Source organism: Ailuropoda melanoleuca, chromosome 2 (assembly GCF_002007445.2).
Source record: "Ailuropoda melanoleuca isolate Jingjing chromosome 2, ASM200744v2, whole genome shotgun sequence".
Classification (NCBI taxonomy): Eukaryota; Metazoa; Chordata; class Mammalia; order Carnivora; family Ursidae; genus Ailuropoda; species Ailuropoda melanoleuca.
The window spans coordinates 68802494-68874582 of record NC_048219.1 but is presented as its reverse complement, the minus strand read 5'-3'; the positions used below and the strand labels follow the sequence as shown (position 1 = coordinate 68874582).

The window sequence follows — 72089 nt, the reverse complement described above, 5'->3', positions numbered from 1 at the left end:
AAGATCAATGAGAGTACTACACGTAAAGAACTCAGGGACAATGCCTGGCACATGATAGGAGTGACGGAAGTATTAGCTCGTAGAAGCAGTAGTGGTCGTGGTAAAAGCTGTGATATGCGGGGTGTTTTTAGGTTATGCTTACGTTCATTGAATGTATTTCATTAGTTGTTTTCCATGTTCTGAGCATTTGGCTTGGCCCTTTAAGAAACAGCTTGGTTTGTGATGTCAACCATTCTATTTTTTCACCTGCAGGTGCCTTAATGTTTGTGGCATGGATGACTACCGTGAGCATAGGTGTGCTTGTTGCTCGGTTCTTCAAATCTGTTTGGTCAAAGGCTTTCTTTGGTCAAGCAGCTTGGTTTCAGGTAAGTGGGAGAAAAGGTTTAATGCAATTTCCATATTATTTGAACATTGCAACATGAAAGCATGTAATATGTGGGCTTCTTTTCCTTTTCCTNTTTTTTTTTTTTTTTTTTTTTTTTTTTTTTTTTTTTTTTTTTTTTTTTTTTTTTTTTTTGGTGGTTATAGTTGTTGTAGTTGTGAAATCCTAATAATCCCTTCATTTTACCCTTTGGTTTCCTAACCAATTGAGAAGAGACATAAGATACTTGATGGTGATCAAAATAGAGACAGCTTTATGAGGGTCAGGTTGGATTGGAGAATGTCACAATGCCATGTGCCTCCCTTTGTAACATAGACTTTGGGACCCAAAAGATCTTGACTTACATGTCTATTGACCAAGGGTAGAGCCTGCAAGAGCTTTCATTCACTGCACTCACTCAGTACAGATAGGTCAAGGAGGATGGTAGAGCCGAAGAAAGTAGTTGGGGTTCATGCATTTCTAAACAGGGGTCTGTTCTCTGGTTGATGCCAATGAATGTTAGACCGTCCCTGGCACACTGATCAAGATCATGTATCTCCTCTGTGGACGGGAAGAGGAGCTAGAAGTGTTTCTTTTCATGCTGCCCCTTTGCATGGGATGAGGAGGCAGACTCTTAACAGAAAGACAAGAGTCAGTAAGCACCCCTGAAACAAAACAAACCTTCTCTTTCACGTGTCATGGAATTTAGATGTTGCACATACAGTGGAAGATCAATGAGTCTGTGTTGAGATAGAATGTACATGTCTGCTTTTGAGAAAATGCTGCTTGTTGATACAATTTGAACTTTATAAGGGGTATTCTTAAAACTTTATGTACATATACATTTGTAGCCTTTAAGATTTACCTTATCTAACCTGGTTTCTCACTATTGGCTGGCAGGGTCGATCTGTTTTATATGTTCTCACTACTGCTATGTACCTTGCTTGCCTCTGTCTCTGCCTTTGATTTCTCTCTCTTTCTCTGTCTCTCTCTCTTATCTGCTCATATGAATATTCCCAGTTGGAAAATTCTTTGTGTCCCCACTTTACCAATTCAGTTCTCTACTGCCTTTAAAACTCTGATGTCTCTATACGTAGTGTGATATATAGAGTGATTACATGTCCTCCCTTCCCTGAGATAGTTTTTGTTTGCACCATTTATTCTAGCATACTCAATTAACAGTGTCATTCCACTCGCATGATTTAGACAATGAATTGACATTTCATACATGTTTCTCTCATCTACTCACTTGTGCGCTAAGCTCCTTGGGAGACAATATTTTCTGTTTCCTTACTGTCTCATGATACCGGTCAGCACTGTGCTTGGTGGTTGAACTTAATAAAGGAAGGAGACGAAGGATTTTTGGCAAGGAGGTGTGCTCCGTGTGTGAAATAGCCATTCCTGCTACTCTGTGCAGGTGAAGTCTTGGCAAATGCTTTTGAATGACGAGGGTGGCAGCTTAGAGTTTTCTTTAAAATTCAGTCGTTTTCTAAGTTTTTTTGTTTTTTTAACTCACTGTGAATGGTGGTTAGATGTCCATTGAATGCGTGCCTTCAGTGACTCCCACCCAACAATCTCACAATAGTGCCGCCAGCTCCTTCCTCTTACCTGGTTAATTGTATTCTCATGGTGCCTTTTCACCTTTGCAGGCGCATCGGATGCTCATGGTCACGACCACCGCCCTTACCTGCATTGCTTTTGTGCTGCCTTTTGTTTACAGAAGAGGCTGGAGTTGGGTAAGTATCTTTTAAACAGGATGATTTTATATAAATTCACTTTGAGGTCAAGGAGGTTGCTGTTTCATTCTCAAATGAGAGGTTAAAAGATATTTCTGCATGCATTTCTCTTTCCTTTTTTAATCATGTGGCAACTATTCCGTATAGATGGGGGTTCGGGGATAGAGCGAGGATGTCATTGCAGATTACTTGGTAATGAAATATATTTGTAGGCTGCATCAGATGTTATGGGTACTCTACATAGCTTGGGTGAGTTTTCTCACTATGGAGAGGTGAAAATTCACAGTGTGATGTCTAAGGAACGTGAACCCTCATAAGTGGTTTTCTCTAACTAGTACTGTGATTACCACTAAGCTAACGTCAGAGTGAAGATGTTTACTGGTATGCTCACCGGTGTATCTGAAGCACCCAGAGCAGGTTCTGGTGTGTAGTAGGTCCTCAGTAAATACTGAATGAACGATTAAGGCTTACTGAGAATAAGTGATGTACCTAAGGTCAGAGCCTGTGCTTCCATGACACTTCTCCAATTTTATAGCTAGTCAGAATTCGATCTCAAACTTTAATATTTCAGTTCGGGCTGTTGCTATAAGGGCGAGATTGATGAATCTTGGGTCACTAGAAGACCTCCCTCCTGCTTTTTAGGTAGTTTCTGAATTGGTCAACCTGTTTTTTTTTTTTTTTTAAAGATTTTATTTATTTATTTGACAGAGATAGAGACAGCCAGCGAGAGAGGGAACACAAACAGGGGGAGTGGGAGAGGAAGAAGCAGGCTCACAGCAGAGGAGCCTGATGTGGGGCTCGATCCCATAACGCCGGGATCACGCCCTGAGCCGAAGGCAGACGCTTAACCGCTGTGCTACCCAGGCGCCCCCAACCTATTTTCTTAAAGGAAATGATGAGGATTTTCTGATATGAACCTAGACATCAGAACCTTATTTTATGCAGGTATTTGGGACAGGGGTAATGCTTATTTTGTAAGCTTTGTAGTTTGCAGTCTTTGCAGTTTATGAATCGGATCGTATGAAGGGGAGACTATAGTAACTACATCACAGGCTTTTTGAGAATTGAGAGTTAATTAGCTGAAAGCACTTAGGAAAGTTTTCTGCACATTCTAAGCACATATAGGGATTTCTTTGCTGCTGTTACTGAGGTTTTATGAGATAGAGGCGCTTTCCCTCTCCATGGTCCTGGTTATAATTTTATCCATATATAACTGAGTCCATAGCCTGAATATGTTTTTATAATGTTCTTTTGTCTGCCTATTGCTCTTCTTGACCAAAGCTTCCCATCATGGCTGAGAAACCACTGTACCCTTGTTCTAGATCACAGATGTTAGAGCCTACCCAAGCATGGCAGTCAGTGACAACAGACTGTAATATTCCCCCATCTAAACATGTCCCAGGTTAGAAGATCTCCTTAGTCCCATTCTGAAGTTTTTTAGTGGAATAATTGTGCTAAGTGGTCCAATCCAGCCGTCTGAGAGAGGAGTGGAGCTGAAAGGGTTGAGCTACTTTGTTCGTGTTTTTTCTCAGGTTATCCCTCCTTTCTGAACAGAGGAGCTAAGATTGTAATGCAGTGTCTATATGGGTTACTCATTTAATCGACAATTATTGAGTGATTAAGGCTCTGTTAAGCATTTGAGTTACCAGGAATCACATAGAACCTTCAGCTCAGGGAAACACAGAGTTCCCCCTTTTTTTTTTTTTTTTAATTTTATTTGTTAATTTGACAGAGAGAGAGACAGCCAGCAAGAGAGGGAAGACAAGCAGGGGGAGTGGGAGAGGAAGAAGCAGGCTCCCAGCAGAGCAGGGAGCCTGATGTGGGGCTTGATCCCAGGACCCTAGGATCAGGCCCTGAGCCGAAGGCAGACGCTTAGCAACTGAGCCACCCAGGCGCCCCTGAAACAGAGTTCTAAACAAAATTACCATCCATGGGGGTCCTAACTAGTCCTAGGTGGGCCTTGCTGGTGTTGGTGATCATCTAATGTCCTGACGAGGGAGAGGCAGCACCCTGCATGGACTCCACCACAACTGCTTACACACTGTGCGGCATTGCACGCACCGCTTGATATCTCCAAGCCTCAGTTCCCCATGAAGGCGGGGTATTGATAACTGTCCGGCATTGCAGTGAGCCTCAGTAATCATGCATATAAAGTACATGCCTGGTGTGCAGTAGGTGCTCAGTGCATTGTGCCTGTTCTTAGTAAACGTTTAAAGCTACAGAAAAACACTAAGAAGACATCATCTGTGTGTGTTATTTTTAATGTGAGGATTTAAACTGGTGGGCAAGATCGGGACCATTAAAATGATGTAACTTTGTTCAGTACGCAGGTTATCATCCATACCTTGGCTGCATAGTGATGATTTTAGCAGTTCTTCAGCCCCTTTCGGCAGCATTCAGGCCACCTTTACATGATCCCAGGTACTTAACAGCTTTTATATATAGATGGTCTTAATGTGGATACCATTATTTGGCAGACGGGTTCCTTTTTACGTGAAAACACTTTGCATGTTATAAAATTCAGTGGTAAATGATATTTACTTTAAACAGTTTTAAAATGTGTTTCAGACATCTAATTCCTAGGCAATAAGGGAAATAGCGTGTTTTTCATTCTTTTGGGAATTCATTGTAGTTCTGTCACTTTGAGCATACTGACTGGTTCTTTATTTGGTAGAAGGCAAATATTTAACTGGACTCATTGGAGTATGGGCACAGCTGCTAGAATAATAGCAGGTAAGTAATTGTGCTGCCACTTATTCTTATATAATTGCTGGTTGTTTATATTGCAGGTGGTAATTTGGCTTAAATGATTTTTAGATGTATTAGTAATTGGAGTAATTGGTTGTTGAGGAGAAATCAGCCTTAAACATTGAAATCCAGAAAGTAATTTCTAGAGGTAATAATTGAAGTCATTATTTCAGTTTTAAGTTTAAGGTTTTTGAAATGGCTTTAAAACTTTCCTTCTAAGACACTTTTTTTTTTTTTTTTTTTTTTTTTTTTAGCGTTTGCCTTTGCCAGTAAAAAAGCCATGCTAATGGCCAAACGCTCAAGTTGAGGGTCATTTGTGAGTTGGGCTGAGGTGGGCTGGGGACATCCCAGTGCTCTGTCTGCAGGTCCCTTCCATGGGGATGGTACCTTCCAGGGAAGGATGATTTTCAAAAGTCAAGTATGGTTATCCAGTATATTTTGACGCTTTGTATAATAAATACCTAAACTGACACCTCCTCCTACTCTTACATTTCGATAGTCTTTGGGGGTTCTTTGTGGAAGGAGGAGTATAGTCAACAACGATTTCCATACTTTCCTCCCTTTCCTGCATTGCAGGCGTAAAACTGTTTGGAAAGTTTGAGTGTCTCTTTTTAAACAGTTGGTAGATCATAATTATAATTCCCCATCTTACCTTTCTAGTCTTAAAATTAAAAAAAAACTAAGTTAATTATTTGGTCTTAAATATTAGTCTAATTCATCTTATGAACTCTTTTCCTGTGTTTTACTTGATATATGACACACACATGTACACACATAATTACTTCTCTTGAAGGTGACTACATTTGAATATATATATTTTTCTTATAAATATAGTGGCAGCAATGTTCCTGGGAATGGACTTACCAGGACTAGATCTTCCTAGCCCATGGAAAACCTATGCAATGATTGGATTTGTAGCCTGGCATGTTGGGACGGACGTTGTACTGGAGATACACGCCTACCGACTTTCTCGAAAAGGTAACCTGCTCAAACAGCCATGTTATGTAGAATCACCTTTATCCAAACTCTAGGAATGTAATTAGTGTCTAGATACTCATGGCTGACTCTTACCGTATAGCTCACTAAAAATGTCTGTGGTGATTAGTCAGTGTTCGAACTCATGGAAATATTCTTTTTTTGTTTTTTTTAATGATTTTTTATTATATTATGTTAGTCACCATATAGTACATCCCAGATTCCGATGACATGGAAATATTCTGCTCTTTTTTTTAATACTCATTAGTATTAGAATTTGTGAGGAAAAGGGGTGCCTGGGTGGCACAGCGGTTAAGCGTCTGCCTTCGGCTCAGGGCGTGATCCTGGCGTTATGGGATCGAGCCCCACATCAGGCTCTTCCGCTATGAGCCTGCTTCTTCCTCTCCTCCTCCCCCTGCTTGTGTTCCCTCTCTCGCTGGCTGTCTCTATCTCTGTTGAATAAATAAATAAAATCTTAAAAAAAAAAAAAGAATTTGTGAGGAAAAAAAGGGAACGATTTTAGGTTTTAGGGCAGAAGTCTTTTTTTATAATGCTGGTCTGACTTGGAGCCAGTTCACACTGAGAATCCTGAATGAGCGGAGCTGAGAGAACCCAGAAGTGGAGGAAAAACAAAGAGATGCCCAAATTCAACACAGGGCAGAGCTGCAGACAGATTTTGCCTATTTGATAAATTCACCGCGTACTAACACTTGCGTTGCCGTCTACATAATATATAGCTAGCTAACTAGGTAAGCTAGATAGAAAGAACTTATTTTGCCCAGACTTTCTAGTGGCAAGTCCATTTTGATCTTAGTGCCAGATGGACCCTAGGCAGGGTCAAGATATCTATAGCCATTGGGAATGGAGCATTAGTAGAGACTGCGTGACATTTTAAACTAGCTGGCTTCTGGGCTGTGTCCTTTGTGTCTTATTTAGTCTCCAGCTCCCTAAATGAGTTAAGGTAGAGTTCTAAAAATAAGACCTCTCTCTCTTGAATCTAGGAGCCTGGGCACCTTTTAGGAGCCAAGTAGTAAATATCTATCCTGCCATTTTTGGTTCTCGATAAGGTCATATACTTGGGGTGTGTGATGACCGCTGAATTATGGCTTGCTATTTAAAATACATATGTACTTCAAACGTGGTTTGTTAAGACTTTGATGTGGTGTTTATTGTCTGGAAGAAGAGGTATATTTTAAGTCCCTTGACAAAGATATTATTCTGTAGCCAGTTTGTCCTGGTTTGTGAGAGCCTTACATGTTCAGGAAGTTTGCAACATTTGGTAACTTGACATGAGAGTATATACACATGGAAATCAACAAATGCTACACCTCAGGACTTTTTTTTTTTTTTTTGAGAGTTAGTTTACCGGCATACTCACAGGCCTTACAAACTTATGTTGTTTTTTTTTGACAGTTGAAATATTGGATGATGCTAGAATTCAGATCCTCCAGTCATTTACTGCAGCTGAAGCAGAAGTAAGTCCTCCTTTTCTTATTTATTGACACAAACTTCAATGACAGTAGTTTCTTTCTTTCACGTCTCAATTTTTCTTTCAGGGTCATGCTTTTAAAAAGGTGGTGTTCGCAGTTTATATCTGTGGGAATGTGACTTTTCTCATCATCTTTTTATCTGCAATCAACCAACTCTGAGCAAGCAAAATCTTGGCTTTGCAGACCAGATGATAATGATCATTAAGCCAAAGGAACTTGAAGCCTGTACTGACTGCCTGGAGCGTATTCATGAATTCTGAATTGGAAGAGCAGGTCATATCTCTAGAGGAATTCCGAGGTGTGGTTTTTAGAGATCAACTTTCAGCAGGGTCCTATGGACTATAAAAAGGATGTGAAGCCTTTATGTGTGATTCTGAGTGTTACTAAGGAGGGTAGTACTTGAGGAGAAATGACTCTTCTCGTGAGGAGAAATGACTCTTCCATGATGAGATTTTTAGAATGTTAGCCTTTAAGGAAAGAACTATTTGGAAAGACAGAAATGATGTCACTTGGAGGAAATGGAGATTGTATTAAGATGAATATATTTTGGACTATAAAGGTGCTCTTTTAAAGAAAATATTTATGCTAGTTTATCTGAATGGTCTTCCATCAAAAAATGGACTTTTTTGAGAAACTATGTTTTTCAGTCCAGTTTTTTGGACATGTCCTTTTTCCTATGTATTCTGTTACTTCTCTGGTAAAGGTGGAAGTGGGGGTAGTACTTAAGGAGAAGTACTAACATTTAAATATATTATGAATATGATAATTTCCTTTTTTAGCAATGAAATGCAAGTGTGCATCTTCTGCTTAAGACTGTCTTTATATATTTAGTTACAGGGCTGAAATGACATTTTATATGTTAATTGTTTTGACTCTAAGATTTAAGTCTTAGCTCTTGGAGATTGTAGACTTGCATTTCATAAGTAATAAAATTTACCCTTGTGAATATATTTAGCAGTTACTCTTTTTCTTTGTGGTAATAAATAATATGGATGGTTCTATTTTGTTAGAAGTTCCTGATGCTGTAATGAATTAGAATATCAGTGTTATTTTCCTTCCTACTCCAATGATCTCTTTTTTTAATGGCTGGGTTTCATATTTGCTATAGGGACTTCTAGCCAGTGGGTGGCACCGTAATACCAGAGTACTGCTTTGTTCCTGTCTCATTGTGTTGTTACTCATTTTTAGTACTTAGGTCATACCGTGGAGTGGTATTTCCCTTAAATTCACCAACTCTAAATCTTTATTTGAAAAGTTTCTGCCTTTTTTGGGGGTTGGAGGGGGTTGGGGTTGTGAGTTAGAAACTGAAATTAGGGATTATTATTATTTTTCTGGTTACATTTCTGTTTGTTTTCTAACCATGATTATTTGTAACAATTGCTTGGTAGTTCCCTTTACATTCATTTGACCCTGTGACAAATGAATCTATCTTAAGAAGAGGAGGCAAGCAAAACTGAACATTGCTAAAAAAAAAATATAGTTTTTTTTATAGTTTCTGCTCGGTCCAAGGACCTAATTTGTATTTGGTGTAAATAATAGCCTTGCCTGTGTGTCCTACATCTTTTAGGGGGTAAAATGGTATGAAAGTTTTATTTTTGTCCCTTTTATAGGTGTTTATCATAAACAGCTTAGGGTTGAGTTACGGGTCTTCTGTGTTCATGTTCTGTGAGTGCCAGGCTATTTACACTCTAAACATTCCTTTTAAATAGTTTCATTAAAATTTTTTTTTTAGTATAGCAAATTAAGTGTGTGCTAAAATATTTTCCTCCAGTTTTCAGTTATAAGGGGCTTACAGGTTAATAAACTTCTTTTAATAAATTGTACACTATATGACAAAGAAAACTTCCTTTAAGGGGAAAATGAATCTTGGTGTGTTTGGTTTTCAAATATGTGAAGTTACTGGATTTCTAGCACTGAGGCTAAGATGTTTTAACTTTTTCTTTTCCCTGATTAATCTGTTGGCACTATTTTGCTGTATCATCAATTGATACACAGAGTTGTCCAAAAAGTCTTTCTTATTTAATCTTGATAGAGACACGATTTTATTAATATCAAAATTTTATTTTTCTGCTTATGAATGGTTGATATCCACAGGTTGAAAAATGCTATTCTTCACTCCTGTCATTATTTCTTCTTGTTTTTGTAATAAACATTTTTTTTAAGATTTTATTTATTTATTTGACAGAGACACAGCCAGCGAGAGAGGGAACACAAGTAGGGGGAGTGGGAGAGGAAGAAGCAGGCTCCCAGCGGACGAGCCCGATGTGGGGCTCGATCCTGGAACGCCGGGATCACGCCCTGAGCCGAAGGCAGACGCTTAACGACTGTGCTACCCAGGCACCCCTGTAATAAACATTTTTTTTTAAACTTCCTTTGATAGGAGTGATTATAAAACTGTCTTTAGATCTTCAGCAGTGTGGCTCCCAGTGATCAAAATCATAAGTTTTCTTACTAAAGATGGTTTCCTCTACAAAATAAAAATAAGCATGTTTTTTGGAAAAGATGGAACAAATTCTTGAATATTATGGTTGGGCTCTTTTTTGCTTTTATTATTTTCTGCTCTATGGAAATTAATCTTAAGGGTGTAGGTAGCCTATGGCATAAGTTATTGAATAAATGAATCAAATTCACTTTAGTGCTTACTTGGTTTCAATCAGAATTTCGGCTGTAATGTGTGTGAAGTGCTATTCATCCCTTTCACATCCTGCCTCAGTCTGGGATGCGGTGAAGAAAGACGGTGCTTTCTGGCAGTCAGTGCCAGCTAGGAAGCTCTAGGAGCACATGTAGCTTTTGGCTGAAATTTTATTTATCTCTATGTTCTGGTAAAGCAGGAAAAAAAAGAACAAACGTCCTTGTTTAAGATAATCCATTATAGATGGGCATGAAAGATAGGATTCTTCTAAGCTCTTCTCAAATTTGATACACACTTTTCCTATCCATATCCTGCTTCTTTCCTCCTTGCCCAGGGCCCAGGCTCATCTGCACCCAGATCCTGATGGTCATGATGATGCTGGAATGCCCATTGTGTTTCTAGCAAAAGCTAGTTTATCAAGTTCTGTCTCAAGATCTCCTTTGTCTTTGGAGCCTTCCCTGGCTTTCCCTTCCACATGGGTCTCTCCTGACCATCCTTACAAGTGGTGTGGTATTGGGTGAGGAGGCAGCTGATCCTGTCAATTAAAAAGGATTAGGAGTGGGGCGCCTGGGTGGTTCAGTTGCTTAAGAGCCTGCCTTCAGCTCAGGTCATGATCTCAGGGTCCTGGGACCGATCCTGTGTTGGACTCCCTGCCCTGCGGGGAGTCTGCTTCTTCCTCTCCCTCGCGCCCCCCATGTGCTCTCTCAAATAAATAAATAAACTTTAAAAAAAAAAAAGTAAAAAGGACCAGGAGTTTCGGAATGGAGTTGGAAGATCTGAGTATACACGTTTATATTACAAACTGCCTGTCCTTGGGCAAGTGACTTATGTCTTCTCTGAACCTGGTTCCTTCATCTGTAAAGCCCACCTCACAGGGCAGTTGTGAGGAGTGAATGAAGTGATTCCAGCGAAGGGTGCTTTGTACATGTTATTGATGATGTTGGTGCTGTTTGATTACAGTGTTAGACTTAGTCATTTTTACGTATAAAATGTATATTTTTGTTTTATAAAAAAGTTTTGATTTTCGCCTTGAAAACATTATGCTCAGTGAAGTGGCCAGGCATAAATGGACAACCAGGGTGGATTTTTATTTATTTGAGTTACCTAGACTTGTCAAATTCATGGAGAAGAAAGTAGAATGGTGATTACCAGGGGCTGAGGGAGAGGAGGGAATATTTAACAGTTTCTGTTTGGGATGATGAAATAGTTCTGGAGTTTGGTGGTGGTTGTGCTTACATAATACTGAATGTACTTGATGCAACGAATTGTACACTAAAAATGGTTAAAATGGTAAATGCTGTTATGTATATTTTTACCACAATAAAAAAAAAACCCCAAATTTGGTGTCCATAGCAGCACTAATCACAATAGCTAAATGGCGCAACTAGCCCACATGTCCATCAACAGGTGAATGAATAAACAAATTGTGGTACATAAATATAAGAGAATATTATCAGCCATAGAAAGGAATGAGGTACTACTGCATGCTATAATGTGGATGAACCTTCAAAACATTATACTAAGTGAAAGAAGTCAGATGTAAAAGGTCACATGTTATGATTCTACTTATATGAAATATCCAGAATAGGTAAATTCATAGAGACAGCAGAGTGGTGGTTGCCATAGTCTTGGGGGGGGAGAGGAGGGAATGAGTAATTGTATACTGGGAATAAGATTTTATTTTGGAGTGATGAAAAGGTTTTGGAGATAGAGCTGATAGTTGTACAACATTGTAAATGTGAGAAATGCCACTAAATTGTCCACTATAGAATGGTTATTTTATGTTGTGTGACTATCACCTCAGTTAAACAAATATTTGTCTTACTACTCCTTTTGGATTTTACCTTTGGGTGGAAAGATCTAGGGTTTTTGCTGGCCCTAAACTTGGTATCAGTTTCATTATTTCATTATCAAAGAAGTTAATGTAATTTTATGTTATGCCTGGTTATATACCTCTAGTTTAGGGGAGAGAAAGTTCCTAGAATATAACTTTGGAAGTATATCTTCTTCATATGATGTTTTATTCATGTGTAAAAGAAGTTGTTATTGTACTCTGGGTTTCCTGTAAGGACCTAAACATATTCTGTGATTTGTAATCAGACACTGATATATGGTAATCAAATTCTTGGTATAAGAATTTCCTGAAGTTCTCTGCCACCCAGCACCATACATAGTTGACTACAACTGCCCAGAATTTTAAAACTTTGAAAACAGACACCCTAAACAATTTGCCTCCACTGAGCATGGACTCCTCGCCAGCATCCTCCTACTTTGGTTCACTCTCTGGGATCTTCAAGTAGCTACTTTTTTGGATGTGGCCTATGGGCTATAGTTTTTCAACCTATGCTTTAAAGAAAGAAGAGTCAATGAAGACCAACCTTTAAGATTCCTTAGATGGTTAGATTCAAGAGATAAGGGTTTTAAAACATCTATTATAACTATTTTCAATGATATAAAAGAATATGTGCTTGCTATAAATAAAAAAGATTCATAGAAATAGAAACAATACAAAAGGACCATACAGAAATTGGAGAGCTGAAAAAATAAAACTATTTGAAAAATTCCTTGGAGGGAATTAATATCAGAATGGAGATAACAGAAAAAATAAGAGAATGAACTTGAAGACAGATCAATGGAGATTGTCTAATGTTTTAAGAGAAGAAGGAAAAAAATTTGGAAAATAATTGAACAGAATCTTAGGGACCTGTTAAATGACAGCATCTTTAGGTATTATCCTGGAAGAAGAGGAAAATCTGAGGAGATAATGACTGGAAAATCCCCAAATTTGCTAAAAGGCTTACTGACTCGTGGTGCAGGAAAACAACTTAAGCAAAAAAACAAAAACAAAAAAAACCCCACGAAGGCAGTCATGCTTTTTAAAGTGATAGTCAAGCTTTTGAAAGCAAAAAGGGTAGAGCAAATCTTGAAATGAGAAAGAGAAAAGGAGAGATTATATACAAGGAAACAATGATTTGGTTAACATCTGACTTCTCATAGGAATATATAGAGGCCAGAGAGAGTGGAACAACATCTTTAAAGTGCTGAAAGAAAAAGTCATCAAGAATTCTACCTGGAAAAAAAAATCCTTCAAGAATGAGAGCAAAATGGGGGCACCTGGGTGGCTCAGTTGGTTAAGTGTCTCCCTTCAGCTCAGTTGGTGATCCCAGGGTTCTGGGATTGAGCCCTGTGTCAAGCTCCCTGCTCAGCGGACAACCTGCTTCTCCCTCTTCCTCTGCCCAGCACCACTCGCCCCCCACCCCATGCGTGCTTGTGCTCTCTCTCTCTCTATCTCAAATAAATGAATAAAATCTTAAAAAAAAAAGAATGAGGGGAAAATGATGACATTTTGAGGTGAAAAACATCTAAGAGAATTTGTTGCTAGAACATTGGAACTATAAGAAATGCAAAAGGAAGTTCTGCAGGCTAAAAAGAAGTGATACTAAATGGGAACATGGAACCTCAGAATGGAATCAAGAAGTGATACTAAATGGGAACATGGAACCTCAAAATGGTAAATAATTGGTAAATATAGAACCCTTTTTGGATTTTTCCATTTAAATTCTTTATAATAAATATGCCTGTTTAAAGCAAGCAAACAAAAAAGCCTAAAGCAAGTAAACAATGAAGCCTTGTTTCATGGGGTTAATAATACAGGTAAATGTGCTACATATAACAAGTTAGTATAAAGGATGAGAAGGGATAATAGACCTATATAGTTGCAAGTGTCTGCATTTTATTTAAATATACAATGTTAGTTCTCAGTTCTAAGTTCTAATGCAAAAAGTTAAGAATGTTTATTGTAATTCCTAGAGAAAACAATGACACATAAAAAGCCAATAGAAGAATTAACATGGAATTGCAAAATTATTTAAATAACTTTGAAAGGCAAGAAAGGAAAAATAAAGGAGGAAAAACAGGGGATGGAGAACAAATAATAAAATAGTAGGCCAAAACTTAACCATATTAATGATTACATTAAACATTAGTGCACTAAATACTCCAATTAAAGGGCAGAGAATGTCAGACTAATAAGAAAAGGAAAACCTGTGATGTGAGTCAAATATAAAGAGCAGATAGGGTGAAAGCAAATGAGTGGTAAAAGGTATACCATGAAATAGTAAGCACAAGGGGGCTGAAATATCTGTATTTATGCTAGATAAATTCATTTCCAGCCAAGAGTATTATCAGAGATAAAAGGAGACATTTCTTAATGACTAAAGCATTCATTTATCAAGACTACATTGCAGTAATAAATATGTATGTTCCTACCAATAGACTTCAAAACACCTGAAGAAAAAGTTGACAGAATTAAAGAGAAGCACTCATTCACGTTACAGAACACCCAATAAATGTGAAATAAAGGGAAATTTCTCAATCTAATAAAGTCCTCTAATAAAAACCTATAGCTAGCATCATACTTGATGGTGAATGACTGAACATTTTCCTTCTAAGATCAGGAACAAGACGAGAGTGTTTGTTTTCACCATTTTGCATCTCTAGTGTTGGAGGTTTTAGCAAGGGCAATTAGGCAAGAAAAAGGTAAAAGGCATCCCGATTGTAAAGGATGAAGTAAAACTATCACTTTTTACAGATGACATAATCTTATAAATCGTAAGGCATCCAGTAACTACCAGAACAAATTCAGGAAGGCTGAAGTTGCAGGATGCCAAATCAATGTATACAAATCAATTGCATTTCCAAATGCAAGTGATGAATAATCTGAAAGTGAACTTAAGGAGACAATTCCATTCACAACAACATCAGAAAGAATAAAATAGGAATAAATCTTAGGAAATGCAAGACTGGTACACTGAAATCTACAAAACATTGTTGAAAGAAACTAACGATCTGATGAAATGGAAAGACATCTCATGTTCAAAACATTATGGGCATACATCAAAGGCATACAGGAGCCAACTGAAATGGCCCAAACTGAAACAATTGGTGCAACAAATTATGTTGAGTTAGATTATAACTCAAGTGTAAAGTAAACATTCATGAGTCCATACTGGTTTAAATTAATGATTGAATGAATAAATAAATAAATAAATAAATAAATAAATAAATAAATAGGATAGAAAATCTCTTGTGCAGAGGAATTTGAAATAATTTACATAGGTACTCTGCTTTCAAGGAGGAGCCTACTCCCTAAGTATGGGCTGTATATGGTGACTTCCTTCCAAAGCATACAGTATAGGAAGGGGGATAAAATAATAATTTTACAATGGAGCAACCTGACACACACATTAGTCAGGAGAACAAGGTCAACATCACCTGGAATAAATTACTGAAATTATGTACCCTTGATGTGATGCAATGAAAATGTCACTTTACCTCTGTGGTCTTCTTCTCCAGCTCCACTCTAATCATGAGAGAAACACTGAACAATTTGCAACAGAGGGACATCCTGCAAAATATCTGAGCAGTAATTTTCAAAACTGTCAAGGTTATCGAGAAAAATATAAGAGGAGCATAAGTAGGCATAACAATTAAAAATAATGTAGTTTTCTGTATGGGATCCTGGAGCAAAAAAAAGGGACATTAGGTAAAAACTAAGGAAATTCAAATAAACTATTAATACATTTCAAATAAAATGTATTAATATACATTAATAATGTATGATTATTGGTTCATTTAATTATAACAAGTGTACCATACTAATGTAAGAAATTAGTCATTGGGGAAACTGGGTGTGGGGTATATGGAAACTTTGTATTATCTTCTTACTCTTTCTGTTAATCTGAAATCGTTCTGAAAAGTAATGGCCAGTGTAGTTCGCTGTGGATACAATGACTCTTGAGAGTGTATGTCTCCTCTTGGGGAGAGGGTGAAATCTTTGTATAAAAGATAGCAATATCTTATTAGATGGAAACAGTTGTTTTTTGGTTTCTCAAATGTTCGAATGTATATGGAAGGATAAATATGGAAGCTGAGTAGAAAAATGGGTGGACTGTGCTAGTTTAATGCTTCATCTTTATCATCATCATTTAATGCTTCATGTCCAAATGCATCCTTGCCCTGTTTCATGATCTTGACCCTGTAAACATCTCTCCTTTGCCAGTTGATGCAATGTTAGGCTTTGCTGATAGAGCCGGAGGGATGCTGTGAGACAAGAGCCCCAAGAAGGCACCTCACTTCTGTTTTCCAGTTTTCCTTCCTTTTCACTGAGCACAGCAGTCAGGATTGGTGTTTTCACTTCAGCCCCCCTGACTGACCAGCTACGCCTTTGCATTCAGTCCCCCTCTGCTCACCTGGCAGCCAATTCCACTGCAGCTCCAGCTTCACCCCTAGATAAAAAGCCAGCTCCAACCTTCTGTATTTTCTGGCCACGTTGGGCCGCTTCTATGCACCAGCCCCGGCCCATGCCCTTTGGCAAGACAAAGACATCTGCCAGCCAGATTCTGGCTCATGTTGCCTGAGGCCAGCTGGTATTACACAGTCCCCCCTTGCAGACTACATCTTTTCCTTTCTGAACCATTCATTCATTTATTCATTCACTTATTGATCACTTACTAGGTGCCAGGCAGTGTTCTAATAAACATTTGTGTATAAACAATCAAAACCAAAAATCAATGCTTTAATCATAAGGATGGCAGAGCTACGAAAGAATGTGTAATTTTGATGAGTCATGCTAAAGTCAGAGAGCAATGAAAGGAAAGGAATGGGACCACTGGACATGGGATAGGGGTGTTTGTATCAAAGTGTCTCTGAAATTTGAAACTCCAGATTTCCCAGATTCCAGGCCAGCAGAGAGAAGAGCTCTCTCATGCTAGAGAACAACTGCCCCTTGCAAACAATTTGTCTGAGGTTGATGCTTGGCAGGGTTAAGCTTGTCCTCATCAGGATCTGCTTCTCTGGCTTCTCATTGCCTCCACACCAGTAACCAAGATAAGGTCTCATCATAGTTTCACCAAAGAAATTCAGTTTCTGCCCTGAAGAGAAACAGACTATTCACTAAAGGACTTGAAGGACCTGGATAATATGCACTGGCATGATGCAGGGGAAGATGTGTGAAGATGGATTTTGAGAGTGTTGGGCGGAGGACAGGACAATAAGGTAGAGGAGGATAGAACTGGAGTGGGAGTATTCTTAAAATTGGGATTTAATATCTTGGCAAAAGCACTTAGGAATGACATGCTATACTCATTAAGTTTTAATATTAGGCTTCTAACATGTTTACAAGGATTGGTCAAACATTAGGCTAGATTTGTATTCTTTGAGACTATGGGAAGTCCTCCGTCTAATAGCCTTTGGTCATAATCAGTCATTGCACCATGGAGCTCACACTGAACTGAATGAAAGTAAAGATAATATTTCAATAAGAATAAATGTGTCAGTTATCATGTACAAAGTCATGAATAATATCAAGATACTACAAACCTAGTCCCAAAATATGAGGTTAATTATTACATGCACCTTTGGGATGGATGCAGAGTTTGAAGTCTCTACCAAATCAATTGGTCTTTAGCGGGAGAATGCAGTTGTCTTAATGCCTTGTAGATTTGGGATGCCATGTTTACTTGTTAGGGTTGCAGATGAATATTTCTGTGATGAGGTTGCAGTGGCTTTCTATGATGAGGTTGCAATGGCTTTCTATGATCTTTCAATCTTTGTATTAGCAAAATTACCATGTCAGTTAATAGAATATAGTCAGGCTATTTTAAATAACTTTATTCTTAAATTTAACACACTCTTATTAGAAATGCTTTGGTATCAATACAATAAAAATATGCTGGTTTCTCCCCCACACTGAGTTGTGTCAAGAAACTGGAAAAGTTAAGCGTTTGTTCTCCCTAGCTTTTTTGGAATTTTTCACAAATGATGACTACTGCTTATTCACATGGCTTAATATGGCTATAATTATAATTTTTGGAGTCTCAGGAAAAAAGAAACAAAATACCCAGAAGAGAAGTTGGCAAATGTTTCTTAGTTTCTTCTCCAAAGGATGTTTAGGTAGATGATACACCTCTCAGATAACTTTTTTCCCCAGTTTTGCCATTCTCATCCTTAAAGCTGAAAATTAAAAAAAAATAGAGAGTTATAAAAAAAGAGCTTAGTTTTCACTCTAAATGACCATTTCATAGAATGCAGGAAAGTTTGAAACATACCTCAGATGATTTTATCCAACAATGTGAGCATTGTTTTAGTAGCACAAAAAGATAGTAGAAATAATAAGCTATGGTTAACTAGGGCTGAAGCAGGTTCAAAACTAGAAGGAACCTATTTTTATAAAGATTAGAAAAATTAGAAGGGCAAAAACAGCATAAATTGAGTCAATACAGGATTAGTGTGCAATTTCACTATTAGCCTTAGATAAATTCCTATGCATCAATGACCATGTTTTGTACCTATTTCTGAGCTATGCACTAAGAAAAAAGGCATTGACATTAACTTTAATTCATGGTTGAGTTATCATTTAAGCCATCAAACTTGGTTATCCCAGGGGGCTCCATCCATGGATATAGAATGTCAAAAACATATTTCTTTGTGAGTGAAAAAATGTGAACCAGTTATTAAGAGTTGGAGTAATTATAAAATTATGTCTTTGTCAGTATTCGTTATAATTATACTTTCAAATGATAGTATATATTTTGAGCATATTCCACTGCTAATGATAAATATGATGTAGAAACTATTTTTTTTAATGTAGATTTAGAATTCGTAACACTCCTCCAATGTTCTGGCATCATGCCCTTAATACTTAGGACTTCAGGGTAGAGCTGCCTCAGTCATGTTCCCAAAGTTGAAAGATGCTTTCAAGGCACTGATCGTTGTATTCATGTGTAAATATGGCCCAAGAGTCAGCTATTTAATTGATTGCAAGATTTCATTTAATGAAAAAAATAAAAAAAGGGAAGGCTTGTTCTCTCATTTTCCAGTCATATAATTAGTTGTCTATTAACAAATAAAATGACCCCATCTCTAAGGAGCTCTTTTTCACAAATATGAGAAGTGATGGGGGATCCAATACTGTAATGAGACTATAATTACTTTTTTTTGGTTATTCTACTTATATGAAATGTTTTCATTTAAATGAAGTCCAGGAGCATTCTTTCCTGTGAAATCTTATGGGGAATGGTCATTTCTAATGTCAGGGTCAAGAATATTTCCTTGAATTTAGGACCAGCTGAGAGAATTTCCTTTACTCTGTAGCCAGGAGGATGGTCTCTCTTGCTGGGAGATGTTGGATGGTGAAGCCTGAGGAGAGGACTGTACTTCCACAGCAGGAGGTGAATTGAAGGCAGAAAGCAAGGCTTTATATTTTCTACTCTTGGATCTTATGGACCTCTACCGTGGCCATACCAAAAAAGAGAGCAGGGGAAAAGTCCATTTTAAGGGACTTTTTAAAGGTCTCTTTTAAGGCAGGGAGAAAGTCTTCCTCCTTACAGTTATTCCTCAATTTGAGATTTGGTAAATCAGACACAGCATTGTGCTATGGATAGTTCAATGAAGTTCTTGAAGGACATCCTTAGGAGTGAGGGAATCCAGCAGCTCACTGTTCCATTTCTTAAGGGAAAAAAGTGAATTTTAGGTTGTTAGAGTCTGCTATTTTTTTCTTTAGGCCTGTGGCAAGTAGATGGTGTGAGTTTCAAGTAGACATGTGGGGCCTGAGCATATTGGCAATAGGGAGGCGTAGCAGGTAAAATACCTGGGCCATCAGCTTTTCTTTTTATTTCTCCTTTCTGCTCTTTTTCTGATGTTTACCTCCTCCCCCTACAGCAATTCAGACATTTAGTTTTGGCTGGTTGAACTTGGTGGAAGAGAGCTTGCCTTCTTATTCTCAGTATTCCTTGGCTCCTAATGATTGCCACAGGTTGGCAATTTTGACACCAATAGCATGTGAATCCCTCGGAGCTGAGGTTCCCTACCTCTGTCATCCTGAAATGCTGCTGACATATCTAAGAGGGGTGAATAGAGCTAGAAGGAATACAAGAGTAGGTTGGTGAGGACTAACTACCAAAGAAAGCCAGTTGCCTAGTTGGTGGGAATAGTAGTGGAGTCCCAGTAAAACCTTACTGGGGTCACTCATTGGTGGATGTGCCTGCCATTGAACTATACTTTAGAACATGACTCTGTTATATTTATTTTAGCAGATGGACATAACTTCGCTGAATTTTCTTGCCATGTCTTAACCTGTTCAAAGGTTTTGACTAAGACATCTGGACTTCCACGCTCCACTTTTCCCTCTCTTTTTTCCTCTTCTGTGCTCTTTTCCAAGCTCAAAACTGCTCTTAGATAAGGCTCTCATAACAACATTTGCACTAAGAGACTAATAATTCTTAACTATTATGCCTACCAAGAATATTTTAGCAGGGGACCTATACCATGAATAAAGGAATTTACTGAAATGATGGATTTTCAGGTATCAAGAAGCATTTTTGGGGTGTCGGGGGAGATGCTCAATCTACATGGTGCTTGTGAAAGTGAACTGCACAGGTGGCTATATGTTCTATGTATATGGATGCCTCCTGAGGGTGAGGGCATATGTCAATATGATATGCTTATTTAAAAAACCCCTTCAGAAAAATATCAGCTCTCTTATCCATGCACTGAATTGGAAAACAGGAATGTAAAACAATATCATGATAGAAGGCAAGGAATTTGGAGCATTCTGTTTATAATATGTTTTGATTGATAGTACGGAACTTTGTATTGTTACTTTGTCTGGCAAAGGTCTTCCTGTTTTCATTATTTTAGTTCAGTGGCATGATTAGTGTTGTCTGGAAATGTTAGTCACTTCCTGTCTTTTTCTATGGGGTAAATGTGTTGACATGGGTAGGGGAGAAGGAATAAGGGCATTTGGGGGAAGGTGGCTAACATCCAAGTTCAAAAATGGAAGGTTTTATGGTGGCTAATGTTACTGCTCTTGACCATAATCAGTGTGTTTCTCTTTTCTAAGTTTACTGTGTTGTTGCTTTAAAAATGCATTTAAGATGCAAAATTTGATCAGCAAACAAAATTCATTCTCAAAATGGAAAGAAATGTTTAATTTTAGCAGGTTTTCATTATGGGGACACATCACTCAACTCTGATTGAGGAAGATAACTGTACACTTAGCAAGAGGTTAGAAATTCTTCAGATAATTAAAATTTCAGTGTATGCCTAATTTAACTCTTTAAAAGAATGGAAGAAGTCCGTTTCATTGTATTATTGGCAGCCCCAGATTGGGCTTATGGGTTGCAGAAGAACCCTTCCTGAATTACTCAAGTACTACCACACTTCTATAGAATTATCAGGTCGTGCTTGCTGAATTAGCTGGGACTTAATATTTACTGCTTTTTAACAAGAATCTGTCCATTAGAAACATTTAAAATTTACCATCCCATTCACACACCCAGAACCTAGATGTCTGGGTAATTTGATGTAGGTCTTTGATGTAGGTCTTTGATGTAGGCTAAGGTTAAGTACAGCTATTATAATTGATTTTGTCAGATTCTTATTTGTCTTTTTTTTTTTTTGTAAATGAGGAGTAGAATACAATATTCAAGTGATAATAAGGAATTTAAATTGATGAGCTATCACTTTTGTAGAAAACTGTTTTCCATTTAATACTAAAAAAGCTAGATAGCTATACAACAATAGAGAATGAGAAATGTGAATATATAGAAAATAGAAAAAATTGTTAAGTTCAGGAAGTCTATGGAAAGTTAAATGTTATAAATAATTAAAATAAATTGACAATCTATTTTAAAATATAGAAAAATTAAGGAAATAAAGTTAAACTATAAAAGTATAGAGAAACAAGATATAGCAAAGTAATAAAATATCACCCTGAAAATAAAATTTGTTTCTTGTTTTCTCTTTCAAAATTAAGGCAACTTGTTAACTTAGGTAAGAAGTTGAAATAACAAAGAGGCACAAACAAGTAGCTGTGGCATCAGTTTCTGGTGGGAAAAGACATGAGGTAGATGAGCCAACATTTTAGTGATCCAAATACTTTCACAAACAGTGCCACGCTGCGACAGATGACAAATTTCAAGTTTGGAAGGTCAGTCAGTGCACTATCCAAATAAGGCAACAATTGCTCTTTTCATTTTATCTCTCGAAGTGACTTAATCACTTTAGTTATAGCGGCAATAATTCAGGTCAGCATGAACAAAAAAACCAAGCCTTTGCGTGTATTAGTCTATGAGGTGGTCAAAAAAGCTGAAAGCAAGAGGGTGTGTTAACAACAGAAAAGGAAGATTGTCACATGATTAAGCAGCAGTGGCAAGCCTTGTTGTTCTCATTACCTGTTAAGGACGGGTCCTCAGTCCCATCTCCGGCGATCTGAACGTCAAGCGGAGAGTGTTGAACCGGGTTGCCTAAGCTTTCTTCTTGCTCTTTCCGGGATATGGAATTTTTGTGGGGAGATTTGTGGTTTGTGTTTTCACAGGGATTAACTTCTGATCTCTTTCTAGGAAGCGGCGTTGGTGTGGCTGGCTGGTAAGCCTGACTGTAGGGAGCTACGGGATGGTAGGACGGCTTCTCAGCTTCCCCTTCACCCTCCTCCTCATCGTCAATCACAACCAGCTCAGCATGGATGATCCCGTCATACCCTGCCAGAAGCTTCTTTTCTTCTTCATTGTCTTCTGCCTGCTGATACCCCATGAAAATCATCGTCACAGGTTCTGAATCGGCCATATCAGAAGGCAGGGAATGAACGATATTATATCTAATGTCTTCCTCGTCCTCCTGGCAAGCAGCAGAAGAATCCTGGTGTTCTGACTTGACAACTAGTGCTTCACTGGGACTCAGTCTTGCCTTTGGAGAGGCCACGTATTTGTCCTGCATCGCATTGGATTCTTCCCAAGGAGTCATCAGCTGCTTTTGTAGGGTGTGGGGCATCTCCTCAGCTTGCTGAGTCATTGATCGGGGTTGAGGTGTCGGCCGAACGGGGCTGACATGATTGAAACTGTTGCCCCTCCCTTCTGGGAGCCCATTGTCCAGATTGTGTATGGATTCATTCATATCATTACCTAGTCCGTTAGCTTTCATCTTTATCCTTTCTTGAAAGTTTGGTCCAGGAGTTACCTTCTCCCTCTGTGGAGTTGTAGGCCTGCAAAATGGATTGGCATAGACAGGCTCATGATACTCTGTTGGGGATTTAGAGTTTCTCTCGGAGGCTTGTCTCAAAATTTCCTCCACCTCCACTGGGGCCAGGCCATCGGTGCCGTTGTACGCCGCACCGTGATTAGAGCTCACTGCGTATACTGACTTTTGCCCGTCGTCGTAAACTTTTATCCCTGTACCTTTAAAGTCATCTGAGGGGAGAGGTATTGACGACAGGACTGTACTTTCTCCAGTTTTCAAGTCTTTTTCGACTTTAATTTCCATGGCATACAAAGCTGTTGAGAGAGAAATTTGATCTTTGATTTAGTTAAATTTTTTCTCTTCTAAAGTAGCCTGCTTTCACAGTGTATTTTTATGCTAAATATACTCTTTGATATTCTTTTATGTGAGATGTTGTTGTCTGTTTTTGACTTTTGATTTTATTCCTTAGTTGTATAATGGCCAACAGGGTAATGACATAGGTTTTTATGCAAGGATGCCTGGGATGACTGAAAAACGGGATTGAAAAGTTGGCTGGAGAAGAGAAGCTGGTGGTTCCAAACAGTAAGGCTCTTCACTGGGAAACCAAAAACATTCTATTTGTAACCAATACATCCAACAAGACGGATTATACTCTTACATTAGTCAATGGGAGGAATCAGACCTCTTGGTTAGTTAGGACTGTCGCACTAGGCATTGCAGCAGGTAAAAGGCCTAGCACAGTGCATTTTATTAAGTCACATCCTTGCTGTGTGGGCCAGCAGCCTCTGAAATTATAGAGGAGTGCTCTAAAGTTTTCACAGCAGGGAGCTTGTTTAAATGTAGAACTGCTACTGAAGAGGGAGGAGGGAGGTTAGAATCACATGCTTCTCCTTCTGCCTTCTTTTTCGGTTCCTTTCACTCCAGTTTTCAAGTAGGGGGAAAATAGAGCCATATCAGCTGAACTGAAAACAACTGAACTGGAGAGCGCTGGGTAGTTGAGCTCTGCTTCACAGCGTGGGTAAATTCCTTATGACTAGAGTTTTAAGAGCTAATAGGAATCTGGGCCAAATTACAATGTGGCAGTGCTTGCTTCTGTTGTGACCTCCCACCTCCCTGTTTGGACCCTTCTGGATCCATACCTCCTCCTCAGTAGCCTGGTGGTTCTTGGCCTTCCCAGGCTTCCCAACTAAAACTGCAACCCCCCTCCCCACCACCATCCCCACTCTCCCTGTCCTCCTCTGCTTTAGTCTTTAGTTTTTTCATACCCTCATATGATATATTTTATGAATTTACTCAATTTTTGGTCCATTTTCTCCTTTAGAATGTCACCTCCAAGAGGGCAGAGATAATGGCTGTTTTATTCACTCCTGGATTTCTAGTGCAAGAACTGAGCTTGCCATGTAATACGTGGTCACTACGTATTTGTTGAATATTTAAATGAATGACTGCTCCTTGCATATAGAGTGTGACTTCCTTTTCTAGTCTAAACTTCAAAGATTCCTTCTCTGCCCCCAGACAAGACTTCATTTTGTCCGGAGGCTTTGAAGTATAAGTTGTATGAAAATCATTCCCACGTGGGGGTAAATCATGTCTAAACTTCTCAAGAGGATATTTTTATTTTCACAAAGGATCTTAGTAACCCAAGAGAGTGTCTACTAGATGGAGTACTTGGGGTGAGAGATTTTTGAGCAGGGGAGCTTTGCTTTTAAGAGTTTGTCTCTTTCAAGACTTTACCTTTTTTGTCTCTACCTAGTTTGCATAAATACTGTAACCCCCTTATCCCTACCAGTACAAGTGACTCAAATACCTTTTGGAACTTTGTAAAACGGACCATTGCTTCACCTGAAGCATTGGATGTCTTAGCAAGGTGCTGATATCTGACATTGTAAAATCTGAATTTGAGAACCTGCCTTTGGATACAGATTTTTCATATACCTTTTCTGTTTTGTTCATCATCTCCTATTCCTTCATTTCTTTCCTTCCTTAATCTGGAAGGCACGTAGGATTTTGGAAGGTCAGGGATATTAGCATAGATGTCTTCGATTGACTCTGTAAAATTAATATTAATTCAAAATGCATTTAGGATATATTTATAATAATGGGAAAAATTTCTATGGGCTTAGTAAAAAATATCATAGCTACAGAATAGACTGCTCGAAAACATACCTTCTGATGTTTCTTCCTTTTCCACCTTCACAGACTATAAGAAAGAAGAATCCCCCATAATTAATACAGTTTAAAACACAAATTCTAAATGTGGATATAGTTTAAGGAATTATATATTATTTGTGGACTCATTCTGGGAGGAGCTCATAGTTTGAAATGTTAATACTCACCCTTATTATGTCTTCTGTTGTCCTCTCAACTGATTTTAGTTTCTTTAAAATTTCCTCTTCATTGGTTGAGATTTGCAGCTCAGCTTTTTCGAGATCTTGGATCTCTTTCTCAAGTCTGACAACAGAAAGATATGCTTTTCATTGCTTAAGGCAGTACAAATGCAGAGTTCCCAAGTATATTTTCTCCATATATATACTTTCTGTGGAATATTGCATGTAAATATCCAGACACCTTTTAAGAACATAGGATCACGCTAACCATCACATTTAGTACGTAGAAGGTACCTAATACCTGACTTTGATTTAACAATCTTCAATTCAAGTTAAAACAAAAAAAATTTTTGACAAAGGGAATTCTTAGGTAAAAAGTATTTGAACCTTGCCTCATTTTCGTCATTGCAATTACTAATGTAATTTCCAAATAATTAGAAAATTTTCTTTTATAAAGAGACTTAAGTTTAAAGTTGAACCAAAAGGAATGGTTCATCAGTAGTTATTACATAGCTTACCAATTTTTCTTACCCAAGTCTCCATATTATTCAGAGAAAGCATTATAATTAATTTTTTCTAACCAATCAACACTTTATAAGATTATAATGTTTAGACTTAATTTAACAATCAAAACTATTACTTCAAAATCCTGCATATCCTTTCATTGAAAATGATACTTCATTTTAATTTTACAGTTTCCTAAGAATTGTGCCATATTGTAGTGAGCAGCGTAGAGAGATGAGAAAGGGACAAACCCTAGGATAGTGGTCTCAGCGGCTGCTGCTTATAGAGACTACATCTTCTGGAGAAAAAAAAAAAGGCACACATGGCCTGATGAAGTGTAGTGAAACTTATAAGGACAAAGAGATAGACATTTGAAATTGGACTGCTGCAAACATTTGAGCTGGAATATTGACCAGAGTGCAGCTGCATGTCAGATTCAAGTTAACATCAGGGTGTTTTGTCATGACTTCTGTCCTGTATAAAAACATACAGCCACTGGCACTCATGCAGTTAGTAAGACTGACCCTTGATTGCCACAAAATATGTATAGTTTCTCAAATACCCTGAACTCTAAAGTCAGCTGCCTCAGGGGATGGTTGATTAGATAGAGCAACTAGTCCAGGAGGTGACAGCCATGGGTATTTCCATCTGCTATGATAATTGTCAGTTTCCTGGCTTCCTTCCTTAAGGTGATTATGGATCTGGCAGTTCAAAAATCTTGGGCTATTATCACACCAATAATAGCCCAAGATATGGTCTGCTTGACCATTCTCCTGCCCATTGCTAGAGTTTCAAAGTTCTGACTTTCCTGCTGCCTCTGGCCATTGGTGGTTGGCTATTTGTAGCTAAGGAAGTTTTTTTATGTGTCACAGAACTCCAGGTAAAATGTAGTACGTTTGTTGTCTTAGAAGTTACTGAGGTGTGACTGTCATCCTATAGATCAAAGGAACAGAGTAGAGAACCCAGAAATGGACTCTCAACTTTGTTGTCAACTAATCTTCAACAAAGCAGGAGGGAATATCCAATGGAAAAAAGTCTCTTCAACAAAGATGTTGGGAAAATTGGACAGCCACATGCAGAAGAGTGAAACTGGACCATTTTCTTACATCATACACAAAAATAGACTCAAAATGGATGAAAGACCTAAATGTGAGACAGGAATCCATCAAAATCCTTGAGGAGAACACAGGCAGCAACCTCTGTGACCTCAGCTGCAGCAACTTCTTGCTAGACACGTCTCCAAAGGAAGGGAAACAAAGGCAAAATGAACTATTGGGGCTTCATCAAGATAGAGAGATTTTACACAGCAAAGGAAACCATTGACAAAACCAAAAGACAACTTGCAGAATGGGAGAAGGTATTTGCAAATGTCTTATCAGATAAAGGGCTAGTATCCAAGATCTATAAAGAGCTTATCAAACTAAGCACCCAAAGAACAAATAATCCAGTCAAGAAATGGGCAGAAGACATGTAACAGACATTTCTCCAAAGAAGATATACAAATGGCCAACAGACACATGAAAAAATTTCAACATCACTTGGCATCAGGGAAATACAGATCAAAACCACAATGCAATACCACCTCACATCTGTGAGAATGGCTAAAATTAACAAGTCAGGAAATGACAAATGTTGGCAAGGATGCAGAGAAAGGGGAACCCTCTTACACTGTTGGTGGGAATGCAAGCTGGTGCAGCCACTCTGGAAAACAGTATGGAGGTTCCTCAGAAAGTTTAAAATAGAGCTACCTTACAACCCAACAATTACACTACTGGGTATTTACCCCAAAGATACAAATGTAGTGATCTAAAGGGGCACCTGCACCCCAGTGTTTATAGGAGCAATGTTTACAATAGCCAAACTATGGAAGGAGCCCAGATGTCCATGGACAGATGAATGGATAAAGAAGATGTGGTATATATATATATATGTAATGTAATATTACTCAGCCATCAAAAAAGATGATATCTCACCATTTACATTGACATGGATGGAACTGGAGGGTATTATGTTAAGCAAAATAAGTCAATCAGAGAAAGAATTATCATATGGTTTCACTCCTATGTGGAATTAAGAAATAAAGCAGAGGATCATAGAGGAAGGGAGGGGAAAATAACATGAAATCATAGAGGGAGACAAACCATAAGAGACTCTTTAACTCTAGGAAACAAACTGAGGGTTGTGGGGATGGGGGGTGGGGGATGGGGTAACTGGGTGATGGGCATTAAGGAGGGCATGTCAAGCACTGGGTGTTATATGCAACAGATGAAAAACTGAACTCTACATTAGAAACTAATGATACACTATGTGTTAACTAATTGAATTTAAATAAGTTTTTAAAAAAAATCTATCTCCATCCATGGTACCATGTTTTCCTATCAGTAGAGTTGTAGGGATATATGTTGGTTGGTAGAATGGAAAGGTCTATACTAAAAGTGATAGATCTAGATTATTGTTTCTGCTATTCACTACTTGAGAGAACCTATTCCTTTAGCCTCCCCGAAACTCGGTTTTGTAACATGTACAATGAGAATATAGTACCTGCCTTACTTTATACAGAAATTTGGTGAAGCTAAGAAGAGGGGATCTATATAAAAGCACATTGAATATGGTTGATATTAGATGTAAGTGTTATTATAGTATAATTAATTAAAGTTTTTCTGCCATACACTGTGTCTCTTTCTCCTTCTACACCCTGTCTCACAGGGTCCTTTACCCAATGGCATGTTTGAGACAGTCTAAGGAGGAGCCTTTGAGTAGACAATGAGGATAGTCAAATCATTGCTGCAAGTAGCTCTTATACTGCAGCATTCACATGTGGAACTGGATGGACCTGGGTTTAAATACTGGTTCATCTTCCAACTTCCTGTGTGACCCAAGACAAGTCAGCAGACCTTGCTAAGCCTCATTATCTCCATTCATTCATTCAAAAATGTTTGTTTAGCATCTATTTTGTACTAGGCACAATCCTATCTGCTAGGGATATGATAGTAAATAAAACAAATTCCCTGCTCTCAAGGAGTTTACATTCTAGTGGGAGGACACAGACAATACACTAATAGAGGGGCTGGCAACCTTTTCTATAAAGGGCCGGATAGTAAATATCTTCAGCTTTGCAGGTCCCATACAATTCCTGTTGTATATTCATCTTTTTTTTTGGTTTGTTTTCTTTTTTATATCCCTTAAGTAGTAAAAACAAACATTCCTAGCTTGTGGCTATACAGAAATAAGCTAGGGCTAAATTTTGTCCTGGGCCATAGTTTGCCAATTCCTGCAAATGTATGTACGTATATATTTACATATATGTGTGTGTATATATGTGTACATATATATATACACACCTATTTGTTTTTTGTGTGTATGTCTGTGCACACACACATTTATTTATGAAGAAAAATATTTCCAAGAAAAAGGATAAGGGCTATAACCAGAAGGAAAAGGGGATGAAGAGTGCCTGGGGAAGGGGCACTGTTTGCACAGTGTGGTCAAGGAAAGGCTAAGTGATAAAGTGTCATTTGAGCAGAGACATGAAAGAAGCGAGAGAAGGATATGTGAGGGTTTCAAGGGAAGTGTGCTTCCAAGAGAAGGAAGAGTAACTACAAAACTCAAAGTAAGAGCACAGGGAGTAAGGGGGAGAGTGGTGAGAAATGAAGTCAGAGAGGTGGTGGGTGACTAGATCATATGGGGCCTAATGCATGGTGAGGCCTTTGGGGAACCATGGGGAGTTCTGACCAGAGGACAAACAGGTTATGACCTGAAATTTAGCCAGTTACATTGGCTGCTGTGTGGAGAATAGACTGGGGTGGGGGTTGGGGGAGAAACGTGGAGGTCAGTTGCCATACTTCACACGAAAGTGGCTTCTTCAAGGCAGTTGCTGGTAGAAGGGGGAGAAGTGATAAGATTCTGGAAGTATTTTGAGGAAGAGTTGCCAGGATTTTCTGATACATTATATGTGGGGTGTGAGAGAGAGTAGTCAAGGGTGGTTCCAGTGTTTGTGAATAATTGGGAAGATGTGAACACAAATGGTTAGACAGAAATCTGGGAGGTAGAAAAGAGATTGGTGGGGGAGGTGGTAACTTCGAGACAGTCAGTGGTGACATGGAGAAAACAGCTAGATATAAAAGTCAGGAGCTCAGAGGAGTCTGGGTTTGAATATAAATTTGGGAGTTGGTGAGGTACCTGGGTGGCTCAGTGGGTTAAGCATCTGCCTTCGGCTCATGTCATGATCCCAGCATCCTGGGATCAAGCCCCACATCATGCTCCCTGCTCAGTAGGGAGTCTGCTTTTCCCTCTCCCTCTGCCCCCATCTCGTGCTCACTCTCTCAAATAAATAAAATGTTAAAAAAAATAAATTTGGGGGTTGGTATTTATAGCCATAGGAATGAATAAGATTTCCTAGAAAGTCAGGGCTTCCTCGGACAGAATCCTGGAGCAATTAAACATTTAGAAATCTGGGCATTGTTACTATTTCACAGGATATAATAAAGAGTAAAAGAAATAGCAAGCATTCAGCAAATGCTGGTTTCCTCCTGCTTCTGCCCTTTTCTATAGCTGGGCACAGAGACAGGTTCGGGATCTGTTTGGCCAATTACATCTCAGGGACTTAGAAATGCACTGGCATTTGTAGATGTTTTCCTCTGTAAAGAGGCCCAGGGGTAATATAATGCTCTATGATTCTCATGGATGTCTTCAGACTAATATGGTAAGAGTCTGAGGTTGAAAGCCTGCTAACCTCATCAAAGTGTCTGCTAATGAATGTTTTTGAAGGTTTTCAAGTCACTGGATGAAAGACGCATTAATATGAGGTTGCAGTCAGATGACACATCAGGAATGTTCATGAAAACCAAACAGAAACCAACAAACACCCTCTTTCTGTTCTTTATCATTTCGTTACAGCCAACTGTCAGTTACATAGGACAATAAGGAGGCCTTCTGGGGCTAATTACATAGAATCACAAACCCCTACAGAAGATGCTTATTGATAAAGAGCATTTCCTAAAATTCTTGCTTCAAAGCAGAACTCTATATCCCATTTTTATATATTGATTTGCTACTTCTGTATATTATTGGTGGACAATATAAATAACATCAAAAGATAAATGTTAGAGATTTGTCGTTCTAGGAAAGCCTTCTGACAGCTCAGAATGCCAGTGGAAGGGATGGGAAACCCAGAAAAGAGTAATGGAGAAGGGACCTGGCTTCTGCCAGCCCCCTTCTCACAGGGTCGGAAGTCAGAGGCACTACAGTAGTCTGGCAACGGAAGAGGAGGTCTAACGAGCTCCACACTAGACAATGCACCAAGTTTTTGAGGATTGCCTGTTCTTAAAGAACATAAAACAAAAATTGCAGGGTGCCTGGGTGGCTCAGTGGGTTAAGTGTCTGCCTTTGGCTCAGGTCATCATCCCAGGGTCCTGAGACCGAGTCCTGGATCGGGCTCTCTGCTCAGCAGGGAGTCTGCTTCTCTCTCTGCCTGCTGCTCCCCCACTTGTGCTCACTCTCTCTGACAAATAAATAACTAAAATCTTAACCAAACAAAAAAACAAAAATTGCAACTGGTATGTAGGCAAAATTTTTGTATATATAGCACAGTGGGTCTCAACTGACAGTGACTTCCTCCCTGAGGCCATCTGGCAATGCTGGAGACATGCTGGCTGTCACAGTTTGAGGACTTGCTACTGGCATCTCGTCGGTGGACGCCAGGGACGCTGCTAAACATTGTAGGAGGTGCGAAACAGTCCCCCATGACAAAGACTTCTCTGGTCCAAAATGTCAATGGTGCTGAGGTTGAGAGAGCCTAAAACAGTGCTTGGTATGCTAGGTGCTTGATACATGCTTCATAAGGGATTTTTAAAATATCCATCTCTCTGATATTTGTACTTTTTCCTCATCATTTCTCTTTTCCGTGTGGCTATAATATGGAATCCAAACTATTATTTGTTGAATAGAATTTTATCAGCCTTATTTTTGCTTAAAATTACCATGTGGGTTTAACTTCCTTTTCAAATTTCTCCGTATCTGTATCTATCTATGCTTTTATTGATTTTTTTCTGGCTCAGTGATCATTCATAATGAAAAGGATACTCAACCCTGATTTAAAGCAAAAAAATTGGGGGCTTAGGGGCGCCTAGGTGGCTCAGTCATTAAGTGTTTGCCTTTGGCCCAGGGTCTGATCCCAGGGTCCTGGGATTGAGCCCTGCATCGGGGTCCCTGCTCCACTGGGAGCCTGCTGCTTCCTCTCCCACTTCCCCTGCTTGTGTTCCCTCACTCCCTGGCCGTCTCTCTCTCTCTGTCAAATAAATAAATGAAATCTTCAAAAAAAAAATTCGGACCTTAAATTAGGCACTCATATCTAATCTTTTTCCAAAAGTTTTGGGTAGAGAGAAAAATTTAGCAAGTATACGTGAAGTACTGGGGAAATATACATGTGTGTATATATATCTGTGCATGTCTGTATATATATATATATGTATGTACGCTCATCCGTATTGCACACATAAATAAACATACAAATGTGTGTATATATAAAATTTTACATATATATATAATTCTAAATTTGTATATATGTAAAACTCTTTTTCACATGGAGAGCTTTTGGGGAGGTCACTAGGGGCTAATTTCCTAACCTTTACCTGCTTATCACTCAGCAGATGAATTAGAATTTCCATAAGCGCTGCCGTGCCCGTCTTTAGAAGGTATTACCTTTCTGAATGGGAACTGAGCTCCCAGAAATGCTGATTCAGTTGGACTAGAAACAGGCAGCGGGGAAAGAGAAATCTCCTTCTTGGTGCCTCCTGGGCTGTTAGGTGGGGCCTGATGGATGAGTTAGCACCTCTCACGATTTCTGAGAGATGGTGGGCAGGCATCATGTGCCAATTTAGATAAGCAGAGTACACGGAAAAGGATTTGTAATGCTATCCATTATTGGAATCTTTCTTCTGCTTGCCTATTTGCTGGGGGGAAAATAGGGTTATTTTCAAGAGCTCCCTAGGTGGAAGCAGGTGGCTTTCATTTCATGCACTGTTCCAGTAATAACCTCCCTTAATCATCATGAGATAATGTCCCCAATCCAATTTCAACATGCAATTTTTTGTCTTAGAAAAAGGGCAGTGCATAAATGCTGGGTGCACCAAGAAGGGGCTATTTCAGAAGGCAATTTTTCTACTGCGAAGTGTCCATTTATCTCTTTCAGTTTTTGGTGGAGTTAACAAGGACTGACAACCTAATGAAGTTTGCCACTGGGGCCAAAAAGGCCGGAGCTCAGGGAAGTTACATCCTACTTCCCATCGTTTTCTTTGCTAGCAATTGTAACAGCCTTTAAAATGTATTGAATATCTCCACCGTATCAGGCATTGACCTAATTAGTCCTCCCAACAACCCCCATGAGAACCGTTATTACTTCCATTTGACAGATAAGCAAGCAGGGCGCCTAGACAGGCAACTGTCCCGGAGGCTTACAGGTAGCTTGTGGCAGGACAGAATTTGAAATCAAATCTCTGCCAACAGAGCCTAGGCTTTTAACAGCTTTCTAATTAACCACTATGGGAACAAAACTTTAAAAAGTGGGTTCTTATGAACTTAGGTGTGACATTAATTTTGGAAAGCAGTGTGAAAGGATTTCTTACTTCCCCTATCATAACAAAGAAAGAGAAGATTGACATCCTAGCTGCGGTCCACCCACATGTAACAGCGCTGGCTCATTACATATAAAGGTAATATTTCTGTTCTGGCTTTCATTAGGGTCATTGTGTTATACTAGGAATTTTTCTGCTTAGTGGACGGTCTGACCAGGACTAAAGTCAAGGCTTTGTCTCCTTTTCTTCTCTTTCCTTTTTCTTTTTTTTTTTCTTTTCTCTTCCTTTTTTTTCTTTTTCTTTCCCTCCCTCCCTTCCTTTCTTCCTTCCTTCCTGTCTTTCTTCCTCGCTCTCTTTTTCTTTTCTTTTCTTTTTCTTTTCTTTTCTTTTCTTTTCTTTTCTTTTCTTTTCTTTTCTTTCTTTTCTTTTCTTTTCTTTTCTTTTCTTTTCTTTTCTTTTCATCTTTTTTGGCTGCTTGAGTTCGGATTTTGGTAGAAGCTCTTAGAACAGTCTTTTTCAGAGACTGGGGTCTCCCTCAGCTATAGCCACTTTATAGAGAGCCTTTCTCTGTTCGGATACAAAACTGTTGTTCAAAGTCATAGAAGTTTTAGGTCTTAAATAAAAGCTGGCTGATGTAATTTGATTATAAAACTGTAGCTTGAAGGTAATCACTGATGCCATGTTTGAAATTAAGTTTATGACTGGCTTTAGCTGTATACTTTGAATAGACTGATGACCTGTTTGCCTCTTAGGGACCCCATGCTCTCTTATTAAAAGCCAGGACTACACCAAAGAGGGCCCAATGATCATTTCTCTGGGATGGCCTGAATCAGCAGGACTAGATCCAGGCTGTGCCACTGCTGATATACCTCTGAAACCAGCTGATGGAAGTGCTAGGACCACCTCACCAGCCCCACCCCAAGCTAGACAAAGAAGGATCCAGTTTCTTTTGGAACTCACAGGCTCTCAGAATGTGTTTGCTTCCAGTGGGTGTTGAATTTGGCCCGGAGTGGTGAGCAGTTGTAATCTTTGACTCTTCCCTTGGGCTGCAGATTCTTTTTCCTTTCTTTCTCACTGAATCTTGGGAGAACAGGAGGTGGCTGGTGGTTTACCTACATGTTGTGAGTTTTTGTGGGAAGGTCTTTTTTGTTTTCAGTTCTACCCATGGAAACAAGAAAGTGAGCCCAAAGTTAACCAAGGCTAACACACTTGGCTTATTTACTTAGCCCAACCAAGCTTCCATCTTCTCATTTGGTGAATAACAATAGTATTTACAAAAGGTTATCTTCAGGAGGTAAATGAAATCATGTTTGTAAGCCTCTAGCATAGGGTATGACACAGAGGAATTAGTCAATAATGTAGTAGTTTGCCCTTTCTCTTCCTACTCTGCTAGGGAGGGGAGGACCATCTATGACAACTCCAACAAAAAAAAAGAAAACCTACCGGGTCTATTTGGGGATTTGATCTTTAACTCTAATATCAATGATTTTGGAGCAAGTGTGGGTGTTAATACAGGTTCAGGGACACACCTGTCTTTAAAAATATAGTTCTAGACAGAAAACCAAAACAGCACTCCAGCATTATTAGAATTTTCATAACATTTATGGGGATGGTGTTTATTTAACAAATGTTATCTATTTTATAAATGAGATAATATGCTAGTCTGTTTTGACAACCTGCTAAGGCCCCCTCAACCCAATCCATTTCTCCTGTTGTTTTTGGTAATAAAACTCCTTGAGTTTTATATGTCTCCCCAGCTACCGTGCTACAGACTACATTTCCCAGTCTCCTTTGCATTTAAATGGAGCCATGTGACTAAATTCTGGCTAACAGGATATTAGCAGAAGTGACCTCTGCAATTTTCAGGTCATATCTTTAAAATAGAACTGTTTGCCCTCCATTTATCCTCCCCTTCCTACACTGGAATGTGGACGTGGTGGTGGTGAGCTGTCTTTGGCCATCCGACCTGGGTGTCTCTTAGGAAGCAAAGCAACAGGACAGAAAGAAACAGGGCCTGTCTATCATTGATCATCTCATGGGACGTTGCTTCCCCTCTCCCAGCTAGGATTGTTATGGGTGTGGAGAAATGACCTTTCTAATCTTGTTTAAGCCACTGCTATTATGGAATCTTTTAAAAGCATCAAAACCGGTATGCTAACTATTGCATTGCCTTATGGGGATGAATCTTTGAGTCACCAATTGTATGAGATTTTTCCATATTTTTTTTCTTTGATTTGTAAAATCACTCATTAGTATCTTGCACTTCAGGTACTTAGCCAGTAAAAGTAGAAAAATAAATCAGCTTTGTGCCTGGCGATTCAGAAATTTACATGTTTCTGGATCATCTGTCAAAACTGACATGGTTTCTATTGATGATAGCTAGTTATTATTGAATGGCTAAGGTTTACAATGAAAAAAGAAAGATTTTGAATTTTTTTTAACCATAACTGGGTTAAATGAATAACTTTGGAATCATAGCAGATACTACTGAGTACATGTAGTTGATGATTTTTTTTTAAAGATTTTATTTATTTATTCGACAGAGATAGAGACAGCCAGCGAGAGAGGGAACACAAGCAGGGGGAGTGGGAGGTGAAGAAGCAGACTCATAGCGGAAGAGCCTGATGTGGGGCTCGATCCCACACGCCGGGATCACGCCCTGAGCCGAAGGCAGACGCTTAACCGCTGTGTTACCCAGGCGCCCCTGATGATTTTAATCAGGTTATCTTGACTGCAGTGTGTTGGTCATATGTAATGGGCAAATAAGTGATTAATAATGGATCAGAGATTAAAAATATTTTATCTTTATAGATAGTTTGTTTCATGGTATTATCAAACAATATTTTCTCATAAAATTGATAACATGCAGTCTAGTAGAAGGTAGGCTTTTTTGTTTGTTTTATTTTTAAAAATTAGGGGTCTGATAAATTTCATCAACCATTTAACACACTGTTTAAAAGCACTTACTACATGTCAGGCACATTTTATTCATCAAACTGAAATAAAATTATATCAAAAAGAATGAAGAATACTTCTATGCACAGGCATAGGACAAGAATTGCCTTATAATCAGACTTTGCCAAAGGGCATGTGTATGAGAAGGAAGATCTAACCCACCAGTGAAGGAAGATCTAACCCACCAGTGCAAACAATCACATGCTCTGGGTAAGCATGCCAGAGAATTAAAGGGCATTTGGCATAGAACAAACTCTCAGTTTGCCCCGAGCCAGATCTATTGCCTCTAATCCTGAGCGTTTAAGAATAGGAGGAGCAGTATAACACAGCAGCTTCAAGATAACAAGAGGCAGAGAGCGAGCCCAGCAGTGACAATGAAACAAGTGTCAGTCGGCTCTGATAATTGGGAACAGAGCAGATGTTTAGAAAAGCTGAATAATTTATAGTTACATGTGAGCAGCTTTTGCATGGGTGACTCTCATCTCCTAATATAACTCGGTAGATATTAATAATTATCTTATGGGCAGATGATACTGATTTGAAACTGCCATGTAGGCAGGTAACGTTAGAAGATAATAATCTTGTAGAAAAGCGAACCCTCTTAATCAGAATCATATTTTGTAAATTAAGGGTTTCACTTGCCATGAAAAATAAGAAACCAAACTGGTTTTCAGAGAATCAGCCACTTTCATGTGCAGATTACAAACATAATTTTTCAAATGAATGTAAATAAATGCATGCTCTGGAGGTTGGTGTGGTATGGGCTTCTTGAATGTTCTGTGAGAACAGAAACTGGGTGTGTGGCTTTTAATTAGAGCCTGTAGAGAGCTTTGTCGTACATGCCAAACACTTAATAAGAGCTAAATAATTTTAATAATAATTCAAATTGACCTCTACGTAGGTGTAATGAGTTTCCCAAGTGACCTTCGAATACTGCTATCTCCAGGACATGGCAGGTTAGCTGCAAATGTGCTTACCCATGACTCGGGGAAGCTTGTTTTCTTAAAAAAAAAAAAAAAAAAAAAAAAAAAAAGGTTGTAGGGGAAAATATTTTTAGTGAATAAACTACTTGTGACCATGTTATGAAATGGCAAAACATGGCCAATGATGTACACAGCCATTGACTTTCTCTATTTAGAAATAATTACTGGCTTTGTGCCTTGCAACTCTTAGCATTTGCCTCCAACGGCATTACAGAGCAGCCACTGTATTTCAGACTCTCTATCCACTTCGTTTTTGCTTTGCTTCTAGTATTAATTGTTCATATTTGATACCAAGAACAGGGCTCTATTATTTGAAGACCAATAAATATAAATTCCAACCTTAATATAACATAGAATAACCAACCAAGATCAGTTAGTCTGGGGTGGTCTAAATGGACTTCTTGCCTTGTGGCAGACAAAAGATTCATTCCAAGGGGTGTGGTGTGGAAGATTTTGACCTGATACATTTAGCCCAGGGGCTGGCGCTGGGGTGGGGGACCATCTTGGGCAATGGGAAGCCTAGGCCCTTTGGTATCATATTATACAAAAGAGTCTCTGCCTTTGAACATTCTTTATGACAATGACCTGGAGGATGGATCACTGTAACTAACCCCTCTCCCACTTTCTCCTTTGTTCATTTACTCCTTTCTTCCTTCTTTACTCATGGCAACACAGCCAAAGATTTATGACATCCATGCTGATGGTTTTAAATTTGTGTTTCCAGTTACTGAATGTTGTTTTGAATGAAATAATTAATGTAAAATCACTTTGTTAAGTTAAAAGATCTAAGGAGAGGTAAACATAAATAAATATTTGCTTTGAAGCACTTATGGTTCTCAATATTCTCTAGAAGATGAAGTGGGTTCGATGTGGGGGGTTCTTTATAAATGTTTATTGAACTGAATCAAGAATAAGAGTGAGTCATGGTGGAATGGCTCTGGAGTCAGAAAGATCTACGTGTGACTCATGGCTTGACTGTTATTAGTTTTACAGCTTTCTGTGTTTTAGTGTCCTTATATGTGAAACAACACCAATCAGACTTCCAGAGAATTATCATTCTCAGAATAATGTTTAGGACATAATACGTGCTCCATAAAGAGCAGCTGTTATTATTGAATTTCAGTGGAGTGGTGTTATTTTAATCTACCTTTTGGCCTACCATGGTGGGGAGTGTTTATTCTGTGCAAATTTAACCCTTATTTCTACTAACCTATGGATGAGATTGGCAGGTGTGAACAACAGAGAAGGCTGGGACATGGGGGATAAGGAAATAAAAGAGCGTATATAAGAAGGGAAAGGTGAGAAAGTGAAGAGATAGTGAGCCATCAACAGTGGCCTCAGAAACCAGGGGTACCACTGCCATGTAACTTTCCCCTTGACTCAAGATAGTTGGGTACTTATTCTTTTTTATTTTTTAAAGAATTTCAAGGCTTTCCTTTTTAGTTCCTTAATGTTCAAGTCATTATGTAGTCTTTAGCTGGTCCCTTTAATAGGTGGTATGTTCAAATCTGGCCATCCATTCAGCCAACCATCCATCCATCCATTCATTGATCATCCATATTTTTCCATTCATTCATTTATTAAGCCAGGTAGTCACAGGAATTCCTACTATGTGCTAGGCATTGTACTAGGCTTTCTCTGGTGGGGGTTGGGGGATAGATTTCTTCCTTTTTTTTTTTTTTTTGCTGGAAATTTGATTTATTTTGCTCTTTTTGTGAAATTAAAAAGTCTCCTGAGGGGCGCCTGGGTGGCACAGCGGTTAAGCATCTACCTTCAGCTCAGGGAGTGATCCTGGAGTTCTGGGATCGAGCCCCACGTCAGGCTCTTCTGCTATGAGCCTGCTTCTTCCTCTCCCACTCCCCCTGCTTGTGTTCCCTCTCTCGCTGGCTGTCTCTATCTCTGTCCAATAAATAAAATCTAAAAAAAAAAAAAAGTCTCCTGAATTAAAAATAATCAGAATATCTGGGAAATTAAAAACAACAACAGATGAACTCTTGCAAATCTGATAAACCAATTAGTCAAATATGGATAGTGAAAAACATGCTTGGAATGATTTTGACTCACGTAATTGCTTCAGAATAATTTCTTAAGTGTTTCTAGGCAACAGCAAATTTAAGAAGAAACAAATGGTGGGTTCTCTCTCTCTCTCTCTCTTTTTTTTTTTTTTTTTGCCTTTTTTTCCTTTCTCTTCTCTCTCGTATTGTCACAGAAGAGCAGCTTGTGTCTCTCTCCCACATGTGATGTTAGCTATGGCTGGCTGGGTCGGAGCAGGAAGGCAGGAACATTTCAAATGTGATTATTTTTCATGCAGCCTTCCTCACTGTGTTGGATGAGACGTTAGTTTCACTCAGGTACAGTTGGCCCTCACAGGTAGATCCAAGCATCACGCAGGGCTTAAATTTGATGGAAATCATAACGAGCTGAACTTTGATAAACCACAACCAGCAATAAAATCATTTAACCTTTATATTTCTACATCAATCCTTTGGGTTGCTTTTTGAAATTGAATCTTGCCTGCTCTTCTCTTGAGTTAACTGAGCAGATTATTGCTTTATGTGATATTGAGCAGAATGCATTTCCTAATACTGCATCTTCACTTGTAGAGGAATTTCCCTTAACTCATGTGGGGTGGTGGTAGCAGCAGTAATGGCCCGTTGCTCAGATTTTCGCATGGCATTCAATCACACAGAAATCCACTCCTTCACGCAGCTTCCTGTTAGCACCGTACAGACAGGCAGTTTCTAACCACTTGGAGACAAATGGAAGCTCATTAAAGGAAGGCAGAGGGTCAGAAAGGTACTTTGGAATATGAAAAAAAAAATCCTTACTAGAGAACATTTAATCATAAGTAGATAATCCTTCTCAAAGGGAAGGGCGTGCGTTTGCCTCATTCTCCTTGGCAGTTAACCTTTTGCATTTTATGCTTATGACATTTCTGTCGGGCGCTCTGTGTGCTCCAATTAAAGTCAGAGGTGTATGGACACAGTTCAAAAAGTAGCAAGTGTCTGGAGGGCAGCTCGATGTAAGGCATTTTGGCAGAGGGAGTCGTGGAGAACAGTTGGGCAGCCGCATCGGAAAGAGGAATCTAGAATGCGAACGACATAGCTCCTTTGGATACCTCTGAGGGAGCTTGGGGGGTGTGTGTCATTTTGGGTGTAGGCTATTGGATGGAGGAAAGCAACAGACGTGACAGAAGAGGATTTCTGAGCCTGTAAATGTGTGCACATGGCTGTCTGGACTGAGAAGTCAATGTTGGATTTGCACCTGTGCCTACAATCAGGAAGTAAACGGTTCAGTGGTCACAGTAAGAACAGGGCTCATTTGGGAGGCAAATTGAAACTCTATTTAAGCAAAGTGATTCAGAAGGAGATGTTCGATATCATTTTCCCCCTGGGAACATTTCCTCTTAAGGCATTCACCAGGGCACCAGGCAAAATACTCACTAATATTGTTCCAAAGCTAAGAATGTGTCTCTGAGACAAAAACCATGGAAACCTACTTATTTTCTGAAATGTTGCTTCTCTGAAAGAAAAGATGAGAGGATGAATAAGCAGACATGTTTTACTTAAAGGTTAGATGTGAGTCAGGGGACCTCTGAGTATTTTCAATATGGCAGAGTCATCTGAAGGTCTGTATAAAATGATGCACGCAAGAGAGTGAGATCATTGCAAGGACTGGAAATAATAAGTGCTGTAAAAGGGTAACATTTACAGGATTTAACTTCTGTAAAAGTTGTCTGCAGGATCTGAGGCATAATTTATTTTTATAATTAAGCCTTTTAATTAGATTTTAAATCCTGAATCTTAATTTTTTAGCTATATGAATCAGGGCAACTTAGCATCTACAAATGTCATTTTTTCCTCACCTATTAAATGTTATCTACCTCGTAAGACGGTTGTGAGAATTCAGTGAAATAATCTACATGAAGTGCTTAACACGGCGCCTGGTCTATAACACATCCTGTATAAAAATTAACTGCTGGTGTTAGCATCACGGTCTTCAAGCCATAAAGAAAACCCATCAATTATTTCTGAATGGAAGGAATCCCGGTTGGGTGGTAACTTCAGTTTACTCAAAGAAAAAGATTCTTTGTAGTGGCATAAAGAAATGAGAGATCTTGGCCAAAAGATAAACATCCCCATCTTTTAATTATTTTTGACTCCTAATGAGGAATAAGATCTAACATTTTTTGAACACCTACCATGTGTCAGGCACTCCGGAAGCTGCTTTACTCATAAAGTCCCGAGAAGTTCCTCTAATTGTCCCACTATTACTGGCCAGGAAACTGAGGCCCAAAGAGATGAAAGAACTCGTCTGAGCTTCTTCGCACTATGGTTAGCAGAACAGGGATTTGAAGGCCAAAGGCCACACTCTTTCACTTTACCTCACAAGACCGTGGACGAAGTAGTGGGAATGAAAACTCCGGGGGCAGCCTGACCCTGCTACACACTCTGAGGTAATAGCACCGTTTCTATTTTGATGTTCCCATTAGAAGCTTATCCTGTAGCTGAGAGGCCTGGCAGATGGCAAATGTCACCCTTGAACCGTCACCTAAGTCAAGCGATAAACCACATTCAGGCTTTGGGACACTTTCTGGGCTTAGGGCAGGAGGCTGGCTCTGCCGGGTTCAATGGCCGTCCGTTGACTTAGTTGCTTCTTGGAGCTGACAGGAAAATGTACTCTGTGTAGCTGGTAAGAAAAGCTGAGGGACTGGGGTAGTTGTTTTGGAGAAAGATTGATTTTAAAAACACACACCTGATTGTTTAGCCTCTTTAGAAATATCTGAGAAGAAAGCGTTCAGTTATCAGGTAAAGCTGCTTTGGCAACATCATTTCTATAACGCTGGGCAGCCGCGGAGGCTGCAGGCAAGGCACGGATATTTTGTGTCTCCCTATGTTGCTTCGGAACATTCTGTTCCCTGCCCATTTTTAACCAGATAAACATGCCTACGTGGGTCCCAGCGGTGCAAATTCTTTTCTAACTCTTTGCAAATATGTCTTTTTGGGACCATTCCTTAAACAAAGCAATTTGTTATGAGGTGTGAGTGTTTTACCATTTCCAGAACATTTACACCCACAGCACTCTTTTAGTTTTAGAGTGGAAGAGCACCGAACCTGACTTGCTTTGAGGCCCAAGTTTATTCTTTAATGACTCTGTGACCTTAATTAAGTCCCTTATCCTCTCCGAGCCTCTTCTGTCATCTCTGCCACGGAGGTGTCAGTGCTATCTTTCTCGGATTGCTGTGAGAATTAAATGGCTTAATGCAGGTGCAAGTGCTTTGCAAATTGTACAAGGTCATTTAAAAACGAACCATTCCTGTCATTATTATTTGTACTTGGGGCTTAACATCATTTGGTGTTAATAAAGGAGACCTGATGGCTAATGACATCCTGAAGATCGAAAACAAAGTTGTAGGGAAGTCACAGGAATGAAAAGCCCCGCACAGGGCATCCAGTCAATAACTGTAATAACATCGTCTGGTGATAGATGGTGACTACACTTACCGCAGTGAGCATTGTGTAATGTATAGAGCTGTTGAATCACGACGCTGTACACTTGAAACTGATATAATATTATAGGTCAACTACATTTCAATTAAAACAAAAAATGAAAGAAAAGTCAAGCCTTAGTAAGTCGTAATAAGATGGCAGACATTGGGTAATGTATAGATACGGAAGCGGTAGTGTAATACAGACGCTAGAGCGACACGGAAGAACATCCGGAGTGTGGTAGGAGCTGTTTGGAGGAAGGAGAACCAAGGGACAGAACATGCTTTAAAGACTTCCTGTTAGACAGAATAGCTCTTCAGACCATGGTGTGTGGTCTGCAATGCTGTGTGCTGTCACTGTATAGACAACATCCGGTGGCCAAATGTGTGAGTTTCTGATCCACCACTTCCTACTTGTGTGAATTCTTCAACACTGTGTCACAAGGTTCTGAAGATTAAATGGGATGATATATGTAAAGTACCTGGCGGGTAATATGGCTGATAAATATGGTTTCTTTACTTCTTCCTGCTCCTCCTCTTTTTTTTTTTTTTGGTCAGATAGGGACTCTAGCTAGGCAAGCCACGGTCAATACTACTAGAAGCTTATGTGCTTCTCAGAGCATTCAGGCAAGGTCGAAAGCAATCAGTAGAACCCTAGTAAATTCTCTGGGATTACTTTCAATGCTGCTCAAACTTGTTAATGGAGTCTGAGTCTATGTAGCCACTTCAATGATCATCGAGTGCAGAGAAAATTGTAGGTGTTCAGTAAGGGCAAAGACTCTTAACCAGGGGGTTCTGAAGGGAAGCATGGAGGTGTCTGCCGAGCACAGGATATGCGGGGATTAAATTCAGAACTCCTTCGGAGATAAGGGTTCTGTGTTGATGACGAGAAAGTAATCATCAGCTAAGCCAGACTTTGGTAAGAAGCTCTTGCTAAGGGACGCCTTACGAAAGATCAAGTTTTCCAAACTGTAGAGTTGATTTATTGAGTTATTTTTAAGTATTTGTTATCTACCATTCAGAAGCCCTTCACATCTTTGAGCAAGCAACTGAAGGGTTCATAAATGTAAACATTTCAATGATTACAATATAACTTTTTAAGAATTGTTAATTTAAAAAATAATTCAATAAGAATGGGTAGTCAATGACTTTAGCTCTTAAATATACAAGTGTATGAAATTAGGCAAGTAAAATGAGAATCAGTTTAAAAAGGAAGCTTTTTCTCCATGTTGTTGATTTGAAGCCTAATGCAATCTGTCCATATAGCATGGTGAGGATGGACAGAATGTGTTCGTACAGCTACGGGATATTTTCACCTTCCAGGTCTTTCCTATAGTTCTCACTAAAGAGAACAAATTTGCAGTGAGTGAGATTTTGAAAGCTACCTATGTTTCAAAGATCCACAGATTTTAAATTGTCATTATTATACCACAAGAAATCCCATCTTTTTTCCACACATAGGTTAGAAAATGATTCTGACATTTCCCACATCTCTTTCTTCCATGCTATCTATATTTTGTGATAATACTAATAACCCCATCTTCTATTCCAGCTTTTCAATTTTTTTTTTCATGTTCATCACCTCATTTTAAGCCAAGGCAATTTAAAAACTTTCCTTGTTATGTCACAAGTTGCTGACTCGGGACTGATTGTGTGTGATGGGCAGGGAAGGACATCGAAAAATGAGGTCAACACCTGTGACCAAATAATTAGGGAAGTAGAAGAAAGGAAATGCTAGTGAGGTGTTCCTACAGTGTCTTCTCTTCCAAAGTATGGTTGTGACTGGGGAGAGCCTGGGAAAGTCATGACGGAGGGACAGTGTAAACACACCCATAGAGTTGTTGTGTCCTAAGGTGAGAGTGGGGGTTGGGACTGTGAAGAAGGACTGTTTTTTGATCACCCATTATGTGCCAGGTAGATGTCAGTAGTTTAGCTACAATATACAAAATACATATTTTTTTATTTGCTCAACAACTGTAAGATATTGTTACTACCATTTTATAGATGAGGAAATAGGCTTGGAGAGCTTTGGGTAAAGCACTAATGTGTATTTAAAAAATAAATCTTGTGTTGCTATGTGTCAGGGATATTTATAGTGAAATTTCTATTGCCTTCTTGTGTTGCCTTGGTCTTTATTAAAAATCTAAGTGGAAGATCTGACTATGTCCCTAAACATAAGGATGGCTCTTATGCATACAACGTGGGGCAAAGTCAAAATAAAAGAAGCTGTGGAGTATGTCAGTGAGGGCCATACCTGAGGATACTTTGTTCTAGAACCTGGATCTGGTGCTGGTCTTGTTGATTTTGCTTCTTCATCTCTTCTTGTTCTTTTCCGCTGCTGACTCCATCGAGAAGCCATTTCTCCCTTAAGGCCTTTTTCTGATATCAGGAAACATAAAGTTGGTCTTAAATCAGTCAATAATTTCCAAAATCTGGCTTCTTTGAAATCTTATGAATTTTAATAGTGGACAGTGTAAAGAGAAATTATTTTTTCTCACTGCCTTGACTGAATTAATCTGGTGTCTTCCTTCATTGCACCCTTTGTGACCCTCCTTCCAAAGCCAGTTTTATGTGTCTAAATCCTATTTATTCTTTAAGTTCTAGTTCAGGTCCTCCTTCTCTGTGAAAATCTCCATCCTCCCTCCATACCCTCCACAGCCCCATCCTCGCCCTCAGCGAATTCTCTTTCATCAGAATCACGCAGTACTGTCTGTATACGGACACCGTATATCTCGCAGTTGTACGGGGACCTCACTATTATTTATTTGGTTAATGGTTGTACATCTTGTGTCTTTGAAGTAAAAGGCTCCTTGAAACCATTTTTTTATTCATCTCAATGAGACTGTACAATGAACACTCTAAAAAGTTTTTTGTGGGATGACTTGAAATGGGGGGCAAAACAGGAGATTGCTATTGTATCTTAAACTAGTCCAATATTAGTCTTAAGTGGTGTGGTCAGCATTTATGACTTTGCTTACCCAATACCCTTCTTTCTTCTGAGAACCTCCCTGGTTCAGATACCTAAGTTTAACACAAATTACTTGTTCCAATAACATGAGGCACTAAATTCACTGATCTGTCTAAATACTAATGAGTGGAATTTTTGTCGACTTTAACAAAACAAAAAATATTTATGTTCTATCACATGGAAAAAAATCTTGAATTTGCATGAAAGAATAACAATCCTGGACTTTGAGCCTATGAAGACTTAAAGTAAATGAGAGAAGTGTAAATTTTGGAGAAAACTTAGCTGACATCCCACCCCTGTCTTACATAGCAACTTTTAGACATTATTTCCAAAGAGTTTGAGTTTCTCCTTTTCCTCCTGAAGAAAACTTTTCTCCCTATATATCTAATCTACCTATGTAAATTATTTGTTCAAAAATTACTTATAGGGCATTCACTGTGTCTAAAATTGTGAGGAGAGAAGAATGGGAACTTAGTATTTTTTGAAACTTCTTTCTCTGACACCACAATTAAAATAAGAGCAAGTAAAGAGAACTTCTGTCTTTTTTAAAAGGATGATAGGATTAATTACTACTGGAATATAAATACCTTTGAATTTTAAACAAAATTTAAATAAGGTTGATTGTGCTAGGTAATTACCAAATGATGGTTATTTTAAGTAAGACAACGGTTTTCAAACCAATAAGAAACATTACATTGATTACGAATATATATTATATGGAATTATACTTTGTAGGACTGATAAAACCTGGATTGCTCTCGTTGAAGCAGTGAGGGGGCCTGGCAGCCGGTCGATGCACAGAACACAGTTTGAAAACCACTAAATTGAGTAACAGCCTTGTCCCAGATCATCGTATTTGTGTTGGCCTTTTCGGAGTTTCAAGCAATTGCATGTGGACAACACACCCCATAAGAGAAGTTTATAGCCAGAAATTCTTTCCCTCAGTGTTATCTTAACCCTTAATTATAGCTGTTTGGCAGTTTGTAAAAATGTTCTCTCACAGACACAGTTTGATGTTATTAATAAAGCTCAAGATTTATCTTTTGAGATCAAAGATGCAAGAAAATCTTAGTGTACTATCATTTTAAGAATTTACCTTAATTTTAATTTATTTTATTTGATGGAATGTGATGATAGCTAATGCATAGTAAAGAAGACAGAGGACACCTATTAAAGTAAATTATAGCCCTTACAAACCACCTACGAGGACAGTTTCAGTCATTTATATACATGTCACTATAAGAAGCATTTAGATGGGATGGTCTTATGTTGCTGAATTACAGAGAGCAGAGAATAGTTCTTGTGATGTGACTATGTGAACTTGGGGCTACTGTCTTGGTTCATAGTCTGGTTAGGAATAAGAATAATTTTAATTTTAGCCTCATAAAATTTGTTCATAACTCACAAATTGTCATTTACTTCTGGCAAAGAACTCTTTGCCAGAGGTAAAATGAAAAAAATGAATTTGTGAATTAACTCTTTGCCTCTGAATATAAAATACATAATTCAGATGTGCAATTAAAATGATACGAAACAGTTATACACTGTAACAACTTATTTGAGAGTGAGACAGAGAGCATCAGAAGGGGGGGAGGGTCAGAGGGAGAAGCACATTCCCTGTTGAGCGTATTGTAGAATCAATTTTAAAAATACTCCTGGGGCACCTGGGAGGCGCAGTTGACTCTTGGTTTTGGCTCAGGTCGTGATCTCAGGGTCCTGGGATAGAGCCCTGCGTGGGATTCTGTGCTCAGCGGGGAGTCTGCTTGAGACTCTCTCTCCCTCTCCCTCTGCCCCTCCTGCTCTGCTCTCTCTTTCTCAAATAAATAAATAAATCTTTAAAAAAATAGTTCCGCACATTTCTGAGCCACACTTGTAATGGTGCCTGGTTGCTATTTGGTACAGCCAACCATTTTCTGCAAAACACGACTCAAACAGCCATTCTTTCCTCTGTGTTTCGTTTGCAGTTTGTGCCTTGCACACAGTGTATGTGTCATCGTAAGGTTCTGGGTCAGTGTTTTAAGGACATAGGTCAGTGTTTTAAGGACACAGGTCAAACTTTATTGTGTATTTTTAGTGCCCTGCTTGGTACCTTACACATAATAGGTAATTAATAAATAATTTTTTTTGACTTTAAGGCCCTATATACACCTATATAAATCCTATTTACCAGTTAAGACTCAGCTTAAATCCCACACCTTTAACAGACCTGTTTTGACCACCTCAGATTAAAGAGTTACTCCATATCCTCTTATTTAAATTAAAAAAATAATCTTTTAGCTTGTCCTAATTATTTATTTAATCCTGAGTTCCCCAATAGGTTGCAGGCAGAATGGCTACAGTCCTCTGGGCACTGCTAGTCTGTATGGCATTAATATGAAAATCAGGAAAAAGTGCTATTTCTCGCCCCCAAGCCTTTGGGTCAGTGCACTGCTTGGGAAGATGGATAGATAGCATGTTTGTGCAGAGAAAAACTGTCGTCCTTCAGACAGAAGCAGCGCTATGCTAGCATGCACAGTTCCAAGGGAGTGTGGGCAGGGTTTTAATACCCCTTTCTCATGTATCTTTGTGCAGTATACAATCTGCACAACGGTGTTTGGCAATCCAAAGCATGATAAATGTTCTGATTGGATTGGATTAGACAGTCTCCTGGGTTCCAGAAAGCAAACTTATAAGGAAGATCATGTATGACTTTTTGGACTGGTTTTGGCAAGTATTGAAAAGAGACGTCACCTCAGAAATGGACTTTTCAGGGAGTCGGAGTCAGAGTTTTCTTATGTCAAACTTGCTTCCTAGAATGAACTCGGGATATTTAACCCTTTCTCCTACTATGAGCTCTACTGTTGTTTGGTTACCCACTTGGCAAGGATGGGTATGGATTGCTGAATGCGAGAGAGCTGTCCATTTACTCAGAAGCAGTCATTAGTCTATTGAGAAATTCAAATTGTGTGTGTATTTGTATGAGAGAGAAAGAGGGAGAGAAAGAGATTGAGAGACAGAATGAGTACTGGTGATGGAGTTAGAAATGGCTTAGCTCAAAAATTATTGTGGACTTGCCTTTTGATTTGAGTTTCACTAAAATAACTTGGTAAAATTTGTTTTAATTTCATTGATTTTTCTGGTTATACACACTGCATTTCTTGGCTATCGCTACCACTCGTGTAAATTCAATGTGACACATGGCAAGGATAGCAGGCTAGCTATACTTTGAAATTATCCATCAAACATTGGAAATGTCAACTTATATAGGAACAAAGAAGCAAACAGAATCCAGAGAACTGAGGCTAATTGGAATCTTAAATTATGTTTCTTTTCAGAGGTGGTTACTTGATCCATCAGAAAGCTGGATGTAGCTGAATTCGGCAAGTTTACTTAAGTGCGTAGACCCCAAGAGTGTGTGGCATTGTCTCACTGAGGGATTCATTAAACCTATTCATTAAACCCTGCCAGAGAAGTAGCTTCCTGCTTGGGTCTGTTCACAAGGAGCTCCTGTTTGTCGTTTGGTTGCATCCTGTGGCTAAGCTACGTAATAAAACGTTGAAACTCAGTGTGTTTTAATTACAAAATGACCACACCCATGGAAGATGTAAAGTCTGATTTAAAAAATGGAGGTTTATTCCTGGTGATGATCTCATGGTTTGTCAAAACAAAACAAAGCAAAAGAAAAAAAAAAACCCAAAACATACTCAAACAATATTGGATTCATTGCACTGAGCTTTTAAATACAAGCATCCTTGACCAGGCCAGACAGTGTCTGTTGCTTACCCCCTGGGGGAAGGCTGGCCTTTCACTGATTTCAAAAGGGACTTCCTAGCTGGATCGGTCCTGAGGGATGTTAAGCAAGACTGTGTTCGGGGGCCAAAATTATCAAGGCTGAATTCTTAAGATTACCCAAGAAAATGAGGAAATTCAGTAATAAAGGATAAAAGTAATAAAAGCGTGTTTTCTACATGTTTACCAGAAGATATTAATCTCTGATGCAAATATTACTAGCTTCTTGGCCCTCCCCTATGGTTATTAGTAGAACTATGCTGAAATTTTTCCTTCCTAAAGCATCTTTACTATAGAGATTTTGAGTGCCATTAAGATATTTGAATACAAAATCATTGAAATGAAATTAAAATCCTAAATTACCTTCAGATGCTGGTGCTTTAGTTTTTCTTCCTCTATTTTCAGACGCTTCTGTGAGATTTCTTCCTGTATTTTTCTTTTGTCCTGAAATAAAAGAAGTTCCAGCATAATCTATTTTGTCAATTTGCTTAAATATGTTTCCTTGGGGCTGTCGTCATTACGGAATGGCTGGCCAGCGGCACGCTCTTGGCATTGGTAGAAAGCTGCTTTGGAAACTCATATTTCAAAGCGAAGGGGGGGCAAAGTGAGACACTCAAAGCATTTTGCTGATGGAAAACGATAGAAGGTGCTTTTTCAAAGAGAACTTGAAAATATTTTAATGTCTTTCCTTCTCCACTCTCCTCTCCTCCCCTTTAAGAAAATCTTCCTCACTAATCTAGCAAGATTGAGCTACTGAGTGATGCAATGCAAAAAGTGAATTTTAAGGAGGGAGTTTTGAAACAGGCCTGAGGAAACCCTGTGAGGAGAAAGACTGCTCCTGGCACAGGGCTGAAGAAACTGCTGGGTAAAAGGTCTGCTTATGTGGGAAAACAGATAGCTAGCCTACAGAGCATTCAAAAACTAGGAAGCTAGAAAGCGGGAGTGTTTCCTCTTTGTATAACTTGCTGTGTGAAGATAGAGAAACAAGGGTTCAGATAATGCTTGTTAACAGTAAGAGGGCTTTTAGCTGTAGTTCAAAAAAATTCATGAGGAGATAGAATCTCTTTCACCAGGTTTAAATTGCATTACCTCAAAAAACCCAGGAAGCATAACTGTTAATGCCCAGGGGTTGTAATTTTTAGAAAATACAGCGTATGTACTATATAACCTCCGTTTGATTTCTGGCTCTGCCATTTACTACTTCTGTGTCCTTGGACAAAATCCTTAACTTTTCTGTGCCTCAATTACCTCATGTGAAATATGGGGATAATAAGAGAATCTACCGCATAAGATTTGGGCATGAAATGTATGTCAAATTTCCTACGACAGTCTTTGACGCATAGTACTCTGTTAGTATTCGTTTAATAAAGTTAAGTGAATAAGGCATAATCTGCTAATCACAGAAAGTAGCACACTAATTCTGGTAATGCTTCCATAAGCTGTAATGTTTGAGAGAGTCCCTCTCTGGAATTGTTTGAGGCATTTTACAAGCTACGCAAAAAGGCCCTTCTTTCCTTATTTTTTGACCAGAGGTGACATTATCCTCCATCTCTTTTCTAAGAGTGGATTTTAAATCTGTTTTCAAAATTGAAAAGTTCCAAAGTATAACAATTTGTTGCCAGTGAAGACAACTCAAAGAATTTGAAGCAGGCTCAGAAGGTAATTTAGAAGGAAGAGTTCCAAAAATACTTGGCAGCATTGTTGAAATAAGTGCATGGCTTCCTGATGTGACTCTTTTGAAGATAAAAACTCTTTTTTTAATGTGTAAGTTCAGGTACATTTGTTGAAGAAAAACAACAGGTTGCTCTCCAACTTTACGTCATGTTTTCCTTTGTGTGTTAGAAGAATATGTGACTTCATCAGTACCCACTTTGTAAATTTCATAAGAAGCTATTTCAAAACAAAACAAAACAAAACAAAACAAAAACATTAGCTAGGCAACAAGCGTGGTCTTCAGTATCGCTTCTTTGGATCAAATCTGGTCTTTTTTTTTAAGATTTTATTTATTTATTTGACAGAGAGAGAGACAGCCAGCTAGAGAGGAACACAAGCAGGGGGAGTGGGAGAGGAAGAAGCAGGCTCCAGCAGAGGAGCCCGATGTGGGGCTCGATCCCAGGGATCCAGGATCACGCCCTGAGCCGAAGGTAGACGCTTAACGACTGAGCCACCCAGGTGCCCCTAAATCTGGTCTTTAAGAACAAAAACTCTGATAACCTGTGAGTCAATTCTCCATTCTATCTAGAGGCTGTAATTGAGCAAATAGTAATATTTTAAATGTATTACGCCAAAAATTTGGGAAGTATTTTATAGGCACTATTTCATTGACTCATCATAATAACAAAGATATTGCGATAATTTTCATCTTAAGAGAGGAAATGTAAGTGTAACTAACTAATTAACTAATTAATCTGAGCTCTCACAACTAATAAGTGGCAGAACCAGGGTTTGAACCCAGGCCATTTAACTTCAGCCTCCACACTCTTAGCCAACTCATGACACCATTTTTCTGAGTGAGAAATTAGTCCAGCTTCTTACAACTTCCCTCACTGCCCTCTCTATCATGAAGAACTGTGGCCAATTCTGGCCGGCAATAAGAGTGGGGCCTCTCATTAGAAGGGAGCCCATTCTTCATTCCGTATTTAGTGTTGGTGTGTAATCACCCACCTCTCGCCTCCGGTGAGGAGTGCCATAAGTGCTGAGCCCAGCAAGGCTTCCCCACCCCTGTCGATAGCTAGTTTGGGCTCGTTTCATCCTGGGGTTAGTAATAAGGGAAGGAAAGCTGTGTGGGTAGAGGCAGGGCGTCTGCAGTGTTTTGGCAACACGAGGCTTATAGAGGGTTGCTAAGGAATACCAGTGTTTTGTCTCTCAGAGGTAATGTGATGCTTTCCTTATGTCAGTCTAGGAAATTAAGAAGATAATTTATATGTTATAGGCATGATTCTGTTTAAAGATAGAAGCACTTTTTCCTCATAGAATATTCAACAGCAAGTTATTTTCCTTTTGCCAACTTTCATAGGAACTTACAAGAATTACTGAAAAATAAGATGGCACTAATTTAATTTTTTTAAGGCAAAATAAATAAGGCAACCTTAAGTTGCATATCTCGCTCTATTGCTAGTGTACCCAAAGTTACCACAGTGTACTAATTCCTTCCCAAATGATCATGGGACAAATAGATGTGAAATGCCATCTGCTTCCCAAAATTTTCCCAGGAGTTTCATTGTCTCTAGAGACACCTGTTATAACCTGGCACATCAGATATTTATTAATGTTAACTCTTATGAATAACTTATACTGATGTTCACTTTTTAAATGTTCAACTAAGAAAGACGTATGTTTAATGAACAGTTGCCTAGATAGATTTTTAGCTGCCTGACTTAGAATATTTTAGCAGTTGGCACCCACAAATTTCAATTCTGTATAAGGCTACCTCTTGATTATGCTGAAAATTAGTTTATGTATCTTGTGCAACTAGAAAGCTATTGTGACCATCCATGATCCTGTATTATTGAAATCACATACTTGATAAAAATAAGCACAAAATTTAGGGGTGTGACTATTTTAGAGATATTATAGATTAACAAGGAGCTAATATTCCAGAATGTCTGAATCTGTAAAGAAGGCAGGATTGATCCTGAGTTATTTAATGATTAATTTGTCCGATATTGGGTTACTTATGTACAAACACTGTGTTCAAGGTGATGTTAAAAGTTGTGCAATATTTGAAAATCATTCAGAAGTAGACACTTTCATCAAGAAACTTGCACTCTCACAAAGAAAAAAAAAATCATTCATCCAAGTAACTATATAGTCTAAGAAATAAAGTGAGAAATGACATTCCTGAGGCACAAGGGAAGGTTCTGTGAGAGTTGAGGGGAGATAGGGAGCAGATATTTCTAGCTGATGTGGTTGGAGGAGGCTCTGATGTAGCATTTGAGATGAGTATGTTGGATCGTTGCTGGGGAGGAGGGCGGTGGGGAGAAAGGGCCTTCAAGTCAAGGACTCAATGTGAGCAAAGGCCTGGAAGTAGAAAATTGGTACATTGTATAGAACAGCAATTCTGGAATCTAAGTTGTCATATGAGTAGTGGGAAATAAAATAAGGATAAGAGGATGAGGATAAGTCCTCAATAGAAAATACTGAATGGCAGGTTAAGGGGTTTGGTATTTACTTACGTATTGATAGAAAGCAATGAAAAGTATTCAGAAGGAGAGGATTCATAGAGTTAAAACCATGTTTTAAGAAGTTTAATCTAGCTTAATTGTGTAGTAGGGTTGAAGGAGGAGCACATGAATGGGGATCATCAGTTAGGCTATGACTCATACATAAGACCAGAAGAGCTTGAGCAAGAGGTAGGAGAAGGTGTGGATGTCAGAGATATCAAAGAGTTAAAGTTGGTGGGACTCGGCAACTGGTGACATATGGATGCAGGAGAAGAAAGGGTCAAATGTGAGTACAAGGCCTTTACGCCTAGGTAGAGCAGAATTGCCGACAGACGCAAGATATTCAGGAGAAGGAAAAGAGTTTGGTAGGGGAGATGGTGGATTCACACCAAGTTTGAGGTGTCTTTGGGACAACCAGGTAGAGTTATCTGGTGGGCAGTTGAAACATTGGTTGAAGAGAGAGATGAGGGGCCAGAGCTAGAGATGTGGGAGTTTTAGAAGGGATAGCCAAAGTCTGAAGAGGGTCAGAGCATGACAGGAGACATATTTATGAAAAGAGAAGGAGAACTAAAGACAGATCCTTCATGAAGCACCTACACTGAAGGAGTATAAGAGGAAGGGAAACCATATGGAATTTTATTTTGCGGTCAAACAGAAATTATAATAGAACTTGGCAAATTCTGCTAATTCAATTAGTCAAATGGCTTCAGATTCATTCTGCTCGAAGCTGAGTATCTTACAATTTCATGACTAGCTTTGCTGACATTTTCATTGCTCAAGGTCTCCAAAGGACAATAATAGAAGCTGCTTATTTGGATCTAAGTACTACTAACAATGCAGAACTTCTTGGTAATGTGCAGATAACGGTAACCTGGAAAGAACGGGATGTGATAACACAACATTCCTTGAAAAGAATCCTGAGCATAGTTAGAGGTTTACTAGATTTCATTGAAACTTAGATTTCTAAAATTCTTGAAAGCTTCTTTAAAAAAGTTCTTGAAAAAGGGACAAGCATTTCAAGAGGGAAGATAGACCACAAAGCCTGGGCAATTTACAAGTGGAAACATGGCTACACAGTTACAAATGATCTCAGGTAAGAAGAGAAGAGTGCTACTATAAGCAAAACAGACCAAATAGTTTGGTATCACTGGGAGCTCTCCAATGAACTCATGAAACCAAAAATGAAGATTAGCAAGTGGTACTTATTTGTAATACTGTGAATAAAGGTAAACAAAATCTGGGGTGACGTGAAGATGAGAAGCATGTGAAAAACATTGAGGGCACACAAGGCATGAGTGTATAAATAATTATATACACTTAAGTTATAGTGAGAGCAAAAAGGTAAAGGCAGTCATTGGACTACTGCTGAGATACATAGTATAAGAGCAACATGACGAAAATAGAAAATTCCATTTCTATTTTGCTTCCACATTTTTGATTAAGGAGATAATCTTAAACCTGGAGAGGGTAGAGCAAATAAGCTTAAAGGAAAATTGAAGCACAAGAAGAGATAGAGCACTGAAGATAGAGCCGCGTAGACTCTGACGGGTTTCATTTCAGGGAGTAGAAAAATTTATAGACATGACAAAATTATTGTTCTTCTTCTTCTTATTATTAGAGAGAGAGTGAGCGGGGAGAGGCAGAGCAAGAGAGAGAATCTCAAGCAAGTTCCACACCCAGCACAGAGCCCCATGTGGAGCTTGATCTCACAACCCCGTGATCATGATCTGAGCCGAAATCAAGAGTCTGATGCTCAACGACTGAGCCACCCAGGTGCGCCAACATAACAGAAAATTATTGTCGAGTAACCCGGGATCTTGGGAGAAGAGGTGTCCGAAGACTGACAGTAGCAAATGCCCCAATTTTTGGAAGAGGGACAAAGGGGAATTATAAATATTTAAAGACTGGTGAACTTACTGGTTAATCCCTAGCAAAGTCGTAGAATGAATTATTAAACAATGTTGTATTTAGACAAGCAATGTCGAAGAGATACATTCGATTATTAAAAATGAAGCATTTAAAACTAACTTTAGGGGCACCTGGGTGGCACAGTGGTTAAGCGTCTGCCTTCGGCTCAGGGCGTGATCCTGGCGTTATGGGATCGAGCCCCACATCAGGCTCTTCCGCTATGAGCCTGCTTCTTCCTCTCCCACTCCCCTGCTGTGTTCCCTCTCTCACTGGCTGTCTCTATCTCTGTCGAATGAATAAATAAATAAAATGTTTAAAAAAAATAATAAAACTAACTTTATTTTCTTTTGCTTAATTTTTCTAGATCGGCAGATGATGAAGATTATGGTGGTTGCAACAATAGCTAACATTTACCAATAAGTTTTTGTGAGTCAGGAACTACTTAAAGCACTTAGATGTATCAATTTATTTAATCTTCCCCCAAATTTCTTTGAAGTGGGGACCCATTTATTCCCATTAGGTAGGTGAAGAAATTGAGAAATGAAGATATCTAGATCATGGAAATTCAGTATACCTTGGTTTTAGCATGGCTTTGGACAAAGTTTCTTATTTTATTTTTTCATAAATTTGTATAAATTCAAACAGAAAAAAAAATTTAGTTGAAAGTGATTGTCTTAACATTAAAAAAAAAAACCAATGCCCCATAAGAAGAGAGAACACTAAAATTAAACCCAATAAACCAATAAACATAAGCATATCATGGTAACTTTCTGACTCAGAATTTTGAGGGTGAAGTAGGGTGTGCTGGAAGATTTACTGTTAGAAACTGCTCCAGGTCAGCTAGTTTTAGGAGTCAATGAAATAAAAGATAACCAAATCAAGATATCGAAATACCTTGTCTATTAAGAACGCTGGACCCCAATTAATGATTAATTTTATTCTTAATAAATGTAAACTATGGAACTTTGTAGAATATGTTAATTGTTGAAGATTAAAAAAATCCAGACAACTTTAAAGAAAAATATAAAAATCTCTCATACTCCCACAGCTTTAGAATTAACTACCGGCCATGTTTTGGTGCATTTTATTCCATTCTTTCTTCAATATACCCAAACCACAGATGTGCACCGTTACACAAACACACGTGCAAACCACATGAGGGGGCCCATACGCAGTTTGTATTCCAGCTTTTGCATTTAATACTCTGTCATGAGTGTTTCTCATGTTACTAAATTTTATTATTAAAAATATTAACTTTTATTCAGAATATCATAATTTGCTTAATCAGTCTCCTTTTTTTAATTGCTCCTGACGCTATTTTGAATCTTTTGCTTCTGTAAGTAGTTGTGTGATGAAGTTCCTTGTATGTAAATTTTGGACCACTTCTCTCTGGTTATTTCCTCAAGATAGGTCCCTAGAAGTTAGTTACCTAAGGGTAGGGATGTTCTAAAAATTCTTAATACAGATTGCTAAAAAGACTTCAATGAAAAGTTGTTTTAGCTTATATTTCTACATAAAAGTGTCTGTAGCCTCACCCTTACTAATTTTTAATATTGCAAGTAAAAGATCCTTTAACAATCTGAATAGGGCAAATAGTATCTCATTTTGATGTCTTACTGAGATTTCTGAGATTAGTGTGGTCAAATATTATTCCTAATTTTCTTGGCTATCTGTATCAATTATTTTTTTAAATTGCCTGTTTCTGATGTCTACGTATTTTTCCTATCAATTATTTACTTATTAATGTGTAAGAGCTCTTTGAATTAGGGATAGTAACCTTTTGTTTGTTATAGTAATTGCAAATACTTTTCTTATTTGCCTTTAAATTTTACTTCTGGTGTTTTTAGAAGTATTGAATGTTGGGACGCCTGGGCGGCTCAGTTGGTTAAGCATCTGCCTTGGGCTCAGGTCATGATCCCAGGGTCCTGGGATCGAGTCCCACATCAGTCTTCCTGCCCAGTGGGGAGTCTGCTTCTCCCTCTGCCTCTGCCGCTCCCCCTGCTTGTGCACTCTTTCTCTCTCTCTCTGGCAAATAAATAAATAAAATCCTAAAAAAAAAAAAGAAGTACTGAAAGTGTTTTTTTCTCTATTGCTTTTATGTTTTTAAAATCTTTATCATCTGAGATACAGTAATTATTCATCCCTATTTTCTTCTAGTTTCCCAAAGATTCTTTTAAAAAAGCCTCTTTAATCTAGCTGAATTGATTTGGTTTATGGTAACTGCTAAGGATCTATTATTTTTTTCTAAATTTTTGGCTGACCTGAAGCTTTATCAAATGATTCTATTGACTGACTTAAAAAAATTTATTAATTGTATCATTTACTGACTTTTATCATTTGCTGATTTTAACGTACATTAGGGTGTGGTTCCGTGTTACCTGCATAGTTGGCTTTTGTACTAATATTACACAGTTTAGATAACGTGTTGATGATGTAAATTAATTTTTTATTGGTCAAGTTTTCAAACTTTATTGATTTGTCTAAAATGTCTTAATTAGTAGTAGTTTTTTTTCCACCTGGACTTTGGAATTATTTTGTTAAATTCCTATAGAAATGAAATTGAAAATGCAACCAATTCCTTATCCATCTTACTCCCCACCAAACCAAAAAAGCCAACCAACCAACCAACCAAACAACCCCCCCCACATGTCCTGATAGAATTTTAGAAGTCATTCCTAATACTAATTATCATTATCCAGAGATAATCAGAGTTCAGTACTGTTGTATATGATTTATATCTGCGTGATATACTATAGCTCATATAAAATTGGAGGTATTTTTTACATATTTAGTAATCTGACTTATTTTAAATATATCATGAATGCAGTGATATGCCATATCATTAGTCTTCTAAATTATTTTTAATGGCTTCATGTTATCCCATTATATATAATATACACATATATATATTATACTATATATGTATACACACATACATATATGCACTATATTTACTCAGCTAAATTCCTATTTTTAGACATTGAGCTTGCTTCCACTTTCGTAGTGTAAGAAATGACTTTGCTATGTTGTGAACATCTTAGGAATCCATTTTTGAGTGCATCTCTTGTTTTTCTTTAGTATAAGTTCCTTGTTGATGAAATTCTAGGTCAAACGATAAAACTATTTTTAAGTTTTCTTTTACCAATTGCCAAACTGTCCTGTTTAGCAATTTCATGCTGCAACCAGCAGTGAACAAGAATGCCTCCTTTGAGGATTTTGATTGGAATTGCATTACACATAAAATAAATTTGGAAAAATATGACAACTTTTTTGTATTCGAGCTTCACCTTGAGGAATGGTGTGTCTCTCCAAACACGTATATTGCTTAGTAGTTTCATTACATAAATTCTACACATTTCCCTTCCTTAGTAGGTGTAAAAGTATAGAAGTTTTTTTCCTATAAATCTTGCACATTCCTTAAGTAGGATTATTTTCAGCTTTCAACAGGTTTTTTTTTTTTTTTGTAGCTATTAGGAACGGGATGTTTTCGTATTACATTTTCTGACTACTGTTTTTCGGAAAGCTATTGATTTTTGTACATTCATTGTGTATCTGGCTACTGAACTTTCAAGTTAATGCTTATTCTTAACTTTACAGACACTGAAGCTGAGGACTAGAGAGTTTATTAATTTCCCCAAATGGTAGGGTCGGTCCAGCGTTGGAATTGGTATTGAACCTAAATTTCTATAACTCTAAAGATGATGCTTTTTTATACCACCCCTTATCACTTCTCAAACCTGTCAGTAGAAATACAGTTCCCCAAACAAGTGATGTTATAGAACTAAGCACTCTGTATGGGTCAGAATGTTCTGTTCAACTCTGAGCACCAAATTTTAAGAGTGACACTGACATTTCAAAGAGTGTCTAGAATGAGCCTGTGATATAAGCAATGATTGAAATCAAGAGAATGAAGCCGTATGGCTTCAGTGGCTGGTGTTGTGATGAATGGGTGGGATGTTAAGGAAACTAGATTCTGAACTCAACACCGAGGGCTGGTCTCAAATGGAAGAGGGTACTGGTGACGTATTGATATACCTGATGTTGGAAGGATTCAAGGAGAAGCTGGGTGAGCATCTTTGGAGCATGGCATAGCAAGGATGGGAATATGGACATTCTCTAAGTTGTCTTCTGTTAGAATGGGAAATCTCTAGGTTTTCTCCTGGTTCTATGATTATTTCTGCATTCTAGTTCTGAAACGCCCTCATTCTTAAGTTATCCGTGGAAATTGGATGTGGTTATCACTACTGCTTATGGGGTGAATGAAAAAACACACATTTTCTAAACCTCGTTTTATTCAGTAACTTTAGTCTTTCCTAGCCTGACAACAAATTCTGACACATCCTGAAATAAAACTCAGTTTGTGTGCTACTTGTTTATTCCTTTGTGTGTCCTCTCCTGTTTATTCTAATGAATAGCAACAAAACAAAACAAAACAAGGATAAAGAATAAACACAAAATAAACCCCCAAATAATCAAGGGGTGATGGTAAACTTGGTGGTTGTCTTCAGTGAAAAAAATCTTCAGCTTGATGGCATTCATTCATTTACTCATTCACAATGGTGTGTGTGTGTGTGTGTGTGTGTGTCTGTGTGTCTGTGTTGAGCTCAGTTCTGGGGAGCTGTGTGAGATGCAGTGATGTCCCTGCCTTAAGAAATCCTGGCTGGAAGGAAGAGACCATGTCATGGAACTGGGATGGGAAGAAGGTCACAAAGAGAGTATGGGATGCTCTGGGAAACGATGCCGTCCCAGTCCTGTTGAAGCAATTACAAGTGCTTTTGAAATGGCATGACATTCTCTCTTTTGCCACCTCTACTCCCCTTGGACTGGGGAAAGCGAGGAGACCGTGAGGGCTGAAGGGCTGGTTTGGGTTAGAAAATGTGGTTAAGTGAAGCCGAAGCTCCGTAGATTCTTCTCTTTGCTCCGCTTCAAACTCGAGGAAGTTCTAAATGGGGTGAGGTTTGTGGTTTTGGTGTTTCTTAGAATTTATTGTGATGCTGCGGTCAGAGAGTCTGACAAGCAGAAGAACTGACTCAAGTTGTGCTATTTAACTAATCCCTTAACTTTTCAGGGTGTTTGATTTCTGCCTACAAAATGTGGATGGTAACATCTGCTTTTGTAAATACTCATAGGATATTTGGACCAAAGAGATATGGGTGTGAAAGTTATATATATATATATTTTATATATATATATATTTTAAAGCCTAAGTGTCTTGTGACAGCTCCAGGTGCTGTTATTACCATTATTAACCTTGGAATTCCTTCACTTAGGAGACATCCTTTATATTCTGGACCTGCTGCATGGGATGATTTTAAGCAGCAGTTGTAGCTCATTTGAATACATTGCACCCCTATGTCAATCACAGACGCAATTACACATGGAAAACTTGGTGCTTAGGACAGGAACCAGTTCTGAGTTCCATTCAGAGTTTCAGAGAAGAACCTGGTTCCATGTCTCCAAGGGCTTGACTGAATCCACTCAGTCGCTGGGGTAGGTTATAGGGGAAAAAACATAAGTACAGATCTCACTCAAACTGCTCCTATGGTTTCTCGGGAAGGTGGACATCCCACAGGCTTCCTGGTGAGGGAACTTGTGGAGGCAGTCCATTTTCAGGGATTCTCTTCCCCAGGTGACATCCCTGTCTCTGAAATCAGTTATAACATTTGTATTTTATTTTAGGAGGAGCTAGGCAGTTTGAGACGAGATGAGGGAGCGTTCGCCCTATTTGAGTTTTAGCCAGAGCTCTGCTACACTTGTTTATCGTCTAGTTAGACTTCAGAGCTTAGACTCTGATTTATTTCAGTCAGAATTTTGTAAAGAAGCAGCTTTTGTTTTTTAACCGTCGGCACTATTCAGAAGCTTCCTGGGGATCCTTGTCAGGAGGGGTCTTTGCAAAGTAGCATTATCATTCCGTAGCACACTGGAAAAACCTCGCCCTGTTATCAAAAAGCAGTTTCCTTAAAAACTATCAAAATTATTATACCTCATCACATGCTGTCCTTGGTGGGTGGGCTATTATGTTTGGCAAAGAAGCTCGGTACACCACATTTTGTTTGAAGAAACCGTTCCCTCTCTGGAAGAAACATGCAATCTCAGTATGGCACGGTGGAAAATTGGGCAGAGGCTTGATTGTTCGGATATCTTAGCACAGGACCTCTTTATTTAGGAGATTCCTGGGTCTCCATGGACCATTGTTATGTGAATGCCTTTAGATGCCCAGGACACATTAGAAGGTCTTCCTGTAACTTTGTCTTAACCATGAGGTACTTTGGAACAATGGTACCTTATGTGTCCTTTTAGCCATTATTATTTTAAGAAGTTCTCAGAACTCTAAATGATTCAATGATCCAAACGCACGGGAGGGTATACCTTTAGGAAAGTTCCAGGCTGCTTGTTCTCGTTTTTCACTCTCTCATCTGTACTGGCAGAATGAACGGGGGAGAAATGTATATGGCAGGCCCAGGACATAGAAGTAGGGTTGGTATCTTGGGCAAGTGACCTGTGAAGACATACTTGGTACCGCGCTGAGAAGGGCCCAGCATTTCATTTAATGCTGTGTTGTTGCCGCATTGATATTTTGAATGCTTTTTGAACAAAGGTACCCACATTTTCCTTGTATACTGGCCCCGTAAATTATGTAGCAGGTCCTGCTTTGAGGCCCTAAACTGTCTTAATAACTGCTAGAAGATCCCAGATATGGACAAAAAAGGAATGGGATGAGGTGCGGTGTCCGGTGACAGGCCACGCATGCTAAAGAAATAACTAGAACCTGTGTGTGTTTGTTCTTTAATATTGGCCTTCGTATTGGGTGGATTTCTGTTTTATGCAAAGAATTTTCTGCCTCCCAAATTCCTATGTTTACAAGTCTGAAAAAATTCTTTGGGAGTGGAAAGAAATAGGGAGTGAATCTGGGGAAATGTGAGAGCTCCTTATTATTTTGCGTCACGAGCAGCTTTGGCTGGCAAATCTGGCTCTGTTGCTCAAATTCCAGTGTCAGGACTTTATATGGCTCCCTTCCAAATGGAGTCAGTCCTAGGCAGGTGCTTGCTGTTGTGATTAGTACTGTTGTCTCAGAGCTCACCTCCTTCACATCTATGCTTCAATGTCACCCTCTCTATGAGGCCCATCCAGCCAACGCCACTGTGATCCATAGCCCACTCCCACCCCACTCCTGACTCCCCTTATTTCACTTCCTTTCATTTAACAACATGAGGCTTGGAGCACAGTAGGTGCTCAGTCACCATTAATTGAACAAAGGAATGAAGGAATGAGTTCATAGCCCACATTCCTAACAAGTAAAGATAAACCTTGATGAGAATAAAAATGTTCACTTTATTCTTATCTCTTTACTCGCCAGCTGGGTCTGTTCTCTGAAAAATTGATTCTCGTTCTCAGAATTCTTCTGAGGTCAGCCCCCAAACAGTGCTACTTTTATGATCTCTAGCCAGTTTAAGGTCTAGGAGTTTTCCAGTCCGAGTGTCCCCATTTTATTTAGGAACTGTATTTTCTAAGGCCATAGCGGGAATGGAGGTAAGATAACGTGCTCCTCGGGGAGGAGGATGTCAAGAGCATATGGAATATTACTAATCTTCAGGGGACCTTTCTCTTTCTGGGGGGAATTCATCTGGGTCTTTTCACTGGTTTTACTGTGGGCCAAGTTTCCTTCCAGAGAGTTCTGTCGGGATAACTGTCAGTCCTTCATCACACTCTTCCTGAAGATGCTGGAAATATTAGTGCTATCTATCCCAGTAATATTAAAAGTGAAATTCAAATTACTAGTCTATGTCAGTAGCTCTTCTTCTGTATAAAAACTGGCTATTTGTTAAAATATGTACTAAATCGAAAAGAGCCTCAAGAGACTTTTCATCTAATCGGTTTGAAGCAGTCCTGTTTTTGAGTTACAGCTGAAAACTGAGCTCTTTGCCTAAGAGATACTTTGACGATTAATTCAGTGAAGGAAGAGTTGGTACATGGACAAAGTAATGAAGGAAGAACGTGAGAGTACGTGAATAAAATAGAACCCATATTTGGTATACCCAAACTGATTTACTGGCTCTTAAACAATTGTTTCAAAATTTTTTCCTTTATTCTCTTTGAGTCTTCGGGAAGATTTCCGACAATCTAAAATTCAATTTACTGATAGGGGAAATGAATGACACAATTACAGTATTAGTTTTCAATCTGAGAGCCCAAATGCCACATTCCATCTACTTACTGTGCTTAATTTGCTGCTGTTGTTTTTTGTTTTGTTTTGTTTTTTTAGAGGAATAAGAGGATGGGCACTTGGTTCTGTCAAGTTATAGGCATAGATATTTGTTTTTTCAGCTCTTTGCAGTGGAAATAATGACTGCTTGGACACTCAAAACCAGGTGGAATAAAGACGGTAGTGCAGATCATCTCATTTCACAGTGAGGAAATGGAGAAACAAATTTTAATATAAAAATCAAATAGATTTGAGTATAGAAAGTTTTTTTTTTTTTCTTTCCCTAACAAAGTCTGGGAGTTGCTGGGTTTGGGTACATTGGAAAAGGCATATGATTTTGTTCCTGAAGTATACAAACATTGTTTCAGTGAAAGGGAATAGGAGGAAAACAGTTAAAATGAGAAGATTGTGTCTGAGTTTTAGTTTAGGTCAGAGATTTTGAAGATTTTAAGTACTTCCCAGAGTGAAACAGTCCCAGCGAATTCTCTGGATACAGTATGTTTTCATTTTCCCAGGGGGGATGGGGCAGTGCTGAGGTGGCTTCCTGGTAAAGCAAGGGTGGAGAAAGCTGGCATCTCCCAGGGTGTCTAGCAGGAGATGAGTGGATGTGTTGTTTCCATGGACACACCACTGCTCCATTTTCCCCTCTACGTTGTGACAAATGGGACTGGGCTTTGCCTGGTTAGGTGGAGGCTAGTATGAATTTATTCCCATAAACTTTTCTCCCCATTTCCCCCCCTGTAACCTTCATATAAACATATTACTTCCAAGGTAGAATTACTTTGTGATCTTTGGAGATTTGCTTAATTCCTTCTAATGGGCTATGTTCAGGCTAATGGAATAATTCAAAAGTAGGGGTGTATGTGTGTGTTAATCAGAAAAAGCACACACCGGTATTTTCAGGAACCTACTTACTCTCTTGCCTGCTTGGAAGGCATGATACCCCCTGTTCTACCTCTATTCGCACTTGGAACCCTCAGTGCAAATTCCTAATCTTCCGGAATAACTGTAGGCAGTCATAGCTTCAGACCGTGTGCTGCTTCAGTAGGAGTTCTAAGGTGCACTGGAGGTAACGAGGGCTTCAGTAAGGCTGTGCTACAATTCAAGAAAGAAAACGGGGAACAATGGGCTTGGTGCGTGTTTCCCCAGCTACATGGTAGAGTTTCGTAAATCAGGAGGCATAAGCAAAGGCTGAGCTTGTGCCCACACAACTCACACAATGTAATAAAGTAACCTTTAGACAACAGCTGTAATGCAAAGAGCCCATGCCAAAAACAACAGAGCAGAGCCCGGTTCCTGTCCCTTAAAGCCTGACAGCTGAAACGGTGGCTGAGTTTAAAGACTAAAAAAAAAAAAAAAAAAAAAAAAAAAAAAAAAAAAAGAACAGAACTAAATAAAACAAACAATAGTTCCAAAGTGAAGTTTTCTGAAGAAAGGGAAATGTACTAATTAGAAGTTAGACATTTCAAAAACATTGTCTTGTGGAAAAGTGCCAATGGTATTGGTGGACGTCTGGACTTCTGGTTCCTTACTATTGGCTGAGAAAATGTTTCAACTTCTTGAATCCTTTTTAGGTGGAACTAAGACATTGTATCCATTTAATAAAAATTCTAAATTTGGATTAGCATTATTATTTATGCTACAAGACTGGAAGAGCAGAGAATAATATCCTCCTACCCACCCTGATTTAGCATTAGTTTTTAAAAAGTACTCACTTCTTCCTGACTGCTAATTTCAGTGGCAGAAAATGCTGAGAAATTGGGATGTGGATTTCCAAGTTTTTAGAAAATTATATCACAAATTACAGCTAATCATAAATGACTGCCACAGATTTCCAGGTTACTGCCAAATACAGGATTTTAGAAAATTAAAAAAAAAAAACTGGATCACTTAAGGAAAGTAGTTTATTTCTTGCTTCAATTCTTTCCCAGAACAAACATAAAAAAATGCAGTATTTTCCTTCCCGGTATTAACGAGCTATTTTCCAAATCCACTGCATTGCACGCATTGCATTCCTTTATCAGGATCTTACTCAGTTTGTGACTCTGCTGAAAACTGATATCTAAGAATTAATCCGATACGTGCTTTTACATACTTTCCTCTTGTTAAATACTGAGTTTAAGTAAAACGACATTCATTTTAGTTCTTTTAGGCTCTCTGGAACATACTACCACGCTGCCAATAAAAAGTTTCAAGTGGTTGGTTTTATGCTTTCTCTCTCCCCCTTTTAAAGGAGTTTCACTTTGGGTGTATTCATTGTTTTAAAAAGTCTCTAAGTTGAGGATCTGCTTTTTACTCTCCTGTCTGGCAAATACCCGTTGAAGGAGAAACTGCCTTGTTAAGGCACTGAGAAGGTGAACGGCAGTGAACCGACCTGCCTTCCACGCTTCTGACTGCTCTTTAAAACGCCGGCGCAGTTTTTTTTTTTTTTTTTTTTTTTTGCGAAAATGAAAAACCCTGCCCTGCCCTCAGGTTCCGAAGCCCGAGAATGACAGAGGGTCACAGGGAGGAAGAGAGCACCAGAGCCGCGACCATGAAGGGTGACAGTTCTGTGTTTCCACTCCCAGGGGCTCGGTGGCCGGGTGCCCCGTGTCTGTCGCTCCTCTAAGCAACTCCCTCCACCCGTGACAGCGGGACGCAGACTTACTGTGATGGCCTGAAGTCTTTCCTTCACCAGCTCGGCTTCTTCCATTCTAGAAGTCACGGGCAGGCAGACGGTGCGGGCAGTCCACAGCTAGCATAAAGCAGGAGCCTCGCTGGGGAGAGGCGCGGGGTGGCAGAGAAGCCCTGCGCCCCGTGGAGGAAGGCAGAAACCCCCGACGCGGCAGGAGCGGCTCCGAGCAGATGGACAGAGCAGGCCAGACAGACACATGTAATGAGAGTGTGCCGGGGAGGCAGACCCGGAGGCTGCTGGCGAGAGCTGACTGACAAGTTTGAACGGCAGCCGCACCAGCCCTTTTCCTTCGGGAGCTGCCAGCTCTTTGTTGTACTGTGCACAGTGAGCAAGGCACGTCTTCTCGTTAACCGTTCCTTACCCAGCTCATTCTTTTCCAGCAGGGGCCGGGGAGCCCAGGAGCTGAGAGTTCCACCAGCCTCTGCTCTAGCCCCACACGGCCGTCTCTGGGTGTGTGCGGGTCTGTGTGTATTTGTCCAAAGTTGTCCTGCGCCCTCCCCCTGAGCTGACAAAGCCAGAGCCTCTCCTCGACGGGCTGGGTCAAGCCACCCACTTGCCTTTTTTCCTCTGACTGGCTTCAGACAATAATAACACATGCTGTGGTATCTTAGACCTTAGGATAGAGGTAAATTCACCTAGGTTGTCCTTCCCTCTCCCTCCTCCTCCCAATTGAGCAGTTGCTTTCAAACATTGGAATCTTGAGGACATGGAAAAATCAAAGGTGTGAAGGTGACGCTTGGCCCCCCAAGCAGCGCTCGGTGTGATTTTGCCGTCAAGTACCACCCTTGGTGATTTCTTGCCTTGGATTTCCACGGGATGCCGTTCTCTCTTGGACCTTATTCAGAAATGACACTCTTGGCTTTCAGGAAGGTGCCCATTTTGACCTCACCAGTGGTGCAAGAGAAAGGAGTGAGCCTTTGAAAGTGTGACCAGACATTCTGTAACTCACACGGTCTGACATTGCATGGGTGTTCCCTTGCCCTTTAGAAAAAGAAAGCCAAGCCCAGTGAAATTCTTAGCAGAGAACGGAAGATTTACAATTTTTGTTTTCTTTCCCCTATGATTTCTTTGATTAAATTTTGATGCAGTGAACCGTAATTACCGTCTACCTTGTTGTTATGCGTTGGGATGCTATCAAGCATCTTCGGATGAGCATTCAGCTGAACAGGTTAAAAGGACAAACCAAACAGTGACCATATGGTTTAATTTCCTTCGCATTGTTGATCCTGATAATAATAGCAAATACTTGTTGAGTACTGTCTATAGACAAATGCTTCACATACTATTTAGCACATACATAGGCAAATACTTCACGCACTAGTACAAGGTGCTAGGAGACAGATGCTATTGTCCCTATTTTACAAAAGAGGAAACTGAGGCTCAGAGCTGTAATTTGCCACATAGCTAACAAAGGCAAACCCAGGATTGGTTGATTGACCTTATAATAGCCATTCAAGAAATGAGGCAAGGGGAGACACAGGCTGAAGACTATATCAGTTTTTATGAGAAAGAGTTGGACTCCCGGCTTCCTCCTCCATCTAGCTCCCAGAACACTTACATCTGGAAGCAAACTCCTTAGGCAGAACTCCTTGGGAATCTCTAGGGTAACTTAGTGGCCCTCGAGAGAAAGATTTTTCCATATTGTCACGTGGAGCTACCTAATCACAGAGTGAAACCCACCAGTTCCAAGAGTCTGAAATCATACTTGAGACTAGTTTGCCCTTGTTCGTACATACTCAAAAGAGATGGTTTGGGAAACTAGAGAATTGGAAAATTGATTAGACATGGGCCAAGTCTGGTTACTGTTGGATGGATACTTGTGCTTAAAAAAAAATCAAACCTTCAACATTTTTGATTTTGTTTATGTAGGTCCTGGCTACAAGAGAGAATTAGTGATAAATATCTCAGTCAGAATTGCATATTTGCAGCCCAGGACAGATGGGCAGTTATCCAATTATTAGTCTGGATTTTTTCCTAAAAACAGTTTACCACTCAAATCTCATTTCTGCTGTGGGAAAACCCAAAGGTTTTCTAGTGTAGGGGAGGATTCGATAAAATAAGAACAGGGAATTTAGGAGGGAGCAGAGTTGTGACAACTGATTGGTATCACCATGTGTTTATTCATGCATTTAGTTGATAATACTAATAATTGCTAATATTTTAAAGGCATTTGCTATTCATTTGTTCTGCACATATTTGTTGAGTACCTATGATGTGTCATGCACTATGCTAGGTGTTTGGGATACAAGGGTGAGCAAAATTCCTGCTCTCTGGAACTTTATTCTGGTAGGCAATGAAAGATAAACACAGTAAGCAAGCAAACTAGAGTAGGTGAGAAGATGATTATGTCGGAGTCTTCTGAATAAATAATTGGCAAAATGGGTTAAAAGTATGAGATTTTATTAAGAAAATGACTCTATGAGAGAAGATGGGGGAGGTAGGCAAAGAGGGCTGGAGCTGGGAGTCTGGGAGAGTGGTCAGACCATGGCTCAAGTCTGGCTCAAGTGAGGGAGAGATGAAGAGAAAATTGAATGGAAACAGCTTGATCTGCAGTGCAGCCTCAGGCAGACTGGCAAGGCCATCAGAAAGTCCTGCAGCCAGGGCATCTGGGTGCTCAGTCAGTTAAGTGGCCAATTCTTGATTTCAGCTCAGGTCGTGGGCTCAGGGGCATGAGACTGAGCTCCGTGTCAGGCTTCATGCTCAGCTCCCGGTCTGCTTGAGTTTCTCTCCCTCTCTCTCTGCCCCTCCTCCCTCTTATGTACATGCTCTCTCTCTCTCAAATAAATAAATTAATTAATTAAAAAAAGATTCTAATTATTTATGTATCAGAGAGACAGAGCACAAGCAGGGGGAGCAACAGGCAAAGGGAGAAGCAGGCTCCCAGCTGAGCAAGGAGCCCGATGTGGGACTCGGTCCCAGGACTCTGGGATCATGATCTGAGCCAAAGGTAGACGTTTAACTGACTAAGCCACCCAGACACACTTAAAATTAAAAAAAGTTCTTAAAAAAAAGTCCTAGAGCCAGCTACCAGAGAGGGTCCATTATAGCATTTCTGCCATTCTCACCCATTGGCTGGGAGTAGCCCCTGAGAGGCATGGTCTTGATGCAAAAGCAGGAATGGATTTCAGGGTGTAACAGCTGGAACCCTTATCAGTTATGCTCCTGTAATTGGATGTCTGGGAGGGACATTTTTATGACAGCCACAGAGATAAATGCAATGGAAAGAAAATAGAGCAAGAGGGGAGAATAAAGATTGCTAATGGGTGGAAGATTGTAATTTGGAATTTAGTAAGAGAAGAGAGAATTTGGTAAGGCCTTGAAGGAAGGGTGGGAGTTAGCCAAGAGTATGCTAGTGGGAAAAACATATCAGGGAAAGTCTGTGCAAAGGCCCTAAGGTGGACTTTCTCTGGCCTATTCTAGGAACAAGGCCACTGTGGTTTGACAGGAGGCACTGCAGGGAATGGTAACAGAGGTGGTTGGAAATGTAACAGGTCTCAATCCGTGTAGGGTCTCACAGAACACTGTAAGGACTTTGCTTTTATTTGGTGTGGGGTGAGAAGCCATTGAGGTGTTTTGAACAAAGGAATGGTGTGACCTAGCCTGTTTTGCAAGGATGGAGGCAGGGAGACTGGGTAGGATGCTATTGCTGTAATCCAGTGGAGAAATGATGGTAGCTTGAGCCAAAGTGATAGCAATGAGGGTATTTATTGGGAATTGGTTGAACTCTGGATATATTTTAAAGCAGAACCAACAGGATTTTCTGGTAGTGGATATAGAGTTTGAGAGAAAGAGAAGACTCATGATAACTGTGACTCTTGGACTGAGCAGATGGAATTTGCCATCAATTGAGATAGGCAAGTGGTGAAATAGTTTTCTTTTGACAGAGAGAGCAGATACCAAGAGCTCAGTTTTGGACAAGTTAATTGATTATCACATGGAGATGCTGAGGAGAAATTGGATATATGAGTTTGGAGTTCAGAAAAGAAGCCTCAGCTAGATTTATAAAATACATTATATCTCTGAAAGTCAGCAGGATTACAAATTATCTAGTACTGTAGTTCACAATGCAGCAGAATCTGGTGAACTAGCGTTCATTAAGTGTTAACTAAATATTCGTGACCAATTCAGTTTCTGTAAAACAGATACACAATAGAACTTACCTGCTCTCAGATATCTTGTTAAACTAATTTTATCAAAGACTTTGTTGTTTGCCAAGCAACGAAGATGAAGATGGCAAGAGTTAGAAGTTAAAATCAATGACCCGACCTTATGTTAGGAGGTAAGGGATATAACAGATTCTGAGACAGTGCCCTTTCTTAGAACGAATTCACTTGTTGGAGAGGTAAGGCATACGTTAGAAACAATCAGGGGACAAAGAATAGTAAACCAGCTGTCATTGTATTGTGATGAAACAAAGTCCTAACTATTGCACTATTGGAACCACGAGAGTATAGCATCGTGAATAACGGTAGTGGGTGGCACAGGCAGTAAGTGTGAAGTGAGTTGAAGGAGACGAAGATTAATGTGAGTTGCAGAAAAGCCACTGCAGGGGGAAAGCAGAACCTAAAAGCCATTTCTAAGGGTGAGAGGGAGGGAAACTTAATGTGATAGAGGATCAGAAAGCAGATGGTCTTACCTGGGGCAGAGAGGAGAAATTAGGCAGAAGGATTGATGGAAATACACATCCATACTTATAGAACACCATAGAATTTGATGTTTGGGGAAAATGGACTAGGGGAGTGGGAGAAGAAAGACCCAATTCATATTTTAGGAAAGTAAACCTGTCGACTCTTCAGAACATACAGGAAGAGGGAAAGATTAGGTAGGAAGGCAGGAGATATGAAATGTGAGTGCCTGTGGAAAGAGTCTAAAAATGTTTGCCAATGTTCTGAAGAAGGAAAGTCCCCAGGCTTCTGCATGTCTTTCAGAAGGTCTGAATCTGGAGGCCAAGACATAGGACAAGTAAGTGAAATAGTACTTAAGGTGCAAATTTAAATATTTAAAAAACCCCAAAGTGACAGTAATGGGAATGATTTATAAGGGAGGAAGCCAAAAAACATTTTAGTGAGCGTTAAATCGGAGAGAAGAATGAGAGCTTGTAGGTTCCAAATTAAGTACAAAACGGAAGATTAGATTAGAGATTTTGGATTGAAAACCACAGGGAATTAAAATACAAATAAGGAAGTAAGTATTTCTTGGATGTATACGTGAAAAGACTTTTCTAGAACTTTTTTGAACCCAGATCCCATTACAAAATTAAGTGTTCATTCTTGCCTCTTTTCTCTATCATTCTTTCTCTTTCCTTTCCTTATGACTTCTCAGACTTCTGAAGGCCAGAAGTGGTATCAACCTAAGGACAGGGAATTTCCTTTTTCCTACTACATCTCTGAAAGAATCATTAAAAAAAAAAATCCTGACCCTTACATTTATTACTACTAATCAGATCATCTCCTTTTCCTTTTCTTTTCTTTTCTTTTCTTTTCTTTTCTTTTCTTTTCTTTTCTTTTCTTTTCTTTTCTTTCTTTTCTTTTCTTCTTTTTCTTTTCTTTGCTTTTTAAAATTTATTTATTTATTAGAGAGAAATGGGGAGGCACAGAGGGAGAGAGAGAATCCCAAGCAGA

The 72089-nt window shown here is 39.1% G+C and overlaps 2 protein-coding genes across 2 annotated transcripts in view; one reads left to right on the top strand and one right to left on the bottom strand.

Annotated features, from left to right (window-relative positions):
• Positions 1 to 8258, top strand: part of FRRS1 (ferric chelate reductase 1) — a 44905-nt gene extending 36647 nt beyond the window's left edge. The window contains exons 10-16 of the mRNA XM_002920774.4: positions 253 to 365; positions 2011 to 2097; positions 4421 to 4518; positions 4772 to 4830; positions 5680 to 5823; positions 7234 to 7295; positions 7377 to 8258. Of these exons, the coding sequence (XP_002920820.1) occupies positions 253 to 365; positions 2011 to 2097; positions 4421 to 4518; positions 4772 to 4830; positions 5680 to 5823; positions 7234 to 7295; positions 7377 to 7469 (656 nt within the window). The 3' untranslated portion in view covers positions 7470 to 8258. The remainder of the gene's footprint in view (positions 1 to 252; positions 366 to 2010; positions 2098 to 4420; positions 4519 to 4771; positions 4831 to 5679; positions 5824 to 7233; positions 7296 to 7376) is intronic.
• Positions 8259 to 17598: 9340 nt separating this feature from the next.
• PALMD (palmdelphin) lies at positions 17599 to 66971 on the bottom strand. Its single transcript, XM_002920778.4, has 8 exons — positions 66442 to 66971; positions 49884 to 49964; positions 45039 to 45163; positions 25293 to 25407; positions 25123 to 25156; positions 24892 to 25005; positions 22176 to 23270; positions 17599 to 17955 (listed from the first exon to the last, which is right to left on the bottom strand). Exons 1-8 carry the CDS (start codon positions 66484 to 66486, stop codon positions 17912 to 17914), a joined length of 1653 nt encoding a protein of 550 aa, XP_002920824.1. The 5' UTR covers positions 66487 to 66971; the 3' UTR covers positions 17599 to 17911.
• Positions 66972 to 72089: the final 5118 nt, after the last annotated feature.

What these genes read in the sequence shown, in the direction of transcription:
- PALMD (XM_002920778.4), bottom strand. Translation starts at nt 66,486, where the DNA reads ATGGAAGAAGCCGAGCTGGTGAAGGAAAGACTTCAGGCCATCACA. An exon ending in AAAGACTTCAGGCCATCACA is followed by an intron (nt 49,965 to 66,441) that starts GTAAGTCTGCGT and finishes CTTTTATTTCAG; the next exon opens with GACAAAAGAAAAATACAGGA. An exon ending in AAAGGAAGAAACATCAGAAG is followed by an intron (nt 25,006 to 25,122) that starts GTATGTTTTCGA and finishes TTAATTTTACAG; the next exon opens with AGTCAATCGAAGACATCTAT.